General features: G+C 40.1%; 2 protein-coding genes and 1 non-coding gene across 3 annotated transcripts; 2 read left to right on the top strand and 1 right to left on the bottom strand.

Moving 5' to 3' along the window:
- The first annotated feature begins 21,393 nt into the window (after positions 1-21,393).
- PSMF1 (proteasome inhibitor subunit 1) lies at positions 21,394-47,021 on the top strand. Its single transcript, XM_044664278.1, has 7 exons — positions 21,394-21,591; positions 28,415-28,567; positions 30,136-30,218; positions 34,349-34,534; positions 44,348-44,401; positions 45,810-45,968; positions 46,525-47,021. Exons 1-7 carry the CDS (start codon positions 21,463-21,465, stop codon positions 46,574-46,576), a joined length of 816 nt encoding a protein of 271 aa, XP_044520213.1. The 5' UTR covers positions 21,394-21,462; the 3' UTR covers positions 46,577-47,021.
- On the top strand, positions 42,573-42,706 carry LOC123238474. Its single transcript, XR_006505637.1, has one exon. It is a non-coding gene; the product is annotated as a small nucleolar RNA SNORA64/SNORA10 family (small nucleolar RNA).
- Positions 47,022-61,230: 14,209 nt separating the features above from the next.
- On the bottom strand, positions 61,231-62,019 carry TMEM74B (transmembrane protein 74B). Its single transcript, XM_044661528.1, has one exon. The coding sequence runs from the start codon at positions 61,996-61,998 to the stop codon at positions 61,231-61,233; it is 768 nt and encodes a 255-aa protein (XP_044517463.1). The 5' UTR covers positions 61,999-62,019.
- Between the last annotated feature and the right edge of the window lie 10,070 nt (positions 62,020-72,089).

Below are 72,089 nucleotides of genomic sequence, written 5' to 3'. Positions count from 1 at the left end.
CTTTACGAAGTATTCAGCTTGTAGTCATACACTCTTCCCTTGAAGACCTATAGAGTAAGAGATCTGTTATAGTTCATGAGACTATGATCAATGCAGTGACTAATTATGACTTTAGAACACAGGGGGAAGAGTGCTTCCTGTCTCTTGGCAGAGAGGTAATGGATTAGACGTGTAGAATGAGACATACCATTCCAGACAAGGTCAATATGCTGTCCCATTTTGTTTGACAAATGTTTGGAGGTAGAGTAGAGAGGAGAGGCTGTTCCATGATGTGGCAACTTTGGGGATAGTGGTAAGAGATGCAAAAAAAAAAGAAAAGAAAGTAAAAAAAATCCACAAGATGTTTTTTTAATTCATAGAAGATAAAAAGTTCAGAAAGGGAAATGGAACAGAATGGAAAAACATGTATTAAAGCTCTTGTTGAATGTGAAGGGCCATGAAGAGGGCAATTTTGTGACTACTTTTTAAAACTGAATATACACTTATTTATTATTGTTAATGTTATTAAATTAAACCAAAGTTCGCATATAATCCCTTTTTTTTATTTATCTGTTAAAGTGTTTGTTTTTGTTAATAATTGTCAGGTTTCAAATAAAAAAGAAAATGTTATCTGTTAAGAAAGAAAGACATCGGGGGTAGCTAGGTGGCTCAGTGGATTGAGAGCCACGCTAATGATGGGAGGTCCTGCATTCAAATCTTGCCTCAGATACTTCCTAGCTGTGTGATCCTGGGCAAGTCACTTAACCCCCATTGCCTAGCCCTTACTGCTCTTCTGCCTTGAAACCAATACACAGTATTGATTCTAAGATGGAAGGTGAAGGTTTGAAAAAAAAAAAGGAAGACATCAGAACTCTGAAAAATCACCAAATGTGATTCCTTCCTCCTCTTGGCAGAGGTGGTGGATAAGGTACAGAAGGTTAGGCACACATTTTCAGACATGACCTATGGGTTGATTTGTTTTGCTTGACTCTATTTAATTATTACCAAGTCGCTGGGTCATTAAGTGACTGATTTTTAAAAGAGCTCCAATAAAGCATTTAAAAAGAAATATATATCATATATATGTACTTATAATAGTAATATCATAAATATTGTTATTTGTAATATAATTTATTGCATTGTATTATTTAACATTACTAATATTACTATATTATATGAAATTATATTATCATAATATTATAAACTTATAAAAAGCATATATATATATTACATGAGGAATATGCATAATGGGATGGATCTTTCTGGATTAGAGATCTAATATGTGAGGAAAGAGAAAGAATACTTGTGAATAATGTGCAGGCCGTCTGATATAATGAAAATAATACTATATTTGGAGGCAAAGAATCTGAATTCGAATCTCAGCTCTGCTGTTTACCACTAGTCTTGCTTCTAACCCAGGCCTCACAGCCATCATCCCAAGAACCAACCCTCGTGGAAGTGTGACTTGGCGACTGCTTCTCGAGGTGCTGAAGTCCTGGCTTGCTCAGCTACTACAACTGTTGAAAACTCAGAAAATAAAGTTCTTGTACTGTCAAATTGATTCCTCATCACATAGATAGGATTTTATCCATGGAAATGGCATTAAGGAAGAAATATTACCATCAGCTTTGCTGCTATTCCACAGGACTTTTTCATCATTTAGAGCAGAAACTTCTTATATGTCTAATTTCCCCCATAATAATGTGAGCCAAGACAGTCTCTGCTTTTCTATTTGTAACTCTGAAGATGGCAAAGTGATAAGAGGCAGTGTGGTAAGCTCCTATCTAGAAATGCTTTCAGATGGATCTAGAAAGTTCATCAGATTGAATCCTGATAGGGAAATCCAGAAAAAGTCACAGGGAGCTTTTAGTCTAGCTGAGATAGGCATAAAGAGATGAAGAGGGAGATTTGCACACATGGGGGACAATTTGGGTCAGGAGCACGATGCACAGAGCACTCCAGCACCCCAGGAGAGGCTCTGCATCAGGGCTAGAGAAGATCTGTCCTATGTACAAATTGGGGCATCCTAGACTCATACTGGGATAATTTGTATGATGGAGACTTTTGTCTCTTTATTACCCACTATCTAGTTCTAAGCCACAGATCCAGGACAGTTTGAGAAGGAGGCCCATGCAGAGAAATGGTGTGCCCAGGCAGAGGCCCTGCACTGTATATAGAAAAAAAAAGAAAGTTCAGAAAGCCACAGCAGCAGAAATAGCAGAGATGTAGCTCAGAACTCAGAGCAATCAGGATCTATCATTTTTAGCTTCTAGCCCGGTTTAAAGAGGAATAACTAAGGCAGGAATCTCAGACCAAAAGGAAGCCTACTGTTCTACCACTATGAGTCTAGAGCTTTCCAGCTGACTGCTAGGGGCTGAGTCTAACACTACTTTACTCTTGCATAGCCCCAAACTCAGATCAAGAATTTGCAGAGCTCTGATAACATTGGAGGATGAAGGATGGATGGGTTCAGTCATCAGACTTTGCCCTGAATCAAATCACTTCAGGATCACTGAAAGCTTGCAGTTCTCCAGCCTATTCCTGAGATCCTGGAATAACACAACACACAATACCTCAAGGAAATAGCAACAAGACCAGCCCTGACCTCCTTCCACAACTTTCTCAAAGTCTATGGAGTTCAAAGTCAGGAATTAGACTGGAAGAATGTGCAGGCAAAAAAAGAACTCCACTATAATGAGCTATGATAGTGGTAGGAATACTCAAGACCCAAACACATAAGAGAATGATTCCAAAAAAAACTACAATTAATGCCTCAAAAAAAATATAACTTGGACACAAACTCAAGAAGGATTCCTGTAATGGATGAAATAAGAGGTTGTTTTTTTTTAAGTTGAAAAATGTGTTTATAAACTGAATGAGAGCCCTTGAGGAATTGGAAAAGAAATGAAGGCTATGGAATAAAAAATTGGAAAGGGAATTGTCAGCTTGGCACAGAGGTATAAAAACTTGCCCAAGCAACAAACTCCTTGAAAAATATGAATGAGCCAAATAGAAGCTAATTACTCAACAAGACAAGAAGAAATATTAAAAGAAAGTCAAAAGGCTGGGGAAAAATGCAAGAAAATGTAAAATACCTCAATAGCAAAAACAACTGACCTAGAAAACCAATTGAGGAGGAAAAAAATAAAGCAAAAGTGGACTACCCAAAAGCCATGACTGGACAAAAAAAGAACCTAGAAATCCTATTAGTAACCCTAGAACTTAGCAAATATAATACATAGTAAGCCCTTAACATATTTTTTCACTTGTTTGTTCACATACACATGTATATATATATATATATATATATATGCACATCTGCATTTGCATACATATATTCACACACATATGCAGGAATGTTCTGTTAATGTTTAATCTTTTTTAAAAATGTATGCATAGCACACTTTTAAATTAATCCATAGTAATATTTCTTCCATCAATTTCTTAAGACTAAACAATTGGCAAATGATAAATCAAGCCCTGATTTGTAACATTTGCCATTTTCTGAGGTGTAAACGCTCAAACTGAAAATCTAATAATCAGCTTTCGGGAGCCAGTTAAGAACTGGCTCCAGCATACTCCCAAGTATATGTGTATTATATGTATGTTTATATGTATGTAGAATAAGCATGGGCATGGCATCGACCTCCATTTTCTCTTTCTCTGGGCTGGCTCATTCATCAAAACTGCACTCAAGGAAGGAAGTTCTCCATAATAGTTATGCCCCTTCAACTTACTCTCTGTGTTCTTGATGTAACCCTGGCAGAAAAATATATACTTACTACTCACAATTTTGGTACCTAAATCCCCCATTGGTGAGTATGTCATTTAGTAGGTTAGCTAAGATGCCTCTAAAAATAGATACATTTCATTAATCACTTAATCAGAAATAGTTTCTAAGCAGAAGGCAAAGCAAGAATTTCTGTAACAAACATTACCTATAAATTTGAGACATACTTTTTCCACCAATGACCACAATGTCTGTGGTGGTAAGAGTGGGCGCAAATTTATAGAACTGTAAAAATGAAGCATATGAGTAAGGAACATGAGTCCTTAAGGCAACTCATAACTGTAGGTCCTGGTGTCTTTTGTCCCCTTCAGAAATAACCTGCTTAGCTCTAGTAGCAAGGAATGGAAAGTTGAAGAGTTGTCCATCAACTGGGGAAAAGCTACACAAGTTGTGGTGTATGACTGTAATGGAATACTTTGGTGCTATTAGAAATGACGAGCAGGATCCTAATGTCTGGATTTTAACCAGTAAAGAATCTAAGGCCATTTCCCCAAGAATAGCATTGCTTATTTATGGGAGTGTGCAATCTCATAAAAAAAAAATGGATCTTTTGCCAGCCTCCTAAGCAAAAAGACTCCTTATGAATCCTTCCTCTTGCTTATAAAGGGAACTGAATCCTCTTCCTGATTGGCCTGAAAGTCCAACCATTGGAGTTCCCTTAACAGTCCCCAGTGGTGGATATTTCAAAAGAGGAGATGAGCTGAGAGATCTAAAATCCTCCTTCATTACTTCATCACAAGGAAGATGCCAGCACCATGTAGCTGGCCTATTGTACTCTCAGATGGGTCAAAGTTCAATAGCTAGAAAAATGTGGGCAGCATGCCCTTCTATGGCAGGTGGTGAAAATGAATATCAGGGAGTTTATGAAGCTTAACTTCTCCTAGCAATCTTTGGTTCAAGTTGAATCAAGCAGGTTTTTAGTGGCTCTTTTCCCTTATTCGGTAACCTGATTATCCCAAATCTAGATGACATATTTAGCAAGGACAAATATGGCTTTTGCTTTCAAGTGCCTTAAAGAGAGTTCTTGATTATAGAAAAAGGAGCCAGTCTCCACCCTGCCAAACGGGGAGATTTCCCAAGGTGGAGTATTTCTCTGAATTTCCTACCAACAAAGGAAGAGACAAGAATGAGCCTCAAAGTGAGAGCTTCAGAAATAGAAATAGTTCAAAATAAAAAAATAAATCCTCTCTGGATGATTTTGAAAAAATCTGGAAAGATACAAACTGATGCAAAATAAGGCGAGCAGAAGAACCAAAAGAATATTGTACAGTGACAGCAATATTTTTTGATGAACTATGAATGACTTAGTTATTCTCAGCAATGCAGTGGTCCGAGATAATCCCAGAGATTCATGATGAAAAATGCCATTTCCCCTCTGAGAAAGAGCTAATGGAATCTTAACGCAGACTGAAATATATGAAATATATCATTTTTTCTCTTTTTTCCATTTTAGAGCTCTTCCACAAAATAATATATATGCAAAAATGTTTTACATGATTTCATATGTGAAATCTATATATTAGATTGCTTCCCCTCTCACAGAGGGGAGAGGGTAGAAGGGAGGGAGAAAATTTGGAACTCAAATTTTTTAAAAATGATTGTTAAAAATTGTTCTTACATGTAATTGGGGGAAAATAAAATATTGTTTTGAAAAAGAAACAAAGGATGAACACAACCATTGGGAGAACAAAAGAATAGTTTTCTTAACATTTACTAGTGGAAAGAGCTGCTTCTCTCTTAGTTGATATAGTCAGGCCACTCCCTTTTTTTTTTTTTATTGCTCTCTTCCTCTACTGGACAAGACCACTTCTCATTTGACTGCCATGCATGATTCTCTTTTCTTCTGGGCTTTAAGACAGCTTTGTTAGTTCTTTCGACAAAACAACAGACCTAAACTAAAAAAAACCTTGAAGGACTTTTCTAGGCTGGCTCTCTTGGATGAGCTCTAAGGGATTTCCACATCTCAGGAGGTACACGGTAGTGCAAGTGTTGAGGTCTATTCTCAGACCTAAGGAAAATCTCTCCTGAACTCTCAGTTCAGTTCAACTCTGCTTCCACCTCAATTCTGTTCTCAGCTGAGCTGGGGCTTAGATCTTCTCAATCCTAAATTCAGCTCAGCTCCCAAAAGCAGGTAGCAAGCATTTTCTTCTCTACTCACCTCTTCCAGGCTGCAAGATAGGCTCTGCAATCAGTTCCCAGAGAAGACTGAATTTGGGGCTTAGCTCTAAGTACTCTTCTCAGACTTAGCTCTGAGGTCTGTTCTGACTCATTCTGAAGTCTGTTTTGTTGGCAGTAGTCAAGATGGTGGAGTAGAAAAATATGCAGTCAAGTTATCCCAACTCTTGAAACAACATTAAAATAATGCCTCAAATCAGATTCTGAAGCAGCAAAAGCAAGAAAAGGTCAAGTGAAATAAATTTTCAGTCCAAGACATAGGAGATCAGCAGAAAAGGTCTATTTCACTGAAGTGGTGTTTGGCCTGGAGTGAAGTATAGCTCAAGCCAAACCTAGAAAATCAAGGAGACATTTGCAACAACTGCAGAACCTTCCGTAGTTCTCAGCCCAATGACAGTAAGAGGGTTGGAAAACTGATCAGACGGAGATTAAGGGAACCCTTTGCTGGCACTGGACTTAGGACTCCATGACATTGTCCAGACATACTGTTTTGGGTCTCAGTCTCAGCCTGACAAGGAGGATTATTGACCCCCCAAGGGTGCAGCACCCTAGTCTCAAGTCCAAGGGTTTGGTCTATACGTGGTATCTGCCAGACTGTTTTCCAGAAATTTTTACTAAAGAGTGAATTCTTATCTCAAAAGCTTGGATCTTTACTTTTGTTAAACACAAGATTACTTTACTTTTACTACTCTCTGTTGTATGTCTGTTCTATTCCACAAATCTGCTTTTCTATTTCTTAACCAATAGTATCAGATAGTTTTGATAACCATCACTTTACAATTTAAAATCTGGTACTGCTAGATCTCCTTCCTTTTTATTTTTCTTAATTAATTCCTTTGATATTCATGAACTTTGGTTCCCCCAAATGACTTTTATTATTTTTTCCTAGTTCAGTGAAACAATTTTTTGGTAATTTAATTGGGATGGCTTTGAATACGTAGATTAGTTTAGATAGGATTTTCATTTTAATTATATTGTTTCTGTTCACCCACTAACAATGAATATATTTCTTCAATTATTTAAATCTAACTTTTTTGGTATAAAAAGTGTTTTATAAATATGTTCATGCATTTCCTGGGTTTGTTTTGGCAAGTATACTCCCAGATATTTTATTCTGTCTATGGTTATACTAAATGGATTATTTCTTACTATTTTTTCTTGCAGAGCCTTGTTAAAGATACTTAGAAATGCTGATGATGTATGTGGGTGTCAACCTGGAAAAACAGAACTACTAAAGTAGTCAGCAAAACCAAATCTTTAATCAGGAAAGAGATAGGTCCATAATAATCTGCTGCTAAACAGAGCCAAGCACCAAATACTACAGAGTTGAAACCCTGGGGCTCTGGGGATGGGAAGAATCACCATGGGAGATGATTCTCCAAAGAATAATAGAACATAGGGATCTTATATACCTTTTGGGGAATTAAGCACATCAAACATACACTGACAGGTTGTAAGCAGGCTTGGGGAAAGAGGCTGTAGCCAGAGGCTGGGGTATCAGGGAATGGTCTACTATGATGGATACAAAAAGGATGGTTCCTGCACAGGTGCTGATCTTCTTGGGAACAGATCTCTGATACAATGGGGGAAACTTCTAGGACAAAAAGGGTACTTAAAATTTGACTGCATCTACTAGTCCCACCTAAACTGGGATCATTAAGTACTTTAAGGTCTATTGTTCAGTCTGAAACATGGGTCAGTCTAGCAGTGATGGGCAATCTTTTGAGCTTGGTGTGTCAGAATTCACCAAAAAACCAAGCATAACTCGGGTGGTGTGTCACTGTAAGAAAAAAAAACCATAATTTCATGATATTTATAGTTTAAATAACAAAAATGTGTAATTGTAATATATAACTGTATTTAATAAACCAAAAAGGTAAATTAATATAGGTAGAATTGTCATCTATAGTGCACAGTGTCTACACTACATTACAGCAAATGTTTCATCCTCGGCATTCGGATTGAGAGTCAGGCCTAGAGATGGAAGGTCCTAGGTTCAAATCTGGCCTCAGACACTTCCCAGCTGTGTGACCCTGGGCAAGTCACTTGACCCCCATTGCCTACCCTTACCACTCTTCTGCCTTGGAGCCAATACACAGAAGTTAAGGGTTTAAAAAAAAAGAAGTACTAAGGAAAGGCAATGACTCCATTATATATCAGGTATTCGGGGGCGGTTTAATGTAAGGAAAATTGTTTTAGGAGAGCTGACCAAGTGGCATGTGACAGAAGACTGAGAGAAAGCGGGGCTGTTCTGAGATGACTTAGAAGGACAGGAGACTAGGGAAGGGGGTGCCTAAGGTTTGGAGAATTGTCTATTAGTGAGATATGCAGATCTCAAAAGTATGGAAAAGCATGCCATCTTTATTCATTGATTGGAGGTTACCAGAGATGTTTCTCTCTGGTCACAACTCATTCCTGAGGTCAGGAATCCTTGAGGTATCCCCTAGAATTTCTGGGTTCCCTGCATTCCCTCATGGGTTCAGGAGCTGGGGAATTCCTCATATGTTCTTTCTGGTCTGGGATCCTTCTGGTGATTTGGGGTTTCCAGGGAACCTCATGCCCCCACTCCAATAGCATTTAAATTTTGCAGTGGTGATCTGATATGTGCCTGAACAAGCATTTTTAATATTGTTTTTGTTTTATAATAGGATACTCAATTAGTTTTTTTTATTTAGTATCTCATTTCTTCTTTTTGTTTATTTTTTCCACAAACAGTGATTTGTGTCATTTCTAAGTTTACAAATTTTACTAAACCTATGTTGTGGGGTCTTTTAGCTTTTATATTTCTACAGTTTATTATTTATCTATTTTTTAATGCTGCTTTAATTATGTGACTATAGTGATATTGTGAGGCAAACTATGATTTCTTATTAAGTGTGGTTTATATATATATATCTACTTGCTACAAGTGGATTTTAATAGAAATGTAATAAGATGATGTTAAAGGCTAGTTAATTAGGTTACCTTTTAATATTGTCCTAAGCACCAATTTCAAATAATTTTTAAGACCATCAGACATTTCAGGCCAAAATAGTGCATATTTGCCGTGGCTGACAGCATAATTTTGAAGTCACTCAGTGCCTTTTGAGAATCTGGGTATACTTTCTCATATTTTCTTTTCTAGGAGGAAGTCATTCTGAAAATCCAACTATTGCAGAAGAAATTGCTCTGGAGGAAAGAAAAAGAGTCACCAAAGCCTTTCTCAGACCCCCAAGACATAAACAGCATGATAGACTATGGGAAAATGGGTAGCTTTTTCTTTTGTAAGATTTTGCCTAAGGGGAGTGCCTGTCTTCTGGCTGTCAATTCAGATTTGCTGATGGGGAGGGCCTACAGAAGCTAATTAATTGTCCATGCATCATTGGCCCCTTGTCTCCCTCCCACCTTTGGTGAACAGAGGACTATTCTCAGGCCCTCTTGTTGTTGGAGAGCTTAAAATTAACCCTGGGTTGGGAAGGGCCCTCCCTCAAGAAAGACAGGCTCCAAGGATTATCTTTAAAAATAGAGAAAATTTATTTAGGTTGAAAGGCCAGGAGGCAGGTGCAGGACCAAAAGGCAGTTGCAAGTCAGAGTCTGCCTCTGCCTCCTAGAAGAGAAAAAGTTCAGGATTTTTATATCCCAAAGGAATAGGGTCTATATGACTTAGAAAGAAAGATGGGAAGGGGGGACAAAGGGGATTAACCAGGAGGATTAGATGACATAGGGAGGTGCCTTTGAGTCTAGGGGCATAAACACAGGCATACATGTTTAAGACATCCTGATCACAAAGGTGGGTGAGTTGCCTATCTTGAAGAGCCTAGTGATGTTTGAGGTTTAAACAGAAGGCTCCCTCTGTGTTAAGATCCCAGTCATAAACTAGTGTAAATGCATCTAAAATGAGAGACAGAGAATCCTTTTGTTTATTTAGTCATCTCTTTGATTACAGTAGGGCCAGCTTTCTTCAGCCAGTGCTGTAGGGATACAAGATTGGGAAATTCCTTGTGTAATCTTTGACCTGGGATTCTTCTAGGGACTTGAGGTATCCAGGGGATCCTATGCCTATCTTGCTCCTAAACATACTGCTTTTGTTCCTTGCTATGGTCAATGGCAGAAGAGCTATGACCAGAAAGGGGTAAGGACAACCTGGTTTTCTGAAACTCCAAATTGGCTTTTTTCCCCAGTTAATCTGTCTACCAGAAACCCCCAGACCTGTCCCAGAATGAACATTTTATATATCTGTTATTTTGTAAAAGCCATTTGCACACACAGTAGTTCATGGTCAAGTTTTAAAAGAAATTGAATCTCATTTTTTGGGTGAGAAACCTTTCACTGATTCTAAGCTAAATATTTTTTATTTTTAAAACATTCTTTTATTATTTTTTCCCTTGTAGGTACAATACAGATTTGAGTTTTTTTCTCTCATTTTTGTACTTGAACACATTATCAATATTAATCCTTTTGATTTAGCAGTAATATAAGTTTTGTGTATATATATATATACATATATATACATATATTTGCTATAATATATTAATGCATACCCCCAAAGCTTTAGACTATGGAAATATGCCATTTATTGATAAATGTTATGGGACTATGAATAATGATGTGTCTGATTCCAGGAGAAGGGAACAAAAGAGCCACTATACAGTGCAAAGAAGAACAAGGTCAAGAAGATCAACCAGTCTCAATAGGATTGATGAGAAACTGCACAGAGCCTAGAAGCACACAGTCAAAAAAGACCAAACCAATCCAGGTAGGATTGATGAACTTTCTATGCCAATACTAAGGATTTGAACCTAGTGTTTGGTGTTTGAGATTGCGGCTATTCTGACACATGTTAGAGGCCAGCCTCCCCTGAGCCACATCCTGGTCAAGTACCAAAGGTTGGTGCTGGGGGCCATAAAACCCACCCTGTCTGACATGGTCACGGGGGGGGACCTCGAGGAAGTGCATGGCAGCCTCAGGAAGGATGGAAACCCCGCTCTCAGATATCCCTGTATGACTCTTCTCTTACTAACACTCCTTATTATTGGAATCATTGTGATCAATATCACCACTCAGCCCCAGGGAAATACAGAAGAACATTATACACTATCATTAGAGCTCTTACAGGTCCCCTACAAACTCCTAGGAAAGTCCCACCTTTACATGTAATAATACAGAAATTCCCCTAAAATCACTTCATAACAAACCAGCAAATAATTAATGTTAAAGATTTTAAAACCCTACTTAGATCTCTCACTCCCATATACAGGTGCCTGCAAAAGCAGGCCAGAACAGTCTCCAAGTTTTCCCCCCTCCCTGATCTCTGATCTGGAATGTTAACACAAGAAAAGGACAATGGATGAAATATGGGACCTTGCTATCCCTGGGAAAACAAGTACACCTCTCCCTACTGGATTGTCTTGATAACCCTGCAGGCTAGCTGAAACTTCAACTCACCTTTGAAAAATATTGAAAAATGAAAGACTGGTATTGAAACAATATTTGGACCAGGTTAGTGTTATTTATAAGAATAATGAGAGCCAGCAATCCAATGTTAATGATAGAAGGGAGAGAGAGATAGTCTATGAGGGTGAGACTCTCTCCTCCAGCTCTCCATTCCTGCTGAATATGCACTGTGGGAGACTATGAGGGGGTATCACCCCTAAACAGGGTGACCTCGATGGTCGTGCAGCCCCACAGGATTTGGGGGCAAGGCTTCCCTTTAAGAGGAGGCATGGGGGACCCCAATACGATTCTGAATGAGGGCAGGGTTCACACAAGCCTCCCCTGAGGTCAGTCAACTTCACAGCGGGTGGTCTGGCTCCAAGATGGAGGCAGCCAGACCAAGCTGTGATTCCCCTCCCCCTCATCTCTCAGGCACTCTGGAATGCTATCTGACTAATGAATATCTTTTATTAATATCAAAGGGATTGGGGAAAGGGGTAAAGGGCAAAGGGATTTTGGGGTGCCCTCCTCTCTATTTCTATGGGGTCCATCACTTAGGTGGGAACCTTTGGGGTTCCCACTCCTAACCATCTCCCCTTTCCTCTTCTCCTTCAGTTTCTATTTCTATTTCCTATTTCTATCCTTTTCTATAATTGCAAATCAAACTGGAAAGGGTCTCTCAGCAAGGTTGGGTAATAGGGGAAGGAGCCCAAGAGATTGCTCCCAAAATGGAGTCTCAAACTTAGCTGACTAGATGATTGAAGTCTTGCTGGGTGAGATGCGATGGGATGCCTTTGACCAGGGAATCAGGGTTTCAGTGTCCTAACAAAGATCCTAAGGAAGCCCTCAGGACTGAATTCAAGCTGAGATGTTCTCCTCCTCCCTCTCTCAGTCCTCTGCCAGAAGTTCCTCTCCTCCTTCCTCCACTCAAGAATTGCCCAGAATTCCCTCTGGTCTCTCAAATGTCACCAACTGTTACCAACAGCCTTCTTCTGGCTCTTTTTGTCCCATTCCCCCATCCTTACAAATTGTATCTTTTGAAATCTGCTAGTGTAGCAAATCACTGCTTGATTAATTATGTAAGAGCAAAGAATAATCATCCCTGACTTGATTGGTCAAAATGCAACTAACTATTGTGTTAAACTGTAATGCATGAATTGCACAAATTCCAGCTCAGTTATTCCATGATAAACATTTCTTGCCAAGCTTTTGCATCCTTTGTATAATCAAAGAAAATAGAATAATTAAGAAATGTCAATCAAATGATTTTGTAATTAAGTAGAAGTTAATGTATGACAATCCATTATATCTGAGAAAAAATGTATGGTGAGAATGAAAATCATGCCAATATGTATGTAATGTAAGAGAAGGGTATAAAAAATTAAACATAGCAGATGGCAAACAGAACAGCCTCTGTGAAAACTAGCTGAAACTCTGGCTGTATTCATTCGTCTTATCTGCTGATGCTGTCATACCTCTTGAACCACTGGACCAGTGGAGAGCAGGCTCTCTGTGGGTTGGCTATCATCCTGGCTCCCTCTATTCCTGAGAGTGAAGGCAAAATCAGACCAGGGAAAGACATTTCCCTCTCACACAAAATTCTAGTCCCTTTTCTCTCTTATAATGTGGCAAACTTTCTGTAGTCATGACTACTGAATGGGTAATTGCATAATTACATAAATCACTTTAAATGAGACCTGATTCAAGGACCTGTTATAAGTTTATTTTTCCTTTACTTACATGTTTGCAGGAATTATCCTGGAATTCTGGGAAGATGGCGGCTTAGATGGAGCCAATCTTAAAACCTCTGCACCCTTACACACCAAGGTAGACAACAATGCACTTCGAGAAGAAAGAGGAACAAATCTAACAATGGGACAAAGCAGGGGGAATCCTACTGCTGCACAGCTAAAGAGGTACACCAAGAAAAAGGCTTCAATTCTTGAACTGTCAGGTCTGAGAGTATAGATGGGGAATCCCAGGATGCCTCTTCCACATGCTGTGTGGAGTCTCCAGGGGCCCCTGAAATCTCAGGGAGGGCGGGTGCACCAGCCTAGAAAGAGGGCCTTGCTGGCGCTGGACTCAGGGAGTTGAACACAGGCACTAGAGAGGTGACTGGAGGAGAAAAACCAGAGAAACACAGCAAAAACGCCCAGAAGATGGTGGCTTAGAGAGAGCCAAACCTCAGACTGCAGACCACTTGGCTTCCTCACACCGAGATAGAGAACAAAGGGCTTCAAGAGGCAAGAAAACCAGACCAAACACAAGGACAGTGCAGGGGGACCCTACTGCTGGACAGCTCAGCTCAGCAAAAATGCTCCTTCTTGTCCCCTCATGTTTTTTTTTCTCCTCTTGAGGATTTAGCCTCAGGGAAGATTACACAGTACAGACTAATACAATCAATATGGGCTAAATACCAACAATTGGACAGACAAAAAGTCTTCAGAGGGCAGAGAAAGTAACTACAAACCTCCATTGCCAGGTGAGGGAAGATCTTTCATCAAAGATCATAAAATACATCTGCTCAAACTAACAGAACAGAAAAGGAAAAAATATGAGTAAATAACAGAAAAAGAGAAAAGAAATGACAATTGACAGCTTCTTTCAAGGAAGTAAAAAGAGAGCAAATGAAATAGAAATAGAAGAGGAAGAAGTTCCAGCAAATTGGACACAGGCTTTGGAAGATCTCAAAATCCAATTAACTCAAGAACTTCAAGAACTCAAAAAGCAATCAAGACAGGCAAGAAAGGCAAGACAATTTGAAAAAGGAAATACATGAACTAAAACAAAAATTAAAGTCTTAAAAGTCAGAATTGGCCAGCTTGAAAATGAAGCAAAGAAGGCAAAAGATGATCTACAAAGAAAATCAGACCAGAAAGAGAAGGATGACCAAAAAGCCAGGGACGAAATTCAGTCTTTAAAAAACAGAACTCAACAACTAGAAGCAAATGACTTCACAAGGCAGCAAGAATATATAAAATAAAATTTAAAAAATGAAAAATTTGAGGAGAATATGAAACATCTCATTGATTCAACCAAAGATCTGGAGAACAGAGCTAGAAGAGACAATTTAAGAATTATTGGTTTACCAGAACATCATGATAAAAAAAAATTTTTAGACATCATCCTACAAGAAAAGACAACTGCCCTGACATTCTCGAACAAGAGGGAAAAGTGGAAATTGAAAGAATCCACAGAACACCTCCTACATTTAATCCACAACTGACAACTTCCAGGAATATTATAGCCAAATTAAAAAACTACCAGAGAAAGGAAAAAATATTATAAGCTACTAAAAAGAAGTCATTCAGATATTAGGGAACCACAGTTAGGATAACACAGCATATGGCTGCATCTACATTGAAAGACCAGAAGGCATGGAACATAATATTCCAGAAAGCAAGAGAACTGGGTCTACAACCAAGAATCAACTATCCAGCAAAACTGACTATATTATTGCAGGGGAAAGTATGGTCATTCAATAAAATTGAGGACTTCCAAGCATTCATAAAGAAAAAAACAGACTTAAACAGAGAGTTTGCTGCTCAAACACAGAACTCAAGAGAATCACCATAAGGTAATTAAGAGAATGGGGGGAGGGGAAAAATATTTTCTTTAAGGGACCCAATAAGTTCAATCAATTTGTATCTCAAGAAGAAAATAAGATATTGGCAAATATTAAAAATTGTTATTACCAACAAGGTAACTAGAAGAAGTTTAGAAAGAGGGAACAGTTACATGTTTGCACATAAGTCTTTGAGATTTTATATTTCATCCACAAATTATTTTTTCTCTTTCATTTGGATTTTTTTATGTTTTTGGATTTCTTTTGATAATTGATTCTGTGATATTGGAAATCTGTGGGTCCTTGAGCTAATTTTGAGGTCCCTGATCTAAACTTCCTGGACCTATGCTCAGAGGACCAAAAAACAGTTCATACCCTTTGACCCAGCAATACTATTATTAGGCTTGTACTCCAAAGAAATAAAAAACAAAAAGGAAATAGACCTATATCTATATCTATCTACATAGATATATAGATATATAAAGCAGCTCTTTTGGTCGATGCAAAGAATTAGAAAGTAAAGAGATACCCATCAACTGGGGAATGACTGAGTAAGTTATAGGCTACGATTATAATAGAATACTATTGTGCTATAAGAAATAATGATCAGGAGGAACTCAGAAAAACCTGGAAAGATTTACACAAACTAAAACAGAGTGAAATACACAGAACCAGAAGAACACTGAACAAAGGGACAGGAATACTGTACATGAATATGTATGAATATGAATAACTTTACTATTCTCAGAAACATAATGATCTAAAACAATTCCAAAGGACTCATGATAAAAAAAATCTGCTTTCAGAGAAAGAGTCTGAATCCAGACTAAAGCAAACTTTTTTCTTTCTTATTTTTTGTTCAAGTTTCCTTTCACAAAAGGATTAATATTGAAAAATGCTTTACATGATAGTACATGTAAAATTCTATATGAGATTATTTACTATCTCTCACAGGGATGGGGGTGAGGGAGGGAGGGAGAGAATTCAAGACTCAAAAATTTCAAAAATTGTTTTTATGTGTAATTGAGGGGGGAATTAAATTAAAAGAAAGGGCAAAAAAAGAGAATATCTCCTAGTTAAAAAAAAAAAAAGATTCACGTGAGTGTTTGTACTAGAGGAAGAAGGGACATATTGACAAAGATTGCAGAAAAGAGAAATGGGACCCCCAAAATAAAAATGAATAGCTAAGGGTGCAGCTGGGTAGCTCAGTGCATTGAGAACCAGGCCTAGAGACAGGAGGTCCTAGGTTCAAATCCGGCCTCAGACATTTCCCAGCTGTGTGACCCTGGGCAAGTCACTTGACCCCCATTGCCCACCCTTAACACTCTTCCACGAAGGAGCCAATACACAGAAGTTAAGGGTTTAAAAAAAATAAATACCTAAGGAAATTCTTGGAGGAACACCAGTAACACATGTGGGTTTAAGGGAGGAGGAAGAACTGTGGGTCTCAAAGAAGGATTTTTTGTTTCCCCAGAACTTGAGGTCCTAGCCTCAATTATCCTGGTCTATTCCTCTTCCCAAAATGGTGAACCCCATGTTACCCTAAAGGTTGGGGACACATTTGGTAGACACATTAGCTCTTAAAGAGTCTTAACAAATAACAGTCTTCTATTGGGTCTTTAAATATTGTTTGGATTTCAAAGATCTCAATCTTTCTTTTTTTTTTCTTTTTTTGAATAAGAGGGTAAAATAGAAAGTGAAAGAGTCCTCAGATCGTTTCCTGCAATAAAGCCCCAAATGACAACTCCCAGGAATGTTATAGCCAAGTTCAAGAGTTCCCAGGCCAAGGAGAAAATAATGCATGCGTCTAGAAACAATTAAAATATCATGGAGTCCCAATTAGTATTACATAGGTCTGGCAGCTTCCACATTGAAGGACTGGAAAGCTTAGAATATGATATTCCAGAAGGCAAGGAACTACATTCTATCCATCAAAACTGACTATATTCTTTTAAGGGAAAATATGGCCATTTAATAAAATAGAAGACTTCCAAGTATTCCTGAAGGAAAGACCGGACTTAAACAGAAAATTTAATGCCCAAACACAAAATTCAATAGAAGAATAAAAAGATAAATAAGAGAGAGAAAAAATTTAAAGACCTCAATGAGGTTGAATTGTTTATATTCCTATATGGAAAGATGATATTTGTAACTCTTAAAAATTGTTATCATTATCATAGTAGTTAGAAGAAGTATACAAAGACAGAGGGTGTGGTAGTAAGCTATTTAGGATGATATGCAAAAAAAATCTAGGAGTGAAAGAGGATTGCATTGAGAAATGGGAAGAGAGAAGTAAATTGGGGTAAATTATATCACATAAAGAGAAGTGGGGGTAACTATTACAATGGAGGGGAGGATAAGGGTGGTGATAGGTAATACTTAAACCTTACTCTCATTGGAATTGGCTCAGAAAGGAAAAAACAACCAGATTCATTGGGGTATAGAATCCTATCTTACTCTATAGAGAAACAGAAGGGGAATAAAAAAGGGGGTGGTGAGGAGGGGAGTAATATAAGGGAGGAAGAAGTTGGGTGGGGGTGATTAAAAGATCCTATAGAGAAATAGGAGAGGCATAAAAAGGGTAGTGTTGGGAAGGGGAGTAATATAAGGGAGGGGAAATGGGGGGGGAATGATTAAAAGCAGATTCTGAACAGTGAAGAGTAGAAAAGGGAAGAGTAAGTACCATTTAATTTAGAAAACTGCTTTATTTGACTCTTATGAAAGATCTTAACTGTTATTTGAGTAGACCAGGTTTTTATAGGTTGTTAACTAGGGCTGGGAGAAGATGAGTGTGGGGGAAATAGGAGAAAGGGGAGCCCAGGCTGTACCTAGTCACTGGTACACAACTGCTCAGTAGTTTTGGGGGAATAACTGAATCAGAGAAGCAAATCTGTGGCCCATTCCAGAATGCCTTAGAGGAGATGATTCCAGAAATAAGAAAGCTGAATGAGTATCTGAGCCCTAAAGTATGATGAACTGATGAAATGGACAATGGGAATGGGTTACTAAATGTTACTAAATGTAAAGACTGAATGTTTACTCTTCCCTCCCACTCTTTCCCATATACTGATGTTTTTGGCCTACTTAGAAAAGGTCTTTTCCTCTTATACTTTTCCCATCATGGTAAAGCCTTATAATGAACAATCATTGATGAAGTGTTCAATACCTTCACATTTTTTGTATCCTGGTGAGTCACATCTGAGAGGAAATGAAAAAACTGTGCTTCTCAATGAATCAAAGGAGAGAATGAGGTAAATTAATATTATACTGGGTTATTTAATAATCAATATCGGCCACAACTAAAAGTCAGACTAATTTCCCCAGCTGTAGCTAATTGATAGATTTTTCCAGATACCACTTCTTCCCCTTTGGGGAACCCAATAAATAAGGTTCTTTCAGTTTCACCCATTTATTAAGTTATTTTAGTTGTGAAAAAACCCACAACTATTTTAGTTGTGAGAAAAGTGGGGTTTTCTTATGAAGATACAGGAGTGGATTGTCATTTCTTTCTCCAGTTCATTTTTCAAATAAGGAAACTGAGACAAATCAAGTTAAGTGATTTACCCAGGGTCAAACAGCTAGTAAGTGTCTGAGACTGAATTTGTATTCATGAAGATGAATCCTTTGGATTTCAAGTTTAATGTTCTATCCACTGTACCACCTAGGTGGTCCATTATATATCACTGTTTAATAAAGTATCCTGCATAGAAAACTTTCCTTACTTTATCCCAGTGTCATTTTTACTTGCTACTAAAGAGATGCAGTTCTGTGAATGATCTTCTGTTATACTGTACAAATGTAAATAGCCATTTTACTTAATTTTGGTAAAGTTCAGATTTTTAAAAAGGAACATGGAATAGTTTACCTGGCAGATCTTTGGAGAAGAAAAGAATTTATGATCAAACAAGAGATAGAGAGCATTATATTTTTTAAACCCTTACCTTCTGTCTTGGAATCAATTCTATGTATTGGTTCCAAGGGCAGAAGAGTGGTAAGGGCTAGGTAATGGGGGTTAAGTGACTTGCCCAGGTTCACACAGTTGGAAAGTGTCTGAGGCCAGATTTGAACCTAGGATTTTTTCATCTCTAGGCCTGGCTCTCAATCCACTGAGCTACCCAGCTGCCCCTAGAGAGCATTATAAGATATAAAATGAATAATTTTTATGATATGGAATTAAAAGGCTTTTGTATAAACAAAACTAATGTAACCACAATTAGAAGGGAAAACAACAAACTGGGAAAAATTTTTATTAACAAATTTCTCTGATTATAGTAAACTAAGTCAAATTTTTAAGAATACAAGCCATTCCCTAATAGACAAATGGTCAAGGGATATGAACCATCAATTTTCAATTGAAAAAATCAAAGGCATCAATAATCACATGAAAAAATGTTCTAAATCACTCTTGATTAGAGAAATGCAAATTAAAACAACTCAGAGGTACCATCTCAGAAACCTATCAGATTGGCCAATGTGGCATTAAAGTGATAAATGGTGGAAGGGATGTGGCAAAATTGGGACACTAGTGCATTGTTGGTGGAGTTGTGAACTGGTCTAACCATTCTGGGGGACAATTTGGAACTGTGCCCAAAGGGCTATAAAACTGTGCATACCCCTTGATCCTGTAATACCTATAGGGTCTGTATCCCAAAGAGATAATAAAAAAAGGGCAAGGACCTACTTGTTCAAAATATTTATAGCAGCTCTTTTTGTAGTGACAAACAATTGTAAATGGAGGGGATGTCCATCAGCTGGTGAATGGCTAAACAAATTGTGGTGTATGATGGTGATGGAATACTCTTGTGCTATAAGAAATGATAAGCAAGATAATTTCAGAGAAAGCTGGAAAGATCTTCAGGAAATGATGCAGAGTGAAATAAGCAGAACTGGGAGAACACTGTACACAGTAACAGCTATATTATATGATGGTCAACTTTGAAAATGTGGCTGTTCTCAGCAACGAAATGATCTGGGACAATCCTAAAAAAATTGTGACAGTGAATGCTATCTACCTCCAGAAAAAGAACTGTTGAAGTCGGATGGATATTGATCAAAGCATACTATCTTTTACATCAGTATATTTGTGGTTTTAGCTATGTATGAGTATGATCTTACAACAATGACCAATATGGAAGTGCTTTACATGATAATAAAAATAAAATAAAAACCAAAAAAATATATATTTTAAAACTACCTTAGGCCATCAATGAGAATATCTGATTCATTCCCTTGATGAGTACATGATTCTTATTTTAAAATTATATAAATAGTGAAATAGATTTATTCTGGTAATTATTTCTTCAGTCACCTTTTTAAAAATAAAGTCTAAATATTTTTTCCCCTATATCATTATCTTCTCCTTCAAACGTTGTAACTCAGTCCCTCAATGCCATCAAAACTGTCTTGTTTCCAGTCTAGATTTCCCTATTTTGCACTTCTTCTGATACAGTTACTATTTGTTCTTTTTAGGGACATTTCTACCCCTGTTACAAGCATAGTCAGGGAATGATGGTAGAGTCCAAATGTGGTTTTTTTGGGGGAAAGGTTTATTACCAAATCTTTGCAGATATTTTCCATTTTCTTCTCTTGTATTTCTTCCTTTTTTTTCATCCATAACCTTAGAATGACTTTACTTAGTTGTCTCTTTTGCCCACCTTCTGTAAAACAAATTTTCCCTCCTCTGTTTCTCTTTGTTTCCTGAAAGAGATATCATCACAATTTTCCATCATTCTTCATAAAAATTTTCCAAACTAGCTTTAAATCAGCGTTGCCTCTGGCTGCCATAGCTCTCAAATTTGTAGGTCATGTTTGCTGACAAAAATCATTTTTAGATTCTTTGATTCTTCTTGATATGGCAATGCAGTTACATCTATATTAAATAATTTTAATCTATGTCCTTCCTTTCATCTATATCGTATTTTCCATCATCAACTTGTTTAAACAGGTCACAATGGAGCTGTTTTAACTGTATTCCATTTTTCTCTTATTTTCTTTCTTCAAACTTTGTACTTTTGATATTTGCTCTAAGTCGGGGGAATCTGTCTTAAAAAACACAGACAGCGGCTTCAAGAAGAGGGTGGATGGGGTGAGGATGGGGAACCCTCTGGCTTTCCAATTTCCTCCTAGAAAACAAAGCCTCAGGGTGTCTCATGGGCTCTTTCTAAAATCCCATCCCGTTACTCCGGGCTTCAGAGACCCACACCCTGTCGCTCCAACTCGCTACACAAGCGCGGCTCTCCCAGCCTGCTTCTCACCACCGCAGTATCCCTTCCCTTCCCTTCCTCTCCCGGTAAGCCCGCATAGAGACCAGCAGGAACTCTAGCGCGAGTCGGTAGATAAGAGACGCGAGGATTCCTTTCTGGCTCCGGAACCCGAGGTAGCAGCACCGAGTTTCCGGGCGGGGCTGGTGGTTGCCGGAGCACGGGCCTGCGCAGTCCGAGGGTTGTTTCTATTTCGCCGGGGAGGCGGGGCCCACTGGGAGGCCGAAGCCGTTGGATCGCGATGTTGGGCTGACTTGACACTTGTGCTGTACTAGAAGGCCATGGCGGGCCTGGAGCTGCTCTACGCCTCGGCGGCGCCGGGAATCACCTGCTCCCAGGATGCGCTTATCTGCTTTTTGCACTGGGAGCTCGTCACCCACAACTACCGAGTCCTGGGCACCGGCGACCAGGTACAGCCCGGGCCTGGCCCGGAAACGCGGCTTCCCGACTCCGACCTGCTCTTTCCTTCCTCCCCACCCCCACCCCACCCCTGTCTCCCCCACGCCCACCCGTGCCTCCCGGGAATCAGATGCATCCACGCATGCGTGTATCCCGATTCTTCTTACTGCTGAGCAGGTACAGCCGGGACTGATTACATACAGTCTAGTTCTGTGGGGCAGGTAAGTCCGGTCCCCCTCAAGGTCCTGATCTTCTTAGCAGGTACAGCTCGCCCCTCCTCCCAGTCTCTCCCTGGGACCAGGTACTGCCAGGCCTATACAATATCACACTTGATCCTCATCAAAAAGCAGGTATACTTTTGTTTTTTAAACCCTTACTTTCTGCCTTAGACCCAAATAAGGCAGAAAAGCGGTAAGGGCTAGGTAGTGGGGGTTGTGACTTCCCTAGAGACATACAGCTAGGAAATGTAGCTATCTAGTTGCCCCCAGTGTCACATTTATAAACACTCCTCATAGCTCCTTCCCACCGTGTCCATTCACAGGCTGCCACATCGATTTAATATGGCCCCCCACCCCCACCCCGTCCCCAACACACACACAGGCTTGTTTTCCCCGGTGTTTGGAATGCTCACTCTCTTCAACTCTACCTCCTTGCTCCCTAAGTTTCAGCTAAAGACCCACTCAGTAAGAAACTTTTTCCAATCTTCTTTAATCTTAGTACTTGCCTTATGAAACTTGTCCCCATTTTATCCTGTGCATATCTTGTTTGTATGGAGTTGTTTGTGTGTTGTCTCCCTCTATAGACTGTGAACTTCTTGAAAGCGGTGCCTTTTTTTTTTTTCTTTTCTTTGTATTGGTAACCCTAGAGCTTGGCACACTACCTGGTACATAGTATCTATTAAATGCTAGTTGACTAACTGACTTAGTTGGCAGACCTCCTTCCCCTGACTTCTTATAAGTGAATAGATGCCTGAAACTGTTACAAGGACAAGCCTTGCCGCCCCCCCCCCTCTACTCAAAAGCATTGTAACATCCATCCCACCTTCCCCCTAATCCCTACCCCCCCCCAATCACACAGAGTTGGAATAGAATCATAGATTTAGAGCTAGAAGCAGGTTTTTGTTGTTCAACCCTGCCCAATTTTTCTTGACCCTGTTTGGGTTTTTCTTGGCAAAGATACTAGAGTGGTTTGTCATTTCCTTCGTTTGCTATTTGGAATCTGAGGCAAAAAGGATTAAACAAGCTAGTCACTGGGTAGTAAATGTCTAAGGCAGGATTTGAACTCAAGTCTTCCTGACTCCAGACCAGACACTATCCACTTTGCCATCTAGCTGCCCCAAAGGAGATTTAGAGTTATGTATTCTAACTCTTATTTAGATGAGGGAATGGTGGCCCAACAGTGAAGTGGTTTTCCTAGTTTGGATTCAAACCTTTTATCTTCTAACTCTAAATCCAGCTCTCTTTATACTTCATCACACCATCTCTATTCTGTGCACTCTCTGTCTCCGTCTCTCTCTCTCTCTTCTCTCTGTCTCTCTTCCTTCTTCTCTCTCCCTCCCTTTCTTTCCTAGGCACCCAGAACTGAAACACCCTCCTTGATTTTCACTGACCTTCAGTTACAACCTTCCAACACTCTTTCTTACCTAGAATCACTGAGTCCAGGCTAGAGACTGGATGACCACCAGTCAAGGGTACTTCAGGAGGTAGAATAATAAAATCATTGCTAAAGTTTCTTTTTGCTTTAGCGTTTAATAGTGGGTTGTTTTTTTTAAACCCTTACCTTCTGTCTTAGTATCAGTTCTAAGAGAGAAGAGCAGCAAGGGCTCCCACAGCTAGAAGGAAGTGTCAGAGGCCAGATTTGAACCCAGGTCCTCCTGACTCCAGGCCTGGTGCTGTATATTATAGCATTCTAAAGTTAAATCAAAAAGACTTTAACAGCTTTGGTTGGATGTATAAGAGCAGAGAAAGAAACTACTTATCCTCTTTGAGGAAGTAATATTCTGACTGCTTTTTGTTTCTATCCCTTTTCACTCCATCCCTGACCCTGTTGCATAATCAGCCCCTTTATGATGGACTTTGAGACATACATTTCTAGACTTAGCCAGTATGTGAGTTTTGTTGTTTTTGTTTTGATTAAGTATGCATATTTGCTACAAGGATTTTCTTTTGCTTTCGTTTTTTCCCCCCTCTCAATTTGAAGAAGTTGTAGGGAAAGGAGGCTAAAGATAGTGCCCCCACCTATCCTCCATAAAGAAGAGAGGGTCATTGAAGCATTTTTTAAAATGCATATTGGAAACAAAAGGAAGGTCTGGAGGAAACACAAACAAGCAGGACAGATTTGAAAGTTACACGTTAAAAAAAAGCTACATGTTGATTATATTATGCTTACAAAGAAAAGCAAACTCTAAGAGAAATTTGCAATTCCAGGTATAACCCTATTTTTCTGTTATGTTATATAATATAAATGTTTGTTTTGTTTAGTATTTAAGTTCTGGAAAAAAAAACATTTAAATCAGCCCCTTTGAAAAGGATCAACATTTGAACTTCAAATTAATGGCATGGGTTGAACCTTCTGTGTGTTAATGTTACCCTTTGATAAAGTTTGAGGCAAATGGCACCAGTCTTTATCTTTTGAGGTTCATTTCAGGACTTATGGGGAGCTTCCCTTTCTTCCTGTTTTTCAGCTTTTTAGCAAATGTAGGAAAGGAACTTTGGAGGGACTTGTCCTCATGTACTCCATTTTGCTTGTAGAAAGGCTGACGAGGTAGAGACTATTTTACAAACTTTTAAGTAAAATACTTTCCCTTTTCTCCACAAACAAGTGAAGAGAGTGGAAAAAAGTGGGAACCAGAGGATCCCTAGTGAATGTTGTTTGGTAGCAGCAGTTATTGACTCTTATTTGAAAGAAATTTTAATAATAAAATAAAAAGTGCTTTTTTCCATTCCACCTCCCTTATACTTTATTAGCCAATTAATAAGAGCTCACATTTCTATAGTGCTTTTAAATTTACAAATTCTGTCCTGACAATAACTATAAAGTAGAGGGTACAAGTAATAGTATCCCATTTTACAGATGAGAAAACTGAATCTCAGAGAAGGGAAGTGATTTGTATACAGTCATCAGAGTTTTAGTAAGTAATGGATCTAGGACTTCTAAACCCAGAGCTGTTGACTCTAGAATCTATTTGATCATGTTGATTGTCACTAGTCAGTATATTAAAATATTACAGTTTTACAAAGTAATATCATAGGATTATAGATCTAGAGCTGGAAGTGACCATAAAGACCCTTTAGTCCAATTTCCTCATCTTATATGAGGAAACAGGCCTTATAGAGGTTAAGGAAATTGCCCAAGTTCATACAAGTATGAGAGAGAAGGGATCTGAACCTAAGACCTTGATTCCAAATCTAAGATTCTTTGCACTGTACCACACTGCCTCTAATGTGAACTATATTGAGTTGGTTTTTAAAAAAAATTTTTCCCATTAGTGTTATCAAAGGATATAGACTGAAGTTATCCATGTAAAATGGTTTCACTCTTTGAGAAAAATAGGAATTTAAGGTGGAACCTTCCCAGGAAATTGAAGCTCTGTGATTATAAGTGACTTTGTATAAGGTCACTTTTTAGATGGTGGCAGAACTGTGATTTGTATATAGTTCTAGCTTTTAATCCTGGGGTTTTTTCTTCTCAGAGAATGTATAGATTAGGTGGTCTGTAAAGAGCTCTCCCAATTCTAGGATTCTGTATTCAGCTTTTTTTTACCTCTTTGGTCTAAGTATTTGATGTGTAGGTGCTCTTCCTTAGCTGTGGACTTCACAAATGAGACTTAGGTTCTAGCTTCAGTGTTCTTTAGCAATATAACATAGGACAACTCACTTAATCTCTCTGGGCCTCTGTTTCCTTCCTTATAGAATGATGAATTTGAACTAAATTATCTCAAAAGGTATCTCCCAGTATGTTTCCTATAGTCAGGTGTCTCCAGGAGAGAAGATCCAGAAATGAACTGATTGCTGAACTTTTGTCTTGATATTCTAAACTGCTAGTCCTGCAGAGGACACAGAATAAAACTTTAATGAATGGAGGGAATTTTCAAAGAGGCAGATTTCAGCTAATTATAAAGAACCTAACCAGTAGAGATGTCCAACAATGGACTATTTTGGTAAGTAGCTCTCTGTCGCTGGGGATGTTCACAAAGAAACTACATAACTACTACTTGACAGTGCTATAGTAAAATATTCATGCTTCAGGTTGGGAGTTGAACTAGACAACCTCCTTGGAGCTCATATGGTTCTATCATTCTAGAACTGAAAGTGATCATAAAGTCATTGTCTCAAGAATCTGAATCTGGAAGTGACTTCAAAGATCATCTAGTTCTTTTTGCACTTAAATAGAAATCCCCATTCAGGCACAGCTCCAATTTTTTTTTTTTTTGTAATTACTACTTTAGAAAAAAATTTTACTCCAAACTTAAATGTCAAAAAAGAGCATTCTCATACATACACAGTAAAACATACACAATGGGGAAGTGATAAGGACTGCTTGCTTTTAAAAAAAAAAGTACATTATAAATTTTACATATTACATCTGAGCTTCCTCCTGGACTTTTCTTCTATTCTCTTTTGTGCATTAAAAAAAGTTTCCATGACCCTCTTTTTTTGGCAACACTATTACTAACCCTTTGGATTCCTAGCTCCTTCCCTCTCACCTCCATTAAAAAAAAAGGCAAAGGGGGAAAAAAACCTTTAACAAATAAATAAGCAGAATCAAGCAAAATAAGTTTACATAGCAGGTATGTTCAGGATATATATTTCTGCATCCTATATACATTATTACTTCTTTGTTAGAAGTTGAATAATGTTTCAGTGTAGGTCCTCTGGAGACCTAGTCTATTTTTGCATTGGTTAGAGTTAAGTTCTATTTCCTTATAGTGTTGCTGACTATATAAAAATTTTTCTCCTGATTGGTTCTGCTTATTTTGCTCTACATCAGTTCATACTATCCAAGATTCTCTGAAATTCTCTTTCAGCTTTTAAAAAATATTTTATTGTTTTTTATATTTTTATATTTATATTATTATTTGTTTTGTAATAAATAAATATAAAATATCCATATTTTATATTTATATATTATATTTCTTATAATGTAATACTTGTTGTTATATTCATATACCACAATTTGTTCAGCCATACATCAGTCTCGTAAGAGGAAGTTTAAGATAGTTCTTAGATTCTAGTTCTTTAATTTTCCTTTTCCTTCTTTTCCTTTTAATTCCCCCCCCTTCAAGATTAGGAAGTTTATTTTGCTTGCATCCTTCCCTCACCTGAATTATCCTTCTTTTCCCACTTCTCTCTCTGTTAAGTTTGGGGTAAGCACCAAACTCTTTGTGTATATATGCAACCCATTGTTATCCATTTTATATAATGCTCATTCCCAAACCTCTTCTCTCATGTTTGTATATTCATCTTCTCTCCAATTATGAGAAATAACAAGTTCTACCCCTTCTTCCACATTCCTTTCCATTTTCTTATACTAGGGCAGGCCTTGGCTTTCCATTGCCGAGATGATGATAGTATTGGAGTTAGGTAGAATCTTAAAAATTGCCATATAGTATCTACCTTACCCACTTTGGGATTTTTTCACCTAACTGGAATATAGAAATATTGATTTTGCAAATAGATCCAATCATCTTTATTCAAAAAAGAGATCCAGACTGGGACAGGGATTAAAAGCCACAAGCATGTATTCTAAATAAAAATTAAAGGAACTCTGACCATAATGTACCTTTGTCAGAGCCTCTGAGACCCTGCAGTAGCTTCAGATACTTTAAATTGAATATGTTTCAATCTAACAGGCTATGTATTTCTTGCTACTGTTTTTTTTCTTTCACTTTCACTAAGCTATTCAATTTCACTTTAGTTTCCTTTAGTTTCATTTCTGCTCTTACTTTAGGCCTCTGAGGCTATTTGTCATCCAGCCAGATCATTTTGAAAATATTCCAGGGATTCCCTGCCATTTTGGATGTGTAGTGTCTTAGCTGTTTGGTTTTACACCCCCTTATTACCATTTAATTCCCCATCCTGAAAGTGCTGAGTGATTTGTATTTTTAGAAATGTATTCATATATTTTCAGAATTTTTTAAATTTCATAATATTACAACATCCCTTGAAACAACTTTAGCACTTTGAGATATTGTGAAACCAAAGCTGAGAACCCCAAAATATGCCGATGCTGATATTCACCTCATCAGCATAGTACAGCAGAAGGAAGATTGGCCTGGGGTCAGTTCTGGTTCTGTCTCTGCCTAACATTGTGACTTCAGGCAAGTCACTTCCCTATGACCTGATCTTTTAAAAGTTTCAAAATAAGTTATTCCTAATGTTCCTTCTAGTGCCAACAGGGATGCTATGCCTTTAAATAAATCTTTCAAATATCAATGTGTGATTTCTAGTTATACACCTGAAAATACAAAGAATATGTCTCATTTAATAACATTTCCATAATTGCTAAAAAACGATCTGATTAGCTTTATTCAGAGAAAGAATCTTGAATGGAATAGCAGTTGAAAGCTGTGGTCAATTTGATTTAAAGAAAAGAGCAACCTCAGAATTTTTTTTTCATTTGCTATTCTACACAATCTTGTACAGTGTGATGAGTTTTTGTACAGAGCAGAGTTAAATGGAGTTGTCCTCTTAGCTCCCTTTTGGAATGTGGCCAGAACACCCTGAAACTTCCATAAATGTTTTCAGACCATTGGAGTATGCAGTTACCCTTGTTCCTAAGGAAGTTCTAGAAATTCTCATTTTCACTTATATCTTATCTACTATATCTTCACAGCCAGGTCCAGGCGATAAGAAATCTGAGCTGCTGCCATCTGGGTGGAATGCCAACAAAGAGCTGTATGTACTTCGTTATGAGTCCACAGATAATTCAAAAGAACTCCTTCTGAAGGCCATCATGGTAGATAATAGCATGATTATCAATGCTTTGGTGAGTCTTCTGCAGTGAAGCCCAACCCTAAAGGAGTCTGCTTAAATAGAGATATTACAGCCAGCCAGATGTGGTGGATTGAACAACTATTTAACTTTTATTATAATTTCAAGGCCTGTGTTCACGGGGATGGGAGGGGGCCAAGCAAGATTTTTACGGCGGAGATCTCTTCTTTCAACCTAAACCGAAGCTGAAAAGGAATCTAACCAAAAACTTTAGAATTGCAAGTGCTATGTAAATCCAGATCTCTGAACATATTCACACATTGCCAAATGTTGATAACTGATTTTATTTGAACCTGAATTTAAGCAACAATGTTTTATGGTGGTTGTTAGTTCCATAAGAACAGAGCTATAAATGGCATGGTTATACAGGATTTGACTATACTGTATTAATAGTATTATTGCAGAAGATCAGTCAGGACAATAATGTTTAGACTGTGACCTATACTGGAACACACACACATGTGTGTGTGCATGTATGCATGTACATATGTACACATGTATGTGTGTATGGTATAGTGAGAACAGCACACCAGATTTGGAATCAAAAGACTTAGGTTCTCATCCTAGCTCTTCTACTTAATTTATGTGACCTTAGACAAGTTGTTTTCCCTCTTTGAGTATCCATTCCCTCATCTGTAAAATGAAGGGGTTGGACAAAATAATCACTGAAGTCCTTCCATTTTTAAACCTACAGTCTCTTAAAACATAAGAGAAGTAAATTTAGGACAAAGAAAGGGAAGTCCTATTTTTATACACAGCAGAGTGTGAATATGGAAAACTCATTTCACCCAAAAAGTAGTAAGTATGGGAAGTGGAACAGGTGTCAGGCAGTGATGTCCATTGGAAGCTAACAGGCAAGATGGTTTACCTAGATCAGGGGTCGGCAACCTTTTTGGCCGTGAGAACCATAAACGCCACATTTTTTAAAATGTAATTTCATGAGAGCCATATGTACAGTGCTCACAGTGCACGCTCCTGTAACAGTGCCTAAAAAAAAAAATGGACTTTATGGCTCCTGCACAAAGAGCCATATCTGGCCCTCAAAAGAGCCAGATATGGCTTGAGAGCCATACGTTGCCGACTCCTGACCTAGAGGAAAGCTCTGAAGAACCAGAAGAAATCTTTGCCCAGTTAGAAGACAAATGATAGGTTGGATCCTAATACCATTGTGCCAGCATTATTCTCATCTAAATAATATATGTTCTTTGGAAAAATCCCTGAGAATTCAAAAAGCCGGAAAGCCTTTAAACCAGAGTAACTAAACAGGTGAGGGAAAGAGATTGCTTTAGGGAAACTTCTTTTTGAATTTATATAATCCCTCTTCTTTCCAGCTAGAGGCATGAAGCCAGAACAGCCATGCTCAGAGAATAAGAATTGGGGAAAATGTTTAGAACTGGATCTTTGCCATTCCAATGCTTCAGAAACTCACAAATTTTCCCTTAGAGTTCTCTCAGACAGTCTTGTGTCTAAATAGTTTGGGATGATGTGCCCTTGGCTTCCTTCTGGGTCTCTGGCAATTTTGTCCCGACCCCCTAACTTTTCTTTTCCTTTGCCATTCCCTAGGAGTGTAGGTCACAACAAGTGGTGGACTTGACCCTGAACGTGGAGGATTATGTGAATAGTGAACACCTGAGTGACTTCCACAGGTACTCCCAACAATAGCCCCTCCTCCATACCCCTTAGATAGGGTCAGAAGAGATCAAAGAATCAGTGGAAAGGCAGTGTGATCAATGAGATAAGAGCTGGGTAAGATTCAAACAGTCCAAAGAACTGTCTGAAATTATCATAGGAATGTGTACTTCCCAGATGCTTTCAGAACTCTCAATTATCCATGTATGATATATTAGTAACAAGTCTCAGGTTGGCTTTCCCCAGTGTAGTTCTAGGATGTCTTTCATAAGCCAAGTAAATTTATTAACTCCTATGTTGTATCATTTATTCAGTTTTCCTTAATCTCAAACTTGATCATGCACTCCTCATTGCTTAAAGGATAAAGTCCAGGGTCCTTAGTTTGTCATCTTCAAGAGTCTCCACAATTTGGCTCCCAAACTATCTCTTCTGCCTAACTATACTAATTCTTTCACAGTTAACCCAGCAAAAAAAAAAAAAAAAAAATTATGCACCATTTTTCAAACACCCTATTGGTTTTCCCATTTCAGTTTTTATTTATTTTGTCTCCTTTTCCTGCAATCTCTTTTCCATCTTCACCTTTCAGGTTTTTATCCATTTTTGTAAGGCCCAGATCATATTCAAAGCATACCACTTCCATGAAACCTTCTTGAATATTTCTCTCTCTACCTTTTCCAAACTCTATGCTACTTTCTCTTCTGTATCCCCTTAGCACTATATCTGTACCTCCCTTGTGGAACTTTTCCATTCTGCTTTATATTATTTTTGTGCCAGCCTAATTTCCAGAGCTAGACTGTACATTTCTTAAAGTTCAGGCACTGTATCTTATTTGTCTTTATCCACAGTCAGAAGACTCAATAAATATTTGTTGAATTAAATTGAATTTAGCCATTTATTGATTACATACTATGCCCATAGAATTATTTGCATTAGAAGTATAACAGAAAATAAATCCTTGACGGAGAATTTTTCTAAAATACCATGCATTCTTGGGCAGGCCAACTTTCTGTTGGCATTCTAGTTCTCTGCCTCTGAAATTATATAAGAATAGCCTAACATAGAGTTTAAGCTGCTTCATGAATTCTGAAGAACCACAAGATAGAGGAATTTTAGTCAGGAGGAGGCAATGAGGAAAATGAATTGTTATGGTGCTCACTCTTTTGAATTATCTGCACATTTCCTTTCCCAATTCATTACTATGGATAGTTGAGATTTAGTGATAAGGGGACCCACGTTTTGGATAGAACTACTCTAACCTTCTTGCCATTCGCAGCTAAGACCCAGGGAAAAAATAGAGAGTGAGTATGAAGGAACACCACAGGCTAGGAAACAAGACAGGCTAGTACATTTTAATCTGTCGTTGCATCTATTTTCTCATCTCTGATGCTTTAGGGACTTGTGCCAATCAGACCACAAATATTAAGAGATACTGAGGTACAAGTATTGTATCCCTGACTTCACTGTCACATTAGATGAAGTTGTAGGTTTCTTTTGCTATTGCCAAATTAGTGTAAAACTGAGGAAGTAAATCCCTTGTTCCATCAGGCTTTGTTTATCAGCAGTCAGTCTAGCATCCAGAATAAGGAAGGGATTGTGCTCTGCCCTGCTCAGATCACATCTGAGTTATTGTATCCAATTTTGAGTGCCAAATTTTGGGAAGAACTTTGATGGATTAATTGGCTCTCTTCCTGAACAGGACAATTAGGATGATTCCTAGTCCTGTTAGCATCTCATACTATAATTAGTTGAAGGAACTGGGGTTATTAAGTCTAGAAAACAAATAATACTTAGGTTGAGTGGAGCAGGATTTCTTCAGATAGTTAAAGAACTATCATTGGTAAAGAGAGGAGGCTTGTTCTGTGTGACTCCAGAAGATCTAGAACCAATGAGGGAAAGTTATTGGAAGGCAGAGTTTAGCTGAGGAGAAGGAAGAATTCTTTAACAATCAAAATTATCCTAAAAAGAAATGGACTGCCTCCTGAATAAATGAATTAACAGAATCTATAAGCTTAAAAATACCCCAGAGGTCATTTAGCCTCAACCTGTACCTAAACAGTAATCTCTTCTGTATCTCTTGAGCATCCTTGAGTAGTATGTAGGCACAGGCAATATAAGCACTTGCTGGAAATGTTATAAATAGATAAATCTATCAACAAAATTCAGTTCAATGTCTTCTTTCTTTCTTTCTTTCTCTCTCTCTCTCTCTCTCTCTCTCTCTCTCTCTCTCTCTCTCTCTCTTTCTTTCTTTCTTTCTTTCTTTCTTTCTTTCTTTCTTTCTTAACCCTTACCTTCCTCTTGGAGTCAATAGTGTGTATTGGCTCCAAGGCAGAAGAGTGGTAAGGGAGGCAATGGGGGTCAAGTGACTTGCCCAGGGTCACACAGCTGGGAAGTGTCTGAGGTCAGATTTGAACCCAGGATCTCCCATCTCAAGGCCTGGCTCTCAATCCACTGAGCTACCCAGCTGCCCCCAGTGTGTTTCTTAAGTACCTACTATGTGCAGATACCAAGGATATAGCTATTAAAAATGAAATGGTCACTGCCTCAGTGAGCTTACATTGATTACATTAGATGTATTGCATGTATACAAGTAAAGACAAAAGTAAATTCAGAGGGAGAATATGCTAATAACTAACGGTAACTAAGGAAAGGATCCATGTTGATTTTGGCATTGTGCTTTGATGGAAGCTAGTTCTATAGGCAGAAGTAAGGAAAGTACATTCCAGATTTGGGATGCCATTTGAACAAAGATGGGGAGTAGGGATGGTGTGTCACCTATGAGGGACGAATGAGGCCAGTTTGATCGGAACAGAGTGTGTTAAAGGAAGTCATATGAAATAAGACCAGAAGGTCCTATTTTGGAGGGTGCTGAGTACCAGATTGAGGACTTTCATATTTTGATATAGAGGCAATATAGAACCACTGAACATTTTTTAATTGGGGATGACAAAGTTAGAACTGTGCTTTAAGTATAATTTTGCTAGCTCCATGGGTGATTGGAGGGGGAAAAAGCTAGAGGCAAGAGAGAATTACTCTAGATGATCTCTTAAGATTCTTTACCATTCTGGGGTTATATAATTTATATAATGAAAGGCAAATGATATTACAGGAAATTTTCCTTCACTATTGCTTTGACTCAAGTGGAGTTTTAAGATACGGCTTTCATTTCTATAATCTAGATTTTCCCAAGGATTTGCTAGATGTTAGAGAGAATCCCTTCCAGCCTAATTCATTCAAAGCAATCTAGGGATCCCAATGCCTGATGATAAGTAGGGAGTTGTCCTATACTAGAATATAGGCATCCTGAAATATTGGAGCTAGAAGTTACCTTTCAGGATCATATCTAGCTCTCATTTATCAGGCTAGGATCACAGTCTTAGAGAGAAGTAGGCTTGCCTGATATTACACGGCAAATTATTAGCAATAGAACCAGGACCAGAATCTAGGCCTGTCTAGGACTTTCATTCCAGAGCTCGTTCTACTACATGGTCCTTAGGAAGATAATTCTTTCAAGGTCTTTGTAGTAGCATCTACATCTTATGCCTTGAGCTGCCCCAAGCACTCTGGGATGGGGTGGTGAGAAATCTTAATCTGAATCTTCTTGTATAGGTAAAGAGAGTCATCAAAGGTCTAATGCACTTGAAAATACTTAACAAGTTAGCATGAGAACTGAACCTAAAACCTTTCAAAGTCCTACTTCCTGGTCTGGTTTGGACCATGCACATTAACCTGCTTCCTGTAGTTATTGTTTGCTTCCCTTCTATACCTTTGCCCAAGTAATGCAGCCTCATGACATAGGATGAACACACAATGGAGGCTGGTGGGTGGGTCTTGGGGGGAAGACAACCAGCTGAAAGCTACAAAGTCTCCCTGTGCCACTCAGATCCCTGTACCTCTCCCCCCTTAGCTCTTTCTAATGGGGCGGTAAAGGAGGAGGGGCAACTCAGATGCCGAAGAAGCGTCACCCAAAAACTCGGAAAGGCAAGGCTGCTTCCTCCTCCAGTAAGGGCCGCCAGCCGGCCAAAACACATCCGGGCACCAAGTCTACTCGCCAGCCCAGGAGCAGCCGGGTGACCCATAAGTCAGTTGTCTTTAAGGTCGCTAGCCAGCTAAATGTCCCTGTATTTGACTACTCCTCTCAATCCCGCAGGGTCTACAAGAATAACAAAGAGCTCCAGACAAGAATTGCCTCAGGCCTCGTTATTCCCATCCACAACAATTTGAGCAAAAGTGATTCTGCCAGTTCCTCTCGGGAATTTCCACCTGCCACTTCTAGAGAATACGACCCTCTTCGTATTCCCCCTCACCACCCACATACCAGCCGGCAGCCTCCGTGGTAAGTCACTAGTCTAGGTTGGCAGCATGTAGTATGGAGGAGGTTGTTAGATCTAAAACCTTGCACATCCTTCCTCCTAATCTCTCATCACTCAAGTGTTCATTTGTCCTTGTTGTGGTCCTCTTCTTGGTGGTCCTCTTCTTGGCTGGACTTTTCTGTTTCTATGCCTTCTATTTACCAGGGACTCCCTGGGGACACAAAAATGATAAAAGCCCTATCTGTCCTTTAGGAACCTATGATATTGGGAGCAGAGTGGGAAATGAAAATATGATAGGTATACAAAGAAGCATAATGCAAAATAGCATGTGATAGGAAAAAAAAGGAGACAGCTATATGGCATTTGAAAAATTTGAAGAGAAAGATATCTTTTAGCTGGGGAGGAATTGAGGTCAGGGGTTGGCTTCCTCCTTTTATTTGTTAGTACTCTCAAATTTTCATACATATACATACATGACCTATCTACATGTACATTTCCTCAATAAACTATAACTTGCACATAGTAAGTGCTTAATAGACACTTGTTAGATTGCATTGAAGGAAGGAAGTGGCCCCTGACCTGGGTGTTAGAGAAGAGGATTTTTTTAGGTGGAATTGTGCTTTTCAAGGGTGGAAACAGCTTAATCAGGGGCTTGGGAGTGGGAAAGATAAGAGTAGTAAGAGCAGAAAAAGTCTAATTTAGGCTGAAACATAGGAAATGCAAAGGAGAATAGGATAAAATAGGGCTAAAAGGCCTAGGTTGGAATCAGATGATGAAGGACTGTAAATAGCAGGTGAAGGAATTGGGTTTCTCTCCTTTAGGCAGGAAGGAGCTAGCTACTAAAGGCTTTTGAGCGGCAAAGTGAACATCTGAGCATTAGGAATATTATATTGGTGGTTGTGTAATGACTGATCGAAGACTGGAAAAACTGGAGGCCTGGAAACTAGTTAGAAGTCTCCAATTGCCCAGAATTCTTAACTCCTCTGGTTTCTGCAGGTGATTTTGAATTATTGGAGCTTCCTTATGGTCCATTTGTCAACAGAAGCTCAAGCAATGTAAAAATCCTACTGTGGTACTTGAGATTGACCAGTGCCATTTTCACAAGATCAATAAGCATTCTGTGAGAACCTGCTGTGTGATACTACACAGCACCTTGGAATAAAAAGAATACTAGATTGGGATTCAGAACCTGGGATTGAGTCCTGGCCCTGAAATTGAAGTCCAAACCTTGAATTTTAGTCACAGCTTTGCTCTTCCATGACCCTATGCAAGACTCTTCCCCTTTCTGCTATTTAGTTTCATTTTCCTCTGTAAAATTAGAGGATCAGACTAGATAGTTTCTAAAGTCTCTCCCCCCAAGATTCTGTGGCTTCAGTGGAAATGAAAGTTCCTAAAACTGTCAGCTTGCTAAAAAATTGTTAAGGTATCATCCATGATGAATGGCCTCTTTTTCCCCAGTAGTTTTTTAAGTCTTCCTATTGCATGACAAGAAGTATTTGGTGGCACTTATCATTTTTTCGGACCATAAGCCATTTGAAATAAGTTATGGTGCCAGACAATTTACACTGATCAGTCAGTCCATTCAGCAAATATTGAAACACTCTGTCACATGTATAATATTATATTCTCAGTACTATGCTAAGGATAATACAGAGAAAAATTAAGACCACTTGCCTGTTCTCAACTAGCTTACAATCTAATTGCAGGGAGTCTAAATGTACACATGTGAAGATAATAACATTCATAAGATATTAAGAAAGTATATGAACTACTAAATTAGGGCTATAGATTGGTTTTCAGAATTGTTAGGAGGGATTGATCTCTAGTTAAAAGCCATCTAGATAGGCATCCAGAGGAGATGAGACTGAGCTGAGGTAGGCATTGAGGAATGAATAGAGGGAGAGGACATTCAAAGCAGTGGCTTCAAAAAAAAACCCAAGACATGTTAGAGAATTAGCAAATCCTTTAAGTCACCCAGTCACCTTAGTTCTGTGGCCCATCTTTTGTGGGGATATGTCCTTTTATTCCAGTTAGACTGTGAAGCTCTTGAGGGGAAGGAAGTCTTAACTGACTTTGTAAACATATCACTTAGCACAGGCACCACTTCCCCTAGTCCCATTAACTGAAAGCCACTCTTTAAGCCTCAAATTTTCCCAGAGTATATTATCTTTATCTCTGATCAGAATTCAGTCTTGTCTCATACTTATTTGTGTACATATTTTATCTTGATCTTCCTAAAGCATCACAGCCCCCTTGAGAGGGGCAAGCTTTATCTCTCAAATTGCTGAGCATATGGCCTTGCACTTAGTTAGCAAGCAATTTATTTTGAGATTCATTGAGTCCTTTTGTTAATAGTGCTGATGACTTAAGCTAATTTAATTAAAATTGAAAATGAAAATTCTTGTAAGAGAAGACTGGAAGATAAGATTAAAAGGATAAAATGGTAATATTTTAAGTTGGAAGGGACCTTAGCTATCATATTTACTCTATACATATCTTATTGGTAAAACTGAGGCCCGGCAAAGTTGTGATTTGCTCAAGGTCACAGAGGTATTAGAAGTAGCATGATCATGATCTGACCCCAGATCCAGGCCTAATTATTCTCCCACATTGGCTCAGTGGGGCCCAGATTATAGAGAACCATGCCAAATTGAGGAGCTGGGGTATATTAGCATAGGCAATGGAAGGAAAGAGAGGAGAGATCAATGTAGATTTTTAATTGGGTATAGGAAAAAAAAGTAATAGGAAAGTAGTTCTATAAAAATTGATCTGGTAGAACCCTTCCAGAATGGATTAGAGGAAAATCATGGAGATCTTCTGTGTTCTTCCATCCCCTGGCTCTCACAGACATCATTCCACAAAATGAGTAGCAGACCAAGCCATCAGGTGCAGTGTCAGCATTAAGCAGCACCTCGTCCACAAACATTTTTGACCATGTAAGCATTTTAATCTTCAGTCCCTATATTAGGGCCTGGCTGGTGAGATAAGACAGAAAAAGGATAAAATTGGTTGTACTCCTTCAGTGAGATAGAGTTGGGAATAAGGCAAGAGGGTTTATGTACTAGGCAGATATTCCCACCCAAGGAGGAAGATGGAACCATTTGGATATGAGAGAATTTTAAGCTTAGAAGAAATACAGTCCACCTCCTTATCAATAAAAGTATCCCTCTCTGGACCTGATGGATAAGGTTCATACCAAGCAATGGTAGATACTTCAAGTCTTGGGATGATGTGGAACCAAGCTTCTCTGTTTTGTACGTTTCTCCATACAAATGAATTCTCTTTTCACCCCACCCCCACTTTCCCTCCAACATGCCCTCCCTCTGTCAGCACAGATGTCAGTAATGACACTAATTCCATTATTATAACCTAGCTGCCAAGTTGCTTAGCAACCAGGCTCACACACTTTCACCTTTTTATTTCCCCTCAAATGCCCAATCTGGGGGTAAGGCTGGAGGGAAGAAAGGAAACTGAGAATAGCAGCAGCTGGGCCTCCTGTCTGGCTTCGATGGGGTGTTAATTACAGCATCCCCAAAAGAAGATTTGGGGGGAGATTCCACACCAATAAATGGCAGTCCCCTCCTTCTCTCTCCCTTTTCCTCCATGGGTCATTTGGGGCCATAGATGAACCAGCTAATGATTTATCTTAATAGCATCTATTTAACAAATAGACCAGAAACTCCTTGGGCTCTAGAGGCAGCAGCTGACTTGGATTCTGTGGGAGAAGTAGCTGATCCCCATCCTGCCTTAGGCTGTTGATTCCCAAAAGCTTATGGATAAAAGAGTAGAGTCCTCAGCCAGGAAAGAATGAATCTTTCACTTCAAAAGTTTTCCTCAAAATCATATAAAACTTGGAGGTAAATGAGATGTCTAACCTGGACCTCCTGGCAGCCATCTGCTTCATGATGTAAATATATGAGGGAATATTAATGAAGAAAAATTTTGGTTGGTATGATTTATTTGGGGTCCTTTTATGCAAGAGTGCTCTGTAAAATGTGGGGTCATAGACATATAAGAACCATCTCTTTCAACTCAACATTTTATATTCTCAAGCCCCTTTCAGCCTTGCTATTAATACTTTGGCCTCTGAATATATGTTTGTATGTGAGGCAGTGTGGTATAATGGCAAGAGGGCATTGCTTTGAGTCTCAGAGGCTCCAACACTGTCATCTGTGTGACTATGAGCAAGTAAGTCACTTTTGCCTCAATTTCCTCTTCTGTCAGATGGGGATGATGACAACTCACATTTCTATAGGTCTTTAGGGCTTACCAAACACTTTCCTCACAACTCTAGATGTTATTATCCCCATTAGACAGAAAGCTCAAAGCTCAAAAACATTAACTTACCATAACTGGTTGTCAAACTCAAAGTTCATACCCATCGCTTATTAACCACAAGTCCAACTAGTCAGTCTTCTGTGCCATATGTGAGACTTTTCCTCACTTTGTAAATCTTAATGACATAGGAATTCAAGTTAATTAAGGAAGGCTCTTCCTTAATCTCCACAACATCCCTCTTGTCTAAGCTCACAGTCAGAAAGCTTATTCTCATGTCTAAACTGAATCCATTGTGTCACAGGTAATGTGCATTTTTTCCTTATTCAGTTCTTTGTCAATGAAGCTGGAAAACTACCATTTACCAAACCCTGTGGCTCCCTAATCTTAAAGTATGAAGCAGCCACTCCTTAGCTTTTTCTCCCCTGGACTAAGTGACATCTTTGTCCTTTGCATTGGTGGCAGATTCTTTTTAATTCCAACAATGAAGCCTGGTATTTTGGGGAGCTATCAATTCTTGGGGGTTGGGAAGGAGCAAAAGTTATGGTGGGAATCTATTCTTTTTGGGGTTCCTTCTGGTATATGTAAAGTGGTAGCCTCAAGGAAAATTAAGCCAAACTCTTATTTGTAAGCAATTTTGTCTCATATTACAATAAAAATCTCTTAAAGTTCTAGAATTTTTTGCCCTTACCTAGTGGTACTCATAGCCAGATTCTACTGTAACAAAGGAACTTGGGCAGCCCCTTTGAGTTTTTGGTAATGAGATTTGCCCTGTATTTTGATTAATTAGTTATCCAAAAAATATTTTATACTTTGAGTGACTTCTTGTCTGCCATCCACCCCTATTCCCCACCCTTTCAATTTAACAACATTTTACTAGGTTCTAATCTGGACCTTTGTACTCAGCTATGAGTGCCACATTTTAAGAGGAACATTTAACAAAAAGAAACACATCCAGAAGAGAGTGACCAGAATAGGACAGGGATTCAGATAGCATCATTCCATTATTATTTAAAGGAAATGGGAATGTTTAGAAGAGGCAAGAGGAGGTGAGAGCTTGATAATTCTTCAAATATCTGAAGAGTTGTTACGTTGACTCCACTAGAATCAATAAAGTTATAGGGAGGCCAATATCAGTTGAGTATGAGGAACAATTTCCTAACCTTGGAAATATCCAACATTGGAACAAACTGGGGAGAATCAGATGCTCTCCAGTACTGAAGGTATCCAGACAGAGACTAGATGATTGGATGATCTCTAATCTAAGGATATTGTAAGACTGGAAGGGCAGATGGTGGTACAAAATTCACATTTGAAATATTGGTTAGACTCTCTTTGTCTGTGTGTGTGTGTGTGTGTGTGTGTGTGTGTCTGTCTGTCTGTCTGTCTGTCTGTCTGTCTGTCTGTCTCTCCACCTTCCATCTTAGTATTAATTTTAAGCAGAAGAGTGGCAAGGACTAAACATTAGGGGTTAAATGACTCACAGTCATTCAACTAGGAAGTATCTGAGCCAAATTTGAACCCAGGTCCTGAAGACTCCAGGCCTGGTGCTCAATCTACTGTGCTACTTGCTTGCTCCTATGGTCTTTTTCAACTCCAAAGATTCTGTGATCCTATAAAAATAATCTTATCTCTGCTTAAAAGCCTATAGCTTTGCCTCATAAGGAAATAAGAGTGACGATTTCATCCTAAGCTAAGAATACATTGGTACATCCAGACCAGATATATAAGCCCTTAATCCTGCTTACGGATTCAAAAATCCATTTAGCTTTCCTTCCCTTGGGACTTAGGACTTAATTTGTGATGTTTTCATCAGACTGACCTTGAGCTAGAGTACTTAAAATTACCAAGTAGCCAGGGATTCCACAATGAAAGTGGCAGATCTAGGTATATAGCCTTTATGCCTATTTTCTGTGTGTTTATGTGTGTCCTGTGCGTGTACTGCATGTGCCAATATTTTCTAATTATAGATGATTTTTAAAATAAAGGATAAAAATCCTTATCTAAATTGGTGTCTTTAATTTTATACCAGGTAGAATGTATATCAAGGCTTTATCAGTTATCATATGTTATCCTGCAGTGTCTTAGGACTTTTAGCACTGGACCTCTTGCTGATGATGAGCCATAGGAGATGATTAAAGGTTATCTAATCCAATCTCCCACTCAGTGCTTTTTGAAGCATCTTAGACAAGAAATATTAAAAGGTCCTTGTGATACCAAAGAAAGCAAATGCTTTCAACACTAAGGTAGGAAAAGGAAGAGTTTGAAAAGCATCACTTTTCTTTTAAATTGATATTGGCATGAAAATGCTATTTCCCATGAAAAACTTGATCTGAATATATCCTAAGGATATAGAACAACATTTCTCAGCCTTTTTCAGCCCCTGGCCACCTGAGAACCTTAAATTTGCCAGCATATATTAGAGATATCCTTGTTTCCTACCTCTTTCCTCCTATTCTAGGCATTTACACCTATCAATCCACGAACTCCTTCACCACCACCACATTGTATATACATTCACAGATACACCTGCATACTCACAGCAACATAGTGTAAAAGAAAAAGGAATTGCAGTCAGAAGACTAGAGTTTAAGGCTTGCTTCTGTTTCTTACTGATCGTATGGCCTTTAGGCAAATGATTTCATTTCTTTAAGCCTCAGTTTTATTATCTGTAAAACTGGAATAATGCCACCTAAATGGTTATATGGTTCAAAGGAGATCAAATGTTTGTGAAGATACTGAATTAAATTTTAAATTGCAAGATAAATGTAGAATAGTTTATGTGCCTAGATGACTGTTAACATTTCTGTATTACTTCACAGTTTACAAAGGGTTCTTCATAATGTCCCTGTGAAGAAGGAGAAAAAAGGGATTTTTGCCTCCATTTTTTTGAGAAAGAAATTGAGGTTCTAAAAAGTTGTGATTTGCTTATGGTCACATGGTTAATAACTGGAAAAGCCAAGAATCTTACCCAAATCCCCTGATTCTTAGCTAAGCATATAAAAGTACTTTATTGAAATAAATATAAGCCAATTTTACTCTTAGATATGACATATGAAATACAAATGAGACATATTAGTTATTTTTCAATGCATACCTATAAAAATTTTTTCAAGATCTTTTTAAATAGACATTTAGTCTCTTGTAGTCAGACAACTATGGCACAGGTCAATCTTGTACCTGTGGTGTGCAAGCAAGACATTGCGCTTTAATTTATACATATGTATGCCCACAGCCTTCCATGTTCCGCATCAAATTTTTTACCTTCTGCCAATGGTCAAAAATGGCAAATGAAGTAGGGAAGAAATCTAGGTTCTCCTGATATACCATGGGTATTGCTACCTACTACTTGAGAATCAATACTGCAGATAACAGAGGATCCCAGGAGAATATATATAATGTGGCCTGCTACCTCTTTCAAATGAAGTAACCTGTGAATTTTGCATCAGTAAACATTGCAGAAATGAGTAAAAGGAGAAACTAGTGTCATGAAAACCTAGAAGGAAGAATCAAGAAGAGGAAGGGTAATCAGCAGTTTCAAAGGCTGCAGAGAGTTCAAGGAGAAGGATTGAGAATAGGCCATAAGATTTGGCCAGTAAGAACTCATTAGGCCTAGAGATGGGAGGTCCTGGGTTCAAACCTGGCCTCAGACATTTCCTAACTATGTGAACCCTGCACAAGTCACTTAACCCCCATTGCCTAGCTGCCCCTGCCACTTTTCTTGCTTTGGGACCAATACACAGTATTGATTTTAAGAGCAGGTAAAGGTTTAAAAAAGAATAGTCAATCTCCTTAGCTCTGCTCAGTTGCACTTGGCCAAGTGTGGTGTGACTGTCGTACACAGGAGAGAGAACAAGAATTCCCTTTGACAACAGCTTGACCTGCAGTGGTCTCTCTGTTCTTTATGGGACTTGACAACTGAAAAAAAAAATAGTCATTGGTAATTTTGGATAGAGAAGTTTCAGTTGAAAGACGAGGTCAGAAGCCTCAAAAGAGTTAAGGGTAGTGAGAAGAAAGGAAGTAGAAGAACCGATTGTAAAAATGGCCTTCAGGAGGAGGTTAGCCACAAAAGGAAGCGATATGAAAACTGCAACTAGTAGGGATGGCTGGATCAAGTGAGGGTTTTTGAGGACTGGGAAGACATGGGGCATGATTGCAGGTAGCAGCCAGGTGACAGAGATTGAAGGTGAAAGAGTAGGGGTTATAGAGAGGGCATTCTGCTGGAGAAGAAGAGATGGAATGGGATTGCATGCATATGAATGGTTTGCCTTGGTAAGGAGAAGAGTAGACCATACCATCTCATCATGTAAGTCAGTGAAAATGGCAAAAACCTTCTGAGAGATATGAGTTGAAGGAGGAAGAGAAAGTTTGAGGCAAGGTTCTTAGCTGAGAAAAGGGGGATGAGGCACATCTAAGGAGGGATGAAAAGGTTTTGAAAAGCCACTTTGGTGAATGGGAAGTTATATTGCTTCGGTGAGAGCTCAGGTGAAATTACATAACTAAGTGCCAATTGGAAGTGGCAATTGGGAAGAAAGGACTATTCCATCTCCCCCACCTCAACCAGTGAGTCAAGTGATAGTGCAACCAATTCTAGAAAAGTATGACCACAGAAACTGTCGTTAGGAGGATGCCAGGTTTCACTGAGGAGTCAAAAGAGAGAGAAAAATAAGTAAATAAAAAAAGAAAGAGAGAAAAGAAAATTTGAAAATGAAAAAAGTTTGCTGCCTGGATTAATCAGTAGGTAATCAATCAGTCTGCTCCAGGATTCTTCTTTAGACCACATCTAGTGAAAAGATAGAAGGACCACAAGTATATTGTATATGTAAGTCTCCAGAGATCCTCTTATCTTAGTATCAGTTTTCAAGTGTAAATGTTATGGGTATGACTGCTCTGACTATTGTTTCTTTCTTTTCTTCTTTGTTCTCTCTAACCCTTTCCCCAATTCTGTTATTAGCTTAGAAGTGAATAACAGAGATTGTGAGTGTTAGGGAGGATGCCATTTAGGACAAGAAGCAGGATGGTGAAGGCCACCAGGAAACTTATTCTGATCACAGGTGCTCTGTGGCTGATGGCTTGTCAAACACTGACTTGAATCAATAAAACTCCTTTCCTTGGAAACATACCTGCATTCACCCTAAACCACAGAATCCTTCCTGGCCCATTAGTGGGAGCTGACTGGAACAATACCAGTTTGTGGGTTTTTCAGGACTCTAATTTATAGTTTTTTATAAAAGTAATCTTAGTCAGAACTAAAGCCTTTCCTATGATCAGGAGAGAACAGGCCTGTGCCCCAAGAAACTGGCTAAAAATGGCATTGTCACCTCTGTGTTGTAAGAAGGTTTTAAGGACCATTTGGTAAGACTGCTCACACCTTTGATTCCTGTCTTCCCTCTGTGGCCAAGATGCTGACCACTATCTCTTTTGTTACTATCAGAGTAACATATGTATTGATTGTCCCTGCCTCCTCAGCCACCATGCTTGGCCCTGCCCCCTTCCACAGGTGCCAGGCTGACATTGTATGTCCCCTTGGCTCTGGCATAATTGTGTTTCGTTTGTTTCAGGCGTGATCCCCTTGGTCCCTTTGCCGTTGGGGGAGAGGACCTGGACCCCTTTGGGTGAGTGCGGCTGGGGAGGTGGCAGTTCCAGGTTGCTTTCAAGGCTTTCCCTGCCTACAGCTCATTTTCTAATTTTAGAGCTATTCAGTCATGGTTCAGAATGGAAGAGGTAGGAGGAACTGAGCAAATCAGAAGTAATTATAGCCCATCCTACTCTTGACACCCAACTTGGGAAGGAGAGCTTTTGTTTGACAGCAAGATGAAGAGTGGTGTCAAGACCTAACTAACATTCAGCAGTTCTAGAGGGGAAGTTTGAGGGTGGGGGAATCTAAGCAGCTATCCCACAGATTTCTAATTCCACTTTCCCCACATGCAGAATGGGAATAGGAGAATGATCTTTCCTGACAAGAGATGCTGAGTTTGAAAAGGACAGTATGGATGTGCTATTAGTTACCAGTCCCAGGGAAGTTCTAGTGGATGTCCTCCTTAGGAAGCTTTATGGGCCATTTACATATCATTGGTGTCAGACCCCACATTACAGGGATTGGTCCTACCATATTCTTAGATCCTAATAACGATATTTTGTGATTCTCCCTGAGTTTTTTGGAAAGCCATGTTCACTTATTCTTTTCCCTTATGCTTCCTTTCTTTCCCACATCATTTGGATTAGATATTAATTTCTGTTGCAAATTGATGCCAACTTTAGGATCTCTTTCTAGAGGGAAAAAAAAGATGGGGTGGGACCTAGTAGTTTCTTGGTTCTGCATGGAAGTTTGGGTCCAGGAGTTTAAATCTCCCCTGTGCTCCTGGATGAAGGTTCTGGCAATATGGATTTACATGGGGCAGATGAACCAGAGCAGTGTTGGCCAGTACCCCATGTTAGGGCCAGATGTGGATCTTCAGAGCTTAATGTATAGACCCAGATGTAAGCATGAAAAAGAAATAAATTGCCATTTATGAACTATATCGATACTGTGATTGAATAATGTTCTGTCCTTCAGAAGGCATAAAATATGACAGTGTGGCAACACATGAGGGCAATCTAATGAACCAAAAGTAGGAAGAACATTTCTCTTATTCATTCAAAAATTGATTGTGGCTCTTTGCTGATGACACTGGTGAATTCTTTAAGTCCCATCAAACCACCCTTGGTCTAGAATATAGGGGTGATTCTCTTTGTTTATATTATTGTTGATTCATATAGCCCTACAGAATTGAATTTCCCCTTCAGTACTTGGGACAAAGCTCAGCCTGATTCATATTTAAATCAATAGAGGGTGCTTTCCTACACTCACTATTTCCTATCAGTTTGTTAGTTTGTTATTCAGCCAGATTCACATCTCATCTTTGACCATCAGAACCAAACTTCCTCTCTAACAAGATAGGAACAGAATGATAACATCTTCCTGAGCCCTTTGCTTTTGCCTAGAGGCACTCACTGCTCACCCTACTTTCTTCCTTACTTCAGGGGTCAGAGAGGTGGCATGATTTTGGACCCCCTGAGATCTGGCTTCCCAAGAGCTCTCATAGACCCATCTTCTGGACTCCCCAACCGGCTTCCTCCAGGTGCTGTTCCTCCAGGAGCTCGATTTGATCCTTTTGGCCCCATTGGAACTAATCCATCTGGGTAAGTATTTAATAAATGCCTCAACTTACGTGGTAGGAGAACTCGCCTACTGGTTTTGATCAAGTCATAGTGTGCAATCAAAAGCAGCTTGTTTAGTTATCTCTAACTTCTGTTCGGCCTTGCAAAGCCCACCCCCAAGGTCAAAATCGTGCATCTAGGCTTGTTAGGGCTTCCCCCCATCCTCTCTCTATGGGAAGAAAAGTAGGGGTTGGGGGTGGCAGGTGCATCCATGAGTAAATGAGAAGGCTCCTTCCCCATAGCATGGGACTTGTTAATGGGGAGAAAAAAAAAAAGCCTGCATTTGGTATCAGAGGACCTGGGTTAAATCCTGACTATTTCCTACCTGTGTCACCTTGGGGCAACTCATTAACACTTTCTGGGCCACAAGTTTCCTTAACTGTTAAATGAGGAAATTGAAAGAAATGACCTCTAAAAGATCCCTTCCAGCTCTAATCCTATGGTCTTGTGATTCTTTGATCTTATGACTCCTGGTCACTTTGAGAACTGCCAATCCCCCTTCCTCTCCTGATATTCACCACTGTTGTTTTCATTTCAGACCCGGTCCAGATCATCTTCCACCCCCAGGCTATGATGACATGTTCATGTGAAGGCAAAAAAATGTAACATCCCAGCCCTGAGCATCCTCATAGAGGTGAACCAAGATCATCTGTTTTCATCCAGTCCTGGAGTCTAGGAATCCTTTAATGGATTGGAAGTTTAGCTGGAGTTGCCTGCCCATCACTACAGTAACCAAAGCATCGTCCATTCTCCACCTCTGCCTTGAAAAAAACTCACTGCTTGTAAATCAAGAAAAATCCACATGTTTATCTCTTTCACCACCAACTTCTGGTTCCCAGGGGAAATTTTCAGCAGTGGGTGACCTCATTCCTGCTTCAATCCTGGTTGCAGCTTTCTAAGGACAGAAAGCATTTTGGATGCATTATTAAGAACTCAAATGTCAATACAAAAATTGTGTTGGGTCAATCTTCCATTTATTTTTTTTTAAATGTACATAGTGTTCCTTCCAAAACAAAAGTGTTTGATGTTTTATGATTCTAAGACTAACCTTCCGTGCATTTTCCCCCATTAAGTACCTTTTTATAATTTTCAAATGCTTTCCTTTCATAAATTACTATTGCCGCTTCCATTCCTGAGACTTAATCCCCATTTCATTTGCTGTAGATGGAAATGGAGAGCTGAAAGCTGTTTAGTGGAGGCACTGGATGATTTGGAAAGAGAGAAGAAGAGGGATGGGAACAAGAACTTTACTGACTTTTACTTGTTGATGCCTGGGATTGCTGTCCATGGTGCGTCTCAGCCTAGGCAGAGTCAGAGATCATTCGAATGAGCAAGGAGTGAAGACCAGAGCTAGACTTTGTTCAGTGGTTGTTAGTTCTCGAAAGTATCTTACATCCTTGATAGAGTAGAAATCATCTAATCAAATGCCTTCCTTGTAATTTACCTTTAAACATTCTGTTGATGTCTTTTGTTTTTATATCAGTGATTTCTAGATTTGTTCCCCTCTCCACTTCTCTTACTTTCCCCAGTCATCCTTCTCTTGTAAACAAAAAAAGTTATGCAGGCCCAATCATACATATCAATGGCATTTGAGAGCATATGCAGCAATCCATACCCACAGTGTCTATCCTCTTTCTCCCCAACAAGATGGAAGAAGATTCATTTCCCTGATCTCTTCTCAGGTCCAAAATGGGTTATTATAATTGCACAATATTCAATGTTTTTATTTATAATGTTGTATATGCATATGCATATATATATATGTGTGTGTGTGTATATATATATATATATATATATACACACACACACACACACACACACACACACACACATTTATTTGTTTCCTGGTTGCTCTATTCATGTCCTCTTACCACCATTGGATTGGCAGGGTTATATATATATTTCCCTCCCTGCCTGGTTCTTCATAATGCATAAGTGTTTGCTAGTATCTCCTGATGTTTCACTTAATTTCTCAAGTTCATTATTTCTTACAATGCATCTTTCGTGAATCAATTTATTTAGACATTCCCCAATCTAAGCAACTCTCATTCATTGTAATTTTATTTTTTAAAGCGTTAATAATGCTTTCTGCTTTACATGAGTTATTTCCAGATATGACATACACAGCCCTCAACCCCCACAAGCCTTACTTTCTTAGAAAAACATTTAAGTGAAACCAATGAAAAGAGCACTGAGTTTGACATTATATGCAACATTCCATACTCATCATCTACTACTTTTCCAACAAAATGAATGTTGTCCACCTCCCCTTTTATAGTGGAGCTAAGGCCTAAAAGATGAAGTGATTTGCTTCAAGCCCCACAATGTAATTAATCTAGAAGTAGAGCTCAGGTCTTTTGGCTGACTGATATAAAGACATTGTGCATAATTTTACAGAAAATTGAAGATGTATGCGATTGGGATCAGTGCTTTTTCTCCTAAAGCACACTGTATCTAAAATTCTTGAAAATTTTAGAAAAGGAACAGAAAATATTTTGAATTTTTAAATCCCACAGATTAATTTTGTTGTAATGAACTCTTCCAGTTACAAAACTTAATTAATCAGTACCTGCCACACACACATAATGTTGGGAATACAAAGTTTAACAGGGAGCCAAAATGTAAATTATAATATAAGTTCACTGAAGAGGTCCAAACAGAGATTTGAGGAAGAAAAGTGGACTTGTAGCTAATTTGTCATTGTAGAAGGTTTCATGAAGAAGGTGATACTTGAGTTGAGCCTTGAAGGAAAAAAAGGATTTTATAGATGTGGAAGGAGATTCTAAAAGGCATGAAGGCCGGCCAGCATCCCTGCCAGTGGTAGTAAAAGGATACAAAAAGAGCAATCAGGAAACAGTTGTGTAGTTTTGAACATAAAGAGAAGCTTTGTGCAGTAAAGGCTCAGAAATTGTGGAAGAAAAGGCCTCTGGATAAAGTATGACTAGAGAGAATAAGAAGTCTAGAGAGCATGTAGAGAGCTAGATTGGTGACCCTTTGCAGATACTTTGCTATAAACAAATTTGGTGTTTGGTGTAGACCCAAACATTGCATAGGATAAAAGGAATAAAATTGGGCCATCAATGCTAGAATATTGAAGGTGATCTAGGAGCAAGTACATAAACTCAGGCCATCTGCTTCCTACCACTTATAGAAGAACCTCCCATCTCTTCCTGTCACCATCTTGTCCTTTCCCTGCCACTCCTCTCTTCCCTGCTGACTTCCCTCAAAACACAAAATAATTAGTGGAAAGGAACTGTAATCTCAGTGCGATTAGCCTAAGGAAACAAAGCAGAGTGTGGCCAGCCCTACCCTCTTGTGTCCCTGGGCAAATCCCTTAACCTCAAGGTCCCAGACAGAGTAAGTTACAGAACAGTTGCATTGGCAGGAGTCTTCTCACCTGGAACATTAATGAAATCATAGGTTTGGGGAGAGGGGGGAGAAACAGGTCAAATGAATATTACCAAGTCCCACATCACAATGTTGGAGCAAAAACTAGATGATCACTTGTCAGAGGTGCTGTGGGAAAATTATTCATGGGGATGACTGCCAAGGTTCCTTCCAACTTTAAGATTCTTGGTGCTAGACCCTGGGCAAGTCACTTACCCTTGTTTGTCTAGAGAGAAAATAAGGGTTTAATAGGTGCCAAGAAACAAAGTCTTTCTCTTGGGAAGTGCATTTCCAAAAACAAAACCCAACATTGAAAAGGTATTTATGTTCTAATTTCCCCACTTCTTAGCTGTATGATTTTGGGCAAAATAGTTAATACCTCGGGACCTCAATTTCTTTATAAAGTGAGGATGCTTTATCTGCCTGCAAGCAAGCAATAATTTCTTAAGGTCCCTCAGTTTTAAGATCTATGATTCTGTGATTTGGAGGAAGTAAATTTGGAGGGAAAATCAGCCATGAGCACCCCAGGCCTAGGAGATAAGACCAGTTTTAGCAGGTTCTTCCCTCAAAAGCTTCTGGGAAATAAGCATTAGAGCAGTGAAAAGCCTTATTCTGCAGAGTATGAAGTCTACTGACTAAAAGCATGTGTAAAAAAGTAGAAAACTAAGGTGTGACATTTGAAAATAAGACCTTAGCTTTCACTTTAGAGACCAGTTAATGAAATTTTTATGTTTAAGATTTAGAATAGTACCTACTTCATAAAATCTCATAATTTGGAAAGACCCAAGTATCTCATCCAAACCATGCCCTAACAGGAATCCCTTCGATAATTTCCCTAACAAATAGTCTTCAACCTCTGTGAAAGACCCTCAGTGATTGGGGGGGAACTCACTACCTCTAGAACCACTCTGTGTTCCAATTTGAGACCAGTCTGATTATCAGGAAACTTTTCCTTAAATCAGAGGTAAGCATGTTTCTAGTTCTACCCTCAGAGGCCAGGGAGGCAATGAAATTGACTTGTAAGTTTTCTTATCTAGAGGAAGACCTGAGACACGATAGATGAACTCCCTTTGAAGGTATCTACAAGAGGACAATGAAGAGTTGCACAGAACAATCAGGCACGGGCTGGACTGCAATCAGATGAATGAGATTTATAGATCAAAGTATTAAAACAAAATTTCTACTACTGAAAGGAACAAAGGAATCCATTTAACTAGGTTTTTTTCCCTCCCCTCTGATGATAGAAATGACCATTCATCAAGGATTTTCTTTTTTCTTGGAGTTAAACTGAAAGGAATTCATGATGTTTGTTCTTATGTAAAGGAATCTATCAAATTGTTTCCCTCCATACAGTGCACTGGCCAAACTGGCCTACTCTGTCCTTGAACACCCCCAATGATATTCATGCTTTTTCTCTTTCTGGAATGCCTTTCCTTCCATATTTTGCTTATTTAATTCTTACTCATCTTTTAAAACTCAACTCAAAAGCCCGCTTCTCTAGAAAGTTTTACCTGAGTGGGCAGGGACAGCATTTTATCTAAACTTTGTATTGCACCTAGGGACATACTTTCATTCAAATGTGGGCCCTCCAAAACAATTTTGTTCAGAATACTGTAGGGTCCAAATCCACTCAAAAGCCATAACTTTTGAACCTCTATCTGGGTATTTTTACTAGTCAATCAGAAGATCCAATTAATCTGGACACATCCTCCCACAAATACATGTTCCATCAGTAGGAAGAGTAGGCATACTTAGGGAATATGGGTAGGAGGACATACATCTAGAGAGCATACATATGAAGGGACAACTTGGACCTTCAGATCTTAAGACCATTTTCTGGCAATGTCAATATACTGCCTCCTCTGGGCTAGCTCCCTAATGGTCTTAGAAGGTGTGCAGTTTCTCACAGAATTTGTTTGATGCTGGTCTCATGGTGCATACAGGAAAATACTCCACTTACCCTACTGCAGGTGTCTGGTGTGGCTCTGCATGTCATATATCTTTGGAGATTGTTTCCAGCTTTTGGCTTTAATTGGAACCCTCTGTTAAGGAGCTATTTCTTCTCCATGTGAGAAAGAGTGAACTCTACCATGTTCCTTTTAGCTTAAGGAGGCTTAAAACCTTGGAACCCAGAGACTTAAACTTTAGCTCTTTTAGGGAGCCAGGCCCTTCAAACAATAAATATCGGACTAGGAAAAATTCCTTAGTTGCTTCTTTCTCATAAGAAAAATCTGTCCTCAGAATCTTGGTCATTATGAGCTTTTCCATTTCCAAAAGGAGTCCCCTCATCCCCTGAGAACAAGCCCTTTTGGAACACAAATCAGATGGCTAAATAGCACCCATTGATATGTGTTTTTTTTTCCTTTTAGCCTTAACTTTTTTGTTCACAAGAGGCAAGGATTTTTATTCCACGTCTCTATCTGACTTAGAAAGTCCATAGAAGGCAGTTAGGTGACTCAGTGGTATGTCATTAGAATTTTGCTCCCCAGGACTCTCCTACCCAGTATCCCATTTGCATCTTCAAGCTGAGTGCAACACTGCCTGGGTATATAGGATAAAGTTCTGGTTGACCCTGCATCTTTCTCTCTCTTCCCCTGATCAGGGTTGTGGAAGCGGGCTTTAAGCCAGGCAGGAAAATTTACTCATCTGGTCTTATTTTTGTTAGATAATTAGTTTTTATACTTTTATTTCTTCTTTGTTCCTTCTACTTCAAGTGATTTACTAGTAAACTTTAGAAAATTAATACTTGGAGTCATTGGTATTGATTTAAATCTTACAGTGATTGAGAGTCAGGCCCAGACACGGAAAGTCCCGGGTTCAGATATGACCTCAGACACTTCCTAGCTGTGTGACCCTGGGCAAATCACTTAACCCCTATTGCCCAGCCCTTACCACTTTTCTGCCTTAGAACTAATACACTGTCTCGATTCTAAGACAAGGTAAGAGGTCTTTTTTAAGTAAGTCCATATAATACTTGCTTAATTCTCTTATGAGGATTCTTCCCCCCCAACCATTTCAGGGAGGCTCTGCCAATGAAATCTCACAGAGTCATTGAGTCTTTTTTTTTTCTCTTAAACCCTTAACTTCTGTGTATTGACTTATAGGTGGAAGAGTGGTAAGGGTAGGCAATGGGGGTCAAGTGACTTGCCCAGGGTCACACAGCTGGGAAGTGTCTGAGGCCAGATTTGAACCTAGGACCTCCCGTCTCTAGGCCTGGCTCTCAATCCACTGAGCTACCCAGCTGCCCCCGAGTCATTGAGTCTTATTCACTCTGGTTTTTGTAGGTGTCAAAAAATTCCATGCAAATTAATTTAGGCAAACCAAAAAGCAAATCCTAGAGAGCCAGGTCATTGTCTCCCCCAGGCATCTTCCACATCCCTGCCTTTTTTATTTATATGTGATCAATAATAACCTTAAGCTATATTTGGGTCCTCTACACGATAGGTAATCAATAAATGTTTGTTTTGACATTAAATGACAGTATATTCTATAACTTTTGGGCAAGAATGTGTTTTATGAGAAAGAAAGAATAGGAGTTCTTAGGTCATCCCAGGTGGTTATTGAAGTTATCTTTGATATGAAATCTTTGTCCAGCGTTTAGGTCATAACTGATCTCCAAAGCAGGAAATAAGAAAATGGTCCTAGGACACATGTGACCTTGGCAATGAAGAACCAGAAAACTGTGATTCAACTCAAGAAACATTTACTAAAGCCCCTCCTCTATTCAAAGCCCTGCATGCACGACAAGGGCAGGCAGTAGGCAGTTGATTAACCCTGGAGAGTGCAATTAGGAAGAGAAGTTTAATAATTATTTCACCACTTGAAACTTTCTACTATTTGCTGGAAAAGGTATCTTATTGCTGATGTACTTTTGGATCTCTAGCCATGCTTTAAAGCCCAACCTAACACCACCTCTTCCATAAAGCCTTTCTTGACTTCTCCAGTCAGTAATGCCTTCCTCTGTAGTCCACTTGAACTCCACAAAAACACCCTTTGCAGCTTTGTTCTACAATTACCATGCAATGCTATTTCTATATTTATGTTTGTGTCTTATCTTCCTATCAGACTAAGCTCCATGAAAATAAAATGATCACTTTTTACCAAAACTTTGTGTCTCACAGCAACTAATAGCACCCTATGTCTAGTAGGCAGTTAATAAATATTCAATTTAATAGATAATAACATATTTATATGATGTTGAATCAAATGAACAATGAATCTTGGCATCAAACTACACCTTTAGTTGTTGACCCTAGTAATTACTTTGGATCGGATTGTATTTTTTGTATGGGCTGGATTTAGATTAATAGAATTCCTGAGTCTATTTCTAAACAAACTCCCATCCTGTTCTCCCGGGTCTCAATGATTTATCAAGATTGTTGTCCTTTTTTGGTCTTGTTTTAAATATATTTTTCAGACAAAAATATAGGATGAATTTAAAATCCTAGACCTCTTGCTAGGCACTTGCTATTGGAGACTGAAAACCCAGATTAGAGACTTAGCTTTTAAGCATTTGTTAGCTACAGAACCCTGAACAGTTCCCATTCTGGACTGGTCTCATCTGCAAAATAAAGAATACCTGCCTCACATGACCATTGTGAGAAAACACGGTAACTGTAAATGCAATGTGGAGGTGAGCTACTTTTATTATAGTAGTAGCAGCAGCAGCAGTAGCAGTAATAACAATAGCAATGGTACCACAAAGCAGTTATTAACCCACTTGTGCAGTAGTCAAAGCATTAAATGTAAAAAAATAATAGCAGAGTAACAACTTGTCCTAGGACTTTCTATCCGAACTTTATTAAAAAAAAATAAAGAACAAAATGATAATAATGCATTTCTATCTGAACTTCATCCAAAAAATATGAGAATTAGATAGTAATAAATAAATCCATACAGCATTTTTATCTTCTCAAAGCCCTTTAAAACACTGTCATTTGATCCTCATAATAGCCCTGTGGGGTAGATGCATCAACCACGATTGTCCCCATTTGGCAAATGAGGAAACTTGGACCAAAGCAGTTATGTGATATTTACAAAGTTGGCGATAAACCCAGCACCTGATTTGTTGGCTCTTGGCATTATGCCATTTTGCTTAAAAGAGCAATAGTAGGACCTGGGCTGAGGAAATGAAGGAAGGGTTCAGAGGGGATGTAGGATTTGGGCTGAACCTTGAAGCCTAGGGAAGGAAGATAGCATTCCTGGTGAGGAAATACTGATTTATGTTCTTCTATATTTAAAGTAGAACTCTACCAGATATGTTATATTCAGTCAGGTTTGATTCTGTAAGGCCATATTCAGAAAGGACATGGTTTTATCCTTATAGTATACCTAAATTTGTGGACTAATGAATCATTTTATAATAGTGTGTCTCCCCTCAAGCTTCTATAGTCAAAATCTTTTGTGACACCAAGAGGAGTACTGAGAATATCTCCAACAGTAGAAAGATCACTTGGTCTAGGTGAATTGTTACTAGCTACATGGCTATGGCCAAGTCATCTCCCCTGTCCAGGTCTCAGTTTTTCTATCCATCACAGGGATTGAACTACAGTGTCTAAAGTTCCCTCTAACTCTGATATTCTATATTCTGGGTTTTCTAGTGATCTTCTGCTAATTTCCAATTTATCCTGTACATATCTTGTTTGTATGTAATTATTACTATGTTGTTTCCCTCTTTAAACTGTGAACTCTTTGAGGGCAGAGACTGTCTTTTGTCTTTGTGGCCTCACACTTAGTATAGTGCCTGGTTTAATGTGCTTACTGACAAACTTCCAACTCTGACAGCCTATGTTCTACTTTTCTTTCAATTCTGACATTCTGTTTTAAGGTCTCTTCCACCTCTGACAGTCTGTATTCTGTGTTCCAATATTCCTTTTAACTCTGACATTCTGTGTTCTAAGGCCCCTTTTAGTTCTGATATTCTATGGTTCTATTAGGGGTAGTACTTAACTCAATTTCAGTAGCACAGAAAAGATGGTGAGAAAGGCCATGCCAGTTCAGTACCCTGGCCAGCTCCCACTGTCAAAAGCTAGCCAGTACAACTTTACTTTCCAAACAGAGCCTTCCAAATGGAACTTGTTGGCGAGAGCACAGTGAAAAGCACCTCCACACAGTGTCTCTTTTTGTATTAAGGTCTTCTAGACTGCTCCCTTATAACACTACCTAAACTAAGGATAGTCACAATCACTAGGCAGTCCTCTCTCATAGAATCTCAGAGCTAGAAGGGATCTAACCAATCCAATTCCTCTCAACCAGATTCACAGGGGGAGAGAAACCTTCTAGATCAAAATCTTAGGAATCTGAATTTCTTCCCCCAGGTTTCTTGGCTCCATCTTTACCAACAATAGCAATATTAATAATATCTTATTTATGTAGTATTTTATAGATACTTTTACATATAGCATCTATAGCAGGAAAAGCACTGAATCTGGAATCAGATTCCAGTTCTGCTATTTACTAGCTATATGATTTTTATTAAGGCTCTTACTTTCTCCAAGTCCTAGTTTGCTTATCTGTATAATGAAAAAAGATCAAGACTGCCACAGAGATCCTTCTGTCTCCAAATCTTTGAAACTGAAAGGCACTCACCAGGACTCAGCATCTTCATATATAAAATGGGGAATGGGGAAACTGAATTTCAAGGTCTGTTTTGACTCTAAACACAGTGGCTTTATGATTCTACACAAGGGCACTTAACATGTACTGCATTGTTATTTATGGTTAATAAGCAGTGTAGTGTGGCAAAAAGACCACCTAACTTTAAGCCAAAAGGCCTGTGTTTGAACCTGGACTCTTCTATTTCTAAGCTGTGTGACCTTGGACAAATATTAACCTCTCTCTGGGCCTTAGTTGTTTTGCCTACAAAATGAGGGGCTTGGATTAAATGATCTCTAGGGTCCCTTCCATCTTTAATAATCAATGGAGCGATATTGAGCAGATGCAGAGGTGGGAAAGGGTAGAATATCTAAAGATTTCAAATAACAGTTTGGCTGGAGCATAGCATAGTAGGAGTGGTGGTGGTGGTGAGCAGTGTAAAATGAAACTGGAGAGTTAGGTCGAAGCAATTGTGGGGTTGGGGAGGCCTCAAACACCAAGTTGAGGAGTTTGAATTGGATCCTATAGATAGCAGGAAGCTATGGAAGGTATTGAAACAGGAAAAGAACATGTTGTAAGCAATGTTATCAGAAGATTGATCTGCTGACACAGGCAGAATGGATTAGAGGGGTCAACATTAGAGATTGGGAGCCTCAAGAAAAGAAAAGCCTTTAACCTCTTACTTTATCTGTATTCTTATGTCAAAAGAAACCACAAGGACACAGTAGCTTCTGCCAAAAGCAAGGATTTGGGGCTTCACCCAGGACATGGGGGTTAGGGGTGGGGGTGGGAGGTTAAAGCAGAAAAATCAATATGCTGAGGTCACATTCAGGGAACAGTGTGGTGTATGGCTTCCTGAGAGAGAGCTTCATCACCAAACTGCATTTTCTGGCAGAGAATCTTCTGGCTTGGAGTATCTTCAAAAGAAAATACTGTATTGTACTTAAGTCAGAATCAGACTCAGAAGAGGCCAGAAGGAATTGAGTCCTCACAAAATAGGTGAGGACCCATTAAAAGGCAGCTTAGAGGGGCAGCAAGGTACCTCAATGGACAGAGAACCAGGTTTAGAAACAGGAAGTTCTTTGTTAGAATTTGGCCTCAGATACTTCCTCACTGTGTGATCCTGAGCAAGTCATTTAACCCCCACTTCCTACCTTTTACCACTCTTCTGCCTTGGAACCAATACTTGGTATGGATTCCAAGATAAAAGGTAAGGTTTAAAAAAAATAAAAGGCAGTTTAGAGGGGGATGAGGGAGCTCTGAACTGCAGAGCTCTGGATACTTATTTAGCAGTAGTTATGAGTTAGTCCCTTCTGCTTCTTGGGCCTTCACTTTCCCATTAGCCTTTAAGATCTACTGAGTGGGAAAGGGATCCACTGAGTATCAGCCAGATGTTTGGTGGAGGTGGCAACTGCAAGGTGAACCCAAGACTCTTCCTGATGGGGGTGAGGAGGGTGAGCAAAGAAATTCAATTCCACAAACATGTTACATACCTGTTGTTTGTATTAAGAAAGGGCAGATCTGGAGACAAAAGTCCTGGAGGTGAATTTGGGCTCCACCACTTAGTACCTATGGGATGTTCTTCATTTTCCCCTCTATGAATCTGTTTCCTTTGAATTTGATGACCCCTAAAATCCCTTTCAGTCTTAAGCATGAGCAATTCAGATAAAGAAAAGACATCCTCTCCTTCCTCTGGATAAATTCAGCTTCCTTTGCCCAAAAGAAGTATCAGGGATTAAGTAGCTTCTGTCAAATCTAAGAACTTGCAGGCTCAACTAAGACAAGGATGGCTGGGATGTGGTGTGATACCTAATACTTAGGGCTAAGGCTACTAAAATATACAGGACAAACTCTGCCCTCAAGGAGTTTACGGTCTTATTGGGGAGATGGAAAAGACAAATAACCATAATCCAAGAAAGAGTGAGGACCTCGAGGTGTCAAGAAAAAGTGCTAGGAGAAATTCTAGGATAGACTGAAAATTACTTTCACCTTGGGGATTCTAGGTCTGGGTCAAAAAAGAATTTGAAGAAAGGAAGTGGGCCTTCAAAAGACAGAGATGGTTTAGAAGTTCATAGGAGTTCTCTGTGGTTGAGGCTGGGACTGGGGGCAGGGAAGGGAAGTCTAGAACTAATATGTTAGAGAATCAGCCCAGTGAGAAAAACTTCTCAACAAACCATTCCATGGATTAACTTGTTTTTACAGGAATTGTGAAAAGTCATCTTTCTTATTTTACTTTTGTACTAGGTCCATTCCCAGATTAACCTTCTGAAAACTGCTTGTAATAGATCATTTCCTTGCCTGGCAGATAAAAGAACAGAGATTTCAGCATAGGCTCTGCTACTCACGAGCTGTGTGACCTTGGAAAGTCTTTAATCTCTCTAAGCCAACAAAATGTGATGATGATGATGATGATGATGGTGATGATGATGATGATGATGATGATGATGATGATGATGATGGACTGGCACAATACTTTAAGGTGTGAAAAGAGTTTTCCATGTATTTGATCTTCACCACACTGTCAGGTAGCTAGGCACACTTTATGAATGAGGAAACTGAGGCTCAGGAAAATTAAGTTAATTGCCCATGAACACAGTTAATAAGTGTTAACTTAGATTCTAATTAGGATTAGAAGCCAGGTCTTCCTGACTCCAACTCCAGAATCTGATTCAAAATTATATTTTAATGTTTGTTTAATGTTTGTACCCCTAGATACAAGATTTAAGATAGAATGCCTTGAACACTTGTTGTTTAGTCTTCTTGTTCATGTCCAATTCTTCATGATTTCATTTGGGGTTTTCTTGGCAAAGATAATGTAGTAGTTTGCCATTTCCTTCTCCAGCTCATTTTACATATGAGGAAACTGAGGCAAATAGGGCTAAGTGACTTGGTCAGGGCTGCATAACTAATAATTGTCTGAAGCTAGGTTTGATCTCAGGAGGATGAGTCTTTCTAACTCCAGGTTGAGGCTTCTATCTACCACACTACCTAGTTGTCCACCTTGAACATAGTGGGTACTTAATGTTGTTTTGGTTGTTTTTCTTTTTTTCAAGTTGATCTGAATTTGTAAAAAGAAAGGAATCACTCCAGATGATCTCTAGGATCCTACACACTTAAAATTTTTATAGTTTTCTTTAAGATGTGGTTCTCTCCCCAGCAGTGTCAATGGGGTTATGTTGCTTCCTCTCCTTCCCCTCCCATCTCCCACAGGCAGATGACTTTGAGCAGGTTAGATATATCATGGAAACAGCTGGAGGGTGCTGACAATAGGCTCGAAACTTGGAGTTTTCCAGTCTCTCCTATCCTCTAAACCTCAATTTCTTTATCAATAAAAGGGGGTTCTTAGTACTCACACTACCCATTAACAGATGGATTGTGAGGATAAAATTAGATATAGGTAAAAATACTTTGTGACAGTCAAGCACAAACTAAATGTGAGGGATTATATATTATTATTTTTGAGGTAACTGCCTGATTCCATTAAATGCTTTCTCTTAAGCAGTTTTGCAATAGGATGCAAGGCAGATCTCTAAGACTCAGATTTAATCTTTAAACAGCCCCTAAATACATTTCATCACAGCTAAATTGATATGAATTGATGATCCTAGATTTAACAGGTTTATTCCCCAAGCAAGTCTCACTCTCACAGAAATTCATAGAGTTGGGAGGGTTATTTTTATTTTTATTGTTGGATCGAGAGGTCTATATCCCTTCATGAGGAGTTAAAATGACTTCACATTCTATTGTAGCTTAACTATCAGGACTCCTGTAAATTGGGGGACTTGGCCAATCCACGTTGAACCCAGGAAGAAACTGGCCTTCGATGAAACCCCATGGTCATGATAGAATTTGGAATCCTCTTGCCATTGTAAATTTTAAAACCTCATACATGATGGAGAAAGTTTTGTTGTCCCAGGATATTATTCTTGGTCAACCGCATCCACTTTACATATCAGAACAAAATCCAACTGAACTTGAGTAGTTGGTTCATAAAGCCCCCTTTCAAGTTCTTATATTTTGTGACTGTGAACAATCTCTTGCTCCACAAGCTAAGCCAGAAAGAGAAATATATACTTCTTTATCTGTCAGAGCCATTCCCTTTTGAACCACCTTTACTTCTTACAGATCTTTTGGAAGGAGTAGAGGACATCTCTAGATCCTTCATCATTTGAGGGACAGTATGGATGCACTTCTGCTTGGAGAAAATGGATTGGATTAAAGGATGTCTCTAGACCCTTCGGGTTCCAGGAAATCTGACCTCAAGCCATCCATGTTGCAAAAAAAAAATGTGCTTTTCATCTTTCCAGCCCTTTGCCTTTGAGAGAGGCTCAGAAAGGAGCATGCCTCTTGCATTCTAGCCCAACATGCTTTCAGTTTTTCCAAAGATCCAGTTCCTTTCAGTTTTGAAGTCATTCTCTCCCAAAATCAGCAGAAAGGATCTGGAGTAGGAGTAGGGTGAGAGAAATTCTGTGTGAAAAGTGCAGAGCATAAGAGTGTGATTAACTCTTAAATGGATTGATTCTGGAGATATGGCCAAAACATTTTTCCCCCTACAAGGAATTAGAGTGGCATTTTGCTGGTATGGAGAGGACTTAAACTTCAATATCCAACTTTCTTTTCTTCTCCTAGAATCCTAATGGGTATTGCCAAGAAGAAAAACACTTGTTCACCACAAGAAATGCCCCCAAACACATCATGCTCCTTGTATTAAAGGTCTGTGCCCCTGAAATATTTGCCAAGAAGTCACTATTGCTAAGAAATCACCGCTTATGTCACTGCAGAAAATTAGACCCTAAGATCTGAAATAAGGCCACCCTGTGCTTTTTATGCTGTAAGGGTAGGCCAGGAGATCATGGCTGCCTCACTTTGGATAGTTGGGTAAGAGGATTAGGCAACTGCTGGTTACAAGTCATCATCTTCCATGAGGATGGAGCCTAGAGTATGGCACGGGTAACTGTTAGCCGCTTCGAAGTTCTTTTCATCACTGAATCACACTTGGAAATCATCTGGTAGTGAAATACCATTGGCCTGGATTGTGACCCTAAGCATGAATGAGCTTGTTCATGATACCTCTCATTGCCTCAGGATATCCTCTGGCCCCACCCAGAATCTGAAAGCTTTGCTTTTCTTGGGCTTCCAGGACCAGTTGTCCACATAAATAATCTTCTCCAAAGGGAGTAAAGAGGGTGTTTAAACACTGACAGAACCAACAAACCTGTCCTATCAGTTTGTCCCTTACTCCCCACTCCCGGTAGCAACTGTGCTACCCACAGGCTGTGCCATCACACGTACTTGAGGGAGGGCAGGTCCCTGGATGGATTGGGTGAGTCTCTGTCACCTGGATGACCTCGTTTTCCACCAGGGCCTGAGCCCCATCTCCATTAAGTTGCCTCATCCTCAAGTTTATAGAACCATAAGTTTTCCGAGGGCCCCTTGCTACAGCCAAGTTCCTCCTCCGGTAGAGTTCCCCTTTGACAAGGGACACCATCAACAGGATGGACAGCAGCATGCCCCCCAGGGTGAGGAGGCCCAAGCCAGCAATGATACACTTGTCCAAGTGGGAGCCCAGGCGGGCATAATACATCTCCAACCTCTCCATTTCCCGGGCTGAAACCGTATCTGGGTTGACCCTGGCTTCCCGGGGTATAGCATAGGCAACCACCACCAAGAGGATTCCACTCACCAAGAAGACCAAGGCAAAGATGAAACCATAGTCCACTGAGTGGCTTGCAGTCTCGGCCCCTAAGCCCTCTTCTGACCTTGGAGAAAGGTCGTCCCTCCGGGAATGGGGGTGTGAGGTGCCAATCCCATGTGGACTGGATGAGCTGCCGGGCATCGCCTCCCCTTGGTTCTTGAAACAGGTCTCTTGTTCCTCCTCCTCGGAAAAGCAAGTATTGTCGATTCCCTCTCTCTGCAGGGCCGAGGGGCCAGGCTTCCCTTCTGGTGCTGATGTCCATTGTGGCAGTGTTTGCTTGGGGGGCCTGGACCCATTGCCAAGGGTCCTTAGTTCCAGGGAGGAAGAGGAGGCCATTGGAAAGTAGTTATCCAGTTCATCCCTCTTAACCCCTCAGCGGCTGGAAGACAGAACAAACCAGGCAGGGACAGAGAGGAGAGGGAGCAAAAGTTGGGTCTCTGTCTTAGAAAGATATCTCAACAAATGAAGGGAGCCCCATACGACATGCACATATCTGCACATGCATACATATGCACACGCGCACACACACACAGAGCAAAGTATAGTACATATGGGCACAGACACACAGAAATCAATAGAATACTTCAAAGATTGGGAGCCAACTCTATGCATTCAGACTCCACTGGGGGCAGCTCATGACCCTCCACACTTTAGAAGATAGTCTTCAAGCGCTGCTGTGGCTAAGCACACTCATCACCTGGTGGGCATCCTTCTAGATTTAACCTTCAGAAGAGATATAAACTGTCATCAGACTAAAAGAGCTGCTGCAGCTTATTAGGACTTGCCAGGCTTTGTCACCATAAGGCATGGAAGAACTTTAGCAGAGGAGATATACCAGCTGGACTTGATTTAACACGTTAAGGTTTGCAAAGCACTTTACATCCATCGTGTGGTTTAATCCTCATAACAGCCCTGAGAGGTAGGGAGGGCAAGTACTAATGTACCCATTTTACAGATGAGGAAACTGAGGCATAGGGGAGGGACTTACCTGCTACTACTAAGTGGCAGAGTTATCCCATTACCACCAAATCCAGTCTTTCTTCTACTATGTCAAGCTGCCTCCCCACCATGTTTTCCTCTACATCAACAACAAACATATATTTGTGTAAACAGTTTTAGCCAAGTATGGCCATTTACCCTAATGATAGCCCCCATATCCAGACATATGTATGTACATAGGGGGCAGCTGGGTGGCTCAGTGGATTGAGAGCCAGGCCAAGAGACGGGAGGTCCTGGGTTCCAATATGGTCTCAGACACTTCCTAGCTATTTGACCTTGAGCAAGTCACTTAACCCCCATTGCCTAGCCCTTACCACTCTTCTGCTTTAGAACCCATACATAGTATTGATTCTAAGATAGAAGGTGAGGGTTTAAAAAAAATAAGTATGCACATAGATATGCACATGCACATGGACACATGGGAGCAATCACCGATTCACACCCAAACACACAGATATTTTCTGGTCGAAACATCATTCAGAACAGGAGGTGGGGTGGGGAAGAGGCAGAGACAGCAAGAGATTGAAAAGAGTGATGCGTAAAGAAATGAGACCCTTAAATCCCAGACCCAGAAAAGTCATTTCAGGCCATGTGGGTCATTCCCTATCCAATTCAGTAGTCATTTATTCACCAGGTATTCAGGTTACAGAGGGAAACATAAGAATATACTAAGCATTTTACAAGCCACCATATTTATCACTCTCTCCTGGGCAGGAAGAAAGCACTAATCCTCCCCCTCTCCTATGTACACATAGATATACACACCACTACCACCACTGCCTCTTTTACAAATTAGGATAGAGAGTGGCCTGGGCAGTGAATAGAGAGCCAGGCCTGGAGTCTGGAGGTCCCAGGTTCAAAGCCTCAGATACTTCCTAGTCGTGTGACCCTGGGCAAGTCACTTCACACCAAGTGCCTAGCCCTTACTGCTCTTCTGTCTTAGAACTGATACTAGGACAGAAGGGAAGGGTTTTAAAAAAATTAGGAAACAAGACTCCCAAGACACCACAGGAGAATGGCAGAGTTACAACTACAAGCCAAGTAGCCTGACTCCATCTCAAGAAGGCTCTCTCTCTACAGCAAAGTTGGACAGATCCCTGGAGTTCAAATTATCATCAAGAAATGTCCACTCGTGCTGTATGTGTCCAGCCTCGAGAAGACAAGGACATCTCTTCCTATCATGGGTCCAAGAACTCAGGCATATTTCTATAGTACTTTACAAAAGCTCATTCCCTACAATAGGGTCAGTGTACACATAGGGACAGACAGTATAAAATGGATCATAGATTTAAAGCTCGAAGGGACCCTAGGAACATCAAATTTAACTCTCTCATTTTACAGAAGAGGAAACTAAGACCCTGAGGGGTTATTTGCTCATGATCACACAAGTAGTACTATAACCACAATTCGAGTCTAGATCCTCTGAGTTCATATCTAGCATTTTTTCCATTGTGCTACACAGGTATGCCCATTTTATAGATGAATAGATTGAGAAGGGTGAAATGACTCCCATGGGTGTAGACCTAGGATTCAAGCCGAGGCTCTCTGCATCCAATATCCATGGGGCTTTCCATTTCACCCTAATGTCTCTAATCGAGTTAGGACTACCAATAGATAGATAGCCCAGAGGATTCTTAATGGTTCTTTCTTCACCATACCCCAGTCTTTATGCCTTTTTATTCTTGGTTTTGTTTTGTTTTTAAATCTCTTGCCCTCCCTTCCTCCCGTCCTATCCTCTTAGTCACGTTCTCACTACAGAAAGGCTACTGCAGACCAGAGATCTGGGCTCAAATGCTCATTAGCTGTATGATCATGCATAAGTCATTAACCTTTTCAAAACCCCAGTTTTTTCATCTATTAACAGGGAAAATAACATTTGCATGGAGAATGAGAATGTTGCAACCGGTAAGAGGACTGGCCTTAGAGTCAGAAAGGCTTGATTTCAAGTCTGACTTCTGAGACAGACTGTGTGACCTTATACAAATTGCTTCACCTTTCGGTGCCTCAAGCAATCAAATCGGTGAGTTGCAGAAAAGGTGCCAATGCAAACTGGTAGAGGGAGCTCTTCATATGGAGCTGCTTCCACAGATAAAATCACAAATCCAGTAAAAAAGAAGAAATACTTGTCCTAACATACCTCTCAGAGCTGCTATTAGGAAACTACTTTGTAAACCAAGTTTTTATTATTTCCTCTATTTTTCCTCTCCTGCTTTTGTCTTCGATCTGATGGAACACTCATAAACACTATTTAGTTTGGATGGTGGCCAAGAAGCTACAGAATTTCAAAGACTCACTTTTGTAAAAGAAGGGAATAGATTAGGAAACTAAGGCCCAGAGAAGGGAAATTATTTGCCCAAGGACATAGGAGTTAGTGGCAAAGGCCAGACTAGAATCCAGGTCCCTTAACTCAAGTCAAGCTGTATTCTAGACTCTGTGGGACCAACCATCCATATTTATAGCCATGTTTATCTGCAGGCTTTGTACATGTATGTCTGGGTGGGCTGACCAGACACCCCAAATACAGAATATTCTCTTCAAAAGAACCCTTTCTAAATTCGCACTGCATCCAGAGGGGTCTGATTTCAGTAGCTTGCTCTGTACAGTGTGTGCCAGACAGAGATCTATTCAGAAAAGGAAAATGGAAACTAGGAGCCACTGTGTCTTCCTCTGAGCCTTCAGCCTCGCCTGTCTCCCAGAGCACAGGGAAGCCCATGTACCCTCCACCAACATCAATCTGAAGCATAGCCCAGAAAATTATATCCTATACCCACCTTCTAAATACACACACACACACACACACACACACACACACACACATATACCATAATTTGGCTCAGAAAGGTCTTGTGCCAAGAGGTAATCCAATTCATCAGCATTCTCTAAATTGGCATCTCAGTTAGCCCCAACTCAGAACTTTTTTTTCCCCTTAGAATGACACAGATAAAATACCCCCGATCCAAATTATAACTATCACACAGAGACACACATACTCACATATAGATACACATATGTACCCTATAAACAGATAATCACATAGATAAGACATTCTCATACAGTCAAGTAAAGACAACAGCCTTTTACATATCCTGGAATAGAGGTACACTTACAGAAACAGACATGCTACATAAATAAATGTGTGCTGGCTAGATCTGGAGCCAGGAAAACATTCAAATTCTGCCTTCACCTTTTACTAGCTATGGGATTATAATAGGTCCCTGAGCCTCAGTTTTCTTATCAGTAAAATGGGCATAATATCTCTAGCACTTACCTCTCAGGATTGGGATGATCAAATGAAAGTATGTTTGTAAAGCTTTACAAACCTTTAAAGTCCTACCTAAATGTGGGCTACTTCTCACCTAGTTAGAGATACACACAAAGATAACTGATCTCACGGAAAGACACCAGACACATACAGCTAATGTCTCACATACAGCACCCAGATAACCTTTCTCAAATATAGATCCAAAAGTACACAAAGGCAAATGTACATATACAGAAATACTTTCTCCTGCACATACAAAGAAAGATACATGCATCGAGCTTCTCTGACACAAAAGCCAGATACATTCACGCACACACACGGGTACCCTTCCTCTGGCACATGAAGAGGCAAGCACACACAAAGACAAAGATGTACACACTCTTACGCAGAGATATACACTAGTTACACATCCAGGCATGGGAAGTTGGGCACACACACGTACACACGCACGCACACACAGAGCCAAGCTTGCATCCTCCCTTCTTCTCTGGCTCACACCCCCTTCGTCCGGTCCTCCTTCTCCCCCTACCTTCCCATCCCTGGTCCAGCTCCCAGCTCCCGGGGTCCGAGGTGTGTGTGTGTGTGTGTGTGTGTGTCGGGGGGAGATAAGCGGGGGGAGGGGACGGGCCTGGGGCTGCCAGTATCTGTCCCAGCCCGGCGGCCGCTGGATGATGAGGACTTGGGCCAGGTTTGCGAGGAGGCCCCGCGAGGACTCCGATGGAGGTCTGCCGGGCTGCGGTCTCGGAACCAGACCAGAGCGCGGAGCGTGGAGTGCCGCCGGCTCCGCCCTCGCCCCTCCGCTCTCCCTCCTTGGCGCCCTTCTGCCTCCAGACCGAGGTCAGGGAGGCGCCGATAGGGAAGGGGAGGGCGCAGTGGTAAGCTCCCAGCCGTTGCCGCGCCCCCGAACCCGAGGATCCGAGCACCCCTGGCTTCTCCAGCCGCCGCACCTTCGCCCCCTCCCCCCTGCCAAGGACACCAAATCTGCGTCTCTCCCAGCCCGGAGCGTACCTGTCCAGGGGCCACGCGCCGGCTTGGGTGCCCCCAGCCCAGGTGCAAAGGAATCGGGTGACTACGCTATCCCCCCACCTCCCCACCTTCCACTCTGCTCCAGCCCCGGGCCCGAGATGCCCAAGGACCAGGCACCCGCCTTGTTGGCCTCTCTCCTGTAGCTCCAATCCTGGAGAGCCCAGTCTAACCCAGCTGCGGCCCGAGCCGGCTCCGCACTTATCCCTCCTCCTTCTACCCTCCACCTCCTTGTCTTCCTCCTCCTCGTTGTCTTCCTCTTCCTCCACTCCCCGCAGCCCCCGGCGCCGCCCCGCCCGGCGTCCCGAAGGGAGGGAGCTTGGGGGAACCTCGAGCTCAAGTCAGAGCCCTTACGTACCTGCTAGGGGGCCAGGGGCAAGCTGGGAGCACAGTGTGTGGCTGACCCGGACAGCGGGAGGGGAGAAGGGAGGGGAGCTGGAAATTACGGAGTAGCGGAGTCAGCGAGCTGGATAGTCGGTCCTCACCTCCTCGGGCTATTGGCAGACCGCTGGGCCCTGGGAGCCTGTACCAGGGGGGAGCGCGGGGGTGGGGCGGGAATAGATACTGTCGGGGCGGGGTGTCTTGCTCGCCTGTGGGGTCCCAGGGGGTCTATTGCACCAGCCACTGCACTTATCGAACCCCAGTGAGCCTTGTTTAATAGCACCGCCACCACCTTTACTCCCCGCCCCGCCCCTCCCCCAGAGTCCCCAGGGCAGGACTGAGAGGACTTGGGGACACCCTCCCTGTCTGTCTGGTCTCTGTCTGCACCAACCACCCTTTTTAGCTGGGGCTCCAGCGCTGCCCTGTTTAGCTCCGCAGACCCATCCCCAAAGCCCCCAGGCAGCCGACTACTGAGGTTCTACACCCACCCGCGTGATAGGAGTGGGGAGGGAGGGAGCAGCGAGAGGGGGAGGGGAAAGAGGGGGCCCGGAGATATAGGGGTCCAAATAGGTAGAAATCTCTTGGGTTTTCAGCACTCATCGAGGTGGCGTGGGCCCCGGGCGCCCCCTTAAGGCAAAATAGGAGTAGGGTCCCCTTCTCGGGTATCTACGCCAGAAAAAGCGTTCAAAAATCTCTTTCCTTTGGACTGTTGTGAGTAGTCAACTTTGTAGCAATGGCATTTGACATCATCCTCCACCCCCTCACTTCCAACACACCGTGCAGCTAAAACTGGTCCGCTTCTTTCTCTTAGCTTCACTATCTCTTCTGCGGCGGGGAAGGTAAGGAGGGGACTTATCTCTGCTGGAGAGTCTGCCCTGGAGGTGGGAAGAGGGTACTACTTCAAGTCAAAACTTGAGTAGCCCATCTGGGAGGCTTGAAGGGTGGGGTGGGATTCTTTCTTCCACGATCTGTGGTACAGTACAATTATCTTTAGAGACCTGTGCTCTTTGGATAGAAGTGTGTTTGAAATCACAGAGTTCCTGGGGACCTTGAAGATCAGCTTACCGTCTGTTCTTTTCAGGCCTGGAGTTACCGGGCCAGAGGGCTTCTCTTCCTTTCCCTCCCGCCCTCCTAGTACCACTCTGATGGAGAATGGTTTTGTCCCCGCAGCTAGATCCTCCATTGTCTGAAGTGTGAGCGTGAGACAAAGACAGAGACTGAAGATCAGAGCATTTATCACTGGAAAGGGCATCTATTCCAATCATCCTATTACAGAGGAAGACACTGAGGCCTAAGAAAGGACAAGTAACTTGCCCAAGGTCACACAGTTGGTGGCAGAAGAGTGATTGTGCTCATTCTACTATGCCGGGCAACCTTTCATTTTCTTTGTTTTAAATGCAGCTCCTGTCCAAGTTAGGGCTGATCTGTTTTGACTGATGCTGGAATGCTTTTGCTTTCTCTGCTCAAGACATCCAGGGAGCTCAGCCTCACTGAATATAGGAAAATGAATTGATGGACTCTCTCCAAGTTCTGGTGAGAAAGTATGCCTCTTGGTACACACAGAAACTCAGACACACACACACACACACACACACACACACACACACACACACACTCAGTCACACACTCCTTCCCACATTCTATCCAAACCTCCTACTCTTGACTCTGAGTCTTATCCTAAGTTTTTCCTCTTACTTGGAATCCCATTTCACTTTATAAATTTATCGGGTTCATATCTCCTATCCCTTCTCTTTCAAAAGATGTGGGTCTTATGTAAAACCCAGTGGAATTGCTTGTCGACTATGGGAGAGGGGAGGGAACAGGGAAGGGAAACAAAGTGAAACATGTAGCCTTGGAAAACTTATGTGTAAATTTGTTACTGGAATAAAAATAAAGAAAATTAAAAATATATATGGATCTTACACTCCACCTGACTCCTTCCTGATCAAAAGCATGAAAGCTATATATTTTTCAGCAGACTATTTCCAGGCAGCTAGAAAGGGAAGGAAAGAAGAAAGGACAAATGGGAGGGAGGGAGGGAGGGAGGGAAAGAAGAAAGGGAGAGAATGAGAAGAGAAAAGAGTGAAGATTATTTTAGAAAGAATTTTTCCCTAGTGGAATTTCATGCTGGCTATGGGAGGGGGGTAGGAGGAGGGAAGGGAAAGAACATGAATCATGTAACCATGGAAAAATTTTCTTAATTAATCAATAAAACTAAATTTAAAAAAGAAGTTTTTATTGTGTTTCCCAGAGAACTATTGTGTGCTTTCCCAGCAATGTGCAGCAAGTCAATCAATATTAATCGATGGTGATGAGAGGCTGGGACTCACACTACTTCCAATTCTTGTGGTGCCCTCAGTTAAGGGCTCAAAATACCTTTATATACCTATCTCACGTACCTGTATAAATCTATAAGTCTGAGATTCTAGTTTGAGTGCTAGGAGTTATCTTCCCTGTGATTGCTATGATCATTAGAGTAACTGGGTTCACAAGACTAAGTTCTAAGGCTTATATCCTCCTAGATACTAAAGCAGCCATCTAGGTAAGATGCCACCAGGGAGACAGTGGTGCCTGGGCTAATTCCTCATGGACCATTCAATTGGTTTCAATTCCACAAACATTTACCAGCAGTCTGTGATGTATAAGGTACTGTGCTAGGTGATGAGGATACAAAAGTGAAAAATGACGCAATCCTTGTCCTGAAGGAACTTACATTCTACTAGGACTGGAGTTCATAACTTTTTTCTTGGTCAAGGACCCCTTTGTCAGTCTGGTAAAGTCTATGGATTACTTCCTAGAAAAATATTTTTAAATGCAAAAAATAAAACACATGGAATTACAAAGAAAAACAGTCATACTAAAATATGTTCATCAAAGATTTAAAAAACAAATTCATGGATCTCTGGTTGAAAACCCCTGTTGTAGGTGATGAAGAGTAAATATTATACAGGGTCAGGTATAATAGGAGCAAGGAAGAGATTTAGACAAAGGATTCTGGGAAACTTTGAGTAGGATGACATTACTTTCAGTTAGGTGGATCAGGAAAGGCTTCAAAGAGGAATCTGAAGAAAAAGACTAAACACAAGAGAGATAGATGGATAAAACTACCCATATATAACTACCAAGCCATAAACCACAGAAAGTGATGGGTACATTAAAGGCAGAAGGATCTCAATAGAAAGCAATGATAATTAACAAGAAACAAGAATAGAATCAGCAATAAAACTGGTATGAAAAACAACTGCTTGATCACATGGGTAGATAGGGATATGATTGGGGCCTTAAACTATCACCCTAGCGTAAATATCAATAATATGGAAATTGTTCTTGATCAATGACACATGTAAAATCCAGTGGAATTGCTGGTTGGCTACTGGAGAGAGAGGAAGGAGGGGAAGGAAAGAACATGAATCATGTAACCATGGGAAAATATTCTAAATTAATCAATAAAAAGAAAAGGCTGGTAGTATCAGATCTATATACACCAATATCTAGAACATGGGTAATAAACAAAATGAACCAAAGATCCTAACAAAAGGTGGCAGATCCATCCTCATGGGTATCACTGATGCTTGGTGGCATGGGAATCCTGACTGGAACATGTCTACAGAACAATATATGATGACTATAGAAGGGTACATTCCCATTTTTCAATGTATCTGTAATCACGAAGAATGTGAATATCTCTTCTGTGAAAGTGAAAAATAAATACTGGGGAGCAATTATCTGAGGCATACTGACATTTATTGTAAAAACTTGTAAATGACAAAATGTCAGGGTCCAGGCCAAATACCTTGTGCTTATGTGTCACAGGGTATATATAGAGTCATTACACAGATTCATCCCCTTAAGAGAGGTCTTCTAAACCCTTCTTCTCGGAGGGCCTGACCAGAGAAGATCTTTCTTTTTTTAAGAAGGAGTATTTTACAGAGTAATGATCAATCCATAAATGGTAAAAGCTAAGGTCACTTCCAGTAGCTTCAAAGCCAATTGAGATATTATACTATCTAGACACTTTCCAGGGTGCTGGATACATGCACAGAGGTCCCCTTGGCTTCCCAAGGCATTTCAGAGGATTTTCTTAGTGATTTTTACTCATAGTATGATTATTGATTTCTGATTTTCTTACACAATTATTCAGTTAATTAACAATCAGGGTTATCATTAATCTGTTATAATTATGAGTTATTATAATATTGGACACCAAAGAGATTTATATGCAGAATCTATACACACACCTTTTACACCTCCACCAGTACTTTTTACAGCCCACTCACATCTCATCCTAAATTATTTTTGTCTTCAGTTAACCTTCCATAGCAGATTCCCTTTTTATCATATACTTTCCTATGTGATTTTTGACTTAAGATCTCCTATAACTTTTCTGTAGTATAGTCTCTTTCTCTCATACACTTATTAGTTGATGTCTTTTATACCTCTTCTTGTACTCATCATTGGGGTTAATGTTCTGTAAGCCTGTTCGCTCCCACTATTCATTTCTCCACTGACCCCTGAGTCACCCACAGTTCTGATTCTCTTCACAGATAATTCCATGTTTCACAGTCATATAGCATTATCAGGAGAATATTAATATTAAAAAGAAGGATTTTTAGCAAGATCTATCTTATTTCAAAAGAGCAGACCCCATAAAAGGGTGGTAGAATAGCACTGTATATTATGGCAATATCTTTACTTGAGGAAATCTAGGATCCAGGGTAGCATAATGAAGCACATGTCCTCCATAGGAGGACAAATAGAAGCA

The sequence above is a fragment of the Gracilinanus agilis genome, chromosome 2 (genome assembly GCF_016433145.1).
Source record: "Gracilinanus agilis isolate LMUSP501 chromosome 2, AgileGrace, whole genome shotgun sequence".
Lineage (NCBI taxonomy): Eukaryota > Metazoa > Chordata > Mammalia > Didelphimorphia > Didelphidae > Gracilinanus > Gracilinanus agilis.
The sequence above is the reverse complement of the archived record's forward strand: the minus strand, read 5'-3'. Positions and strand labels throughout refer to the sequence as shown.

What these genes read in the sequence shown, in the direction of transcription:
- PSMF1 (XM_044664278.1), top strand. Translation starts at nt 21,463, where the DNA reads ATGGCGGGCCTGGAGCTGCTCTACGCCTCGGCGGCGCCGGGAATCACC. An exon ending in ACCAGCCGGCAGCCTCCGTG is followed by an intron (nt 34,535 to 44,347) that starts GTAAGTCACTAG and finishes CGTTTGTTTCAG; the next exon opens with GCGTGATCCCCTTGGTCCCT. An exon ending in ATTGGAACTAATCCATCTGG is followed by an intron (nt 45,969 to 46,524) that starts GTAAGTATTTAA and finishes TTTTCATTTCAG; the next exon opens with ACCCGGTCCAGATCATCTTC.
- TMEM74B (XM_044661528.1), bottom strand. Translation starts at nt 61,998, where the DNA reads ATGGCCTCCTCTTCCTCCCTGGAACTAAGGACCCTTGGCAATGGGTCC.